Here is a 72,089-nt window from a genome sequence, read left to right on the forward strand (position 1 = left end):
GGTTGGTACATTGAATACCTGTTCAGTACATGGTTGGTACATTGAATACCTGTTCAGTACATGGTTTGTACATTGAATACCTGTTCAGTACACGTTTGGTACATTGAATACCTGTTCAGTACATGGTTGGTACATTGAATACCTGTTCAGTACATGGTTTGTACATTGAATACCTGTTCAGTACACGTTTGGTACATTGAATACCTGTTCAGTACATGGTTGGTACATTGAATACCTGTTCAGTACATGGTCGGTACATTGAATACCTGTTCAGTACATGGTCGGTACATTGAATACCTGTTCAGTACATGGTCGGTACATTGAATACCTGTTCAGTACATGGTTGGTACATTGAATACCTGGTCAGTACATGAGTCGGTACATTGAATACCTGTTCAGTACATGGTCGGTACATGTACATTGAATACCTGGTCAGTACATGAGTCGGTACATTGAATACCTGTTCAGTACATGGTTGGTACATTGAATACCTGGTCAGTACATGAGTCGGTACATTGAATATCTGTTCAGTACATGGTCGGTACATGTACATTGAATACCTGTTCAGTACATGGTCGGTACATTGAATACCTGTTCAGTACATGGTCGGTACATTGAATACCTGTTCAGTACATGGTCGGTGCATGTACATTGAATACCTGTTCAGTACATGGTTGGTACATTGAATACCTGTTCAGTACATGGTCGGTACATTGAATACATGTTCAGTACATGGTCGGTACATTGAATACCTGTTCAGTACATGGTCGGTACATTGAATACCTGTTGAGTACATGGTCGGTACATTTAATGCCTGTTCAGTACATGGTCGGTACATGTTCATTGAATACCTGTTCAGTACATGGTCGGTACATTGAATACCTGTTCAGTACACGTTTACAGTTGATCCATTCCTTAGTAATATGTTATGTTTCGCATGGGTTGAGGAACCCTCGTGTTGGTCACGCGAAGCTCATCATTCTATTATACGGTCAGTATTGGCGTAATTGATAGTGTTATTATGAACAAAACGTCTTAGTTTTATTTTATAAATGATTTTCGAGTGGTTCAAAACATGGAATTGATAAAAATTCGTCGAAACTATTTTCTTATTATTCTGAAATGCATCTGAATTCGAAAGTAGAATTTTTACAGAAGTCATTCATTCTCATATCTGCAAATCATGAAGAAAGCTGTCAAAAAGTTTGACGTATTCAGGATTCGATTATTCTGGCATCTTTCCCTATTTGGGAGATGTCTTCATTTTTAGTTTGACAATAATTTTTTTTTTACATAGGATTAATTGTTGCCAAATTAGCAGATATATCTGGACATGTGCCTTTCGATGACGTTGTCTTTTGGTATTTTGCTATAGCGAGGATACCAGATATCAAGATTTTGATATTTTCAAAAATTTAATGTGTAAAATCTGCCAATGGAATTTTGAATACCGAAAAAAAAAAATCAATGAAAAAAAAAAGAAAATTTGCACCAAATGATCTCCGAACGCCAACATGGCCGCCATTTGTCATTTGTACTGCCTTGCTGACAAGTTGGCATGTACAGTAAGTGTTTGACCTTGTCGATTCAATAACTCAAACAATATGAAACGTTTTCAGTTTGTCACAAAATTTCTACACGATCTGTAATGCAGTTTTGTACCGAGTGATCCCAAATATTAAAGATGGCGGCGGTTGTCATTTGTCTTCTTCTGTGTCAGCCCGGCATGTTGAGAGATGTCTTCTTCACCCCAAAACCTCGGTGCCTTTGCCAGTTGTGTCCCTCAGTGGGACAACTTTTTGGTACTCTCCACCCTCTGGACCCGTCAGCGTTGGCTGCTGTCAGAGGCAGGCAAACAAATTTAACCAATTATATTAGACACAGCGAACGGAGATGTTGTAAATAACATTTTTAGAGGAACCCTCCTCGTAGATCTCTTCCCTGAGGTTTCTGACCTGTCCGGGAATCAATTATCTCTTTATTTTATTTGATGGATGTCCAGGGTCATACAACAAATAACACCAAGGTCAAATCATCTTAATTCCTGGCAAGTTCCTCCCAGTTTGGATGGTCGGATTAATCTAGCAAAGATAATTATTCATTTATTTATAGCTTCTGAAATTTCGGTATCCTAAATGAAGTCGTTAGCACGCCAAAAAAAATGGTTTCTTTAAGATTTCAGTCAGTGGTATAATAAGGAACATTTTCTTCCTTTTCTTTTTTCAATGTACGCGACTTTTTGTTTGTTTGTTTGTTTGTTTTGGATTTTGTGTCTTTCGTCATAATAACTTGATAATTTCGTGCGTTGTAACAAGCATGATAAAATCATAAATAGTTGAATGCTATCAACCTTTCTGACGCTTTACAACACACTGCCAACTGGAAAAGTCTTTACAATGTTGTTTTACAATTTTTTTTATATACCCTCCCCCCATTTTTTTTAACATGACTGTTTAATGCACATTCACTAATCGAAAATTTGATTACGGAATGCGATGTTTTTACTATTGTTTCATAAAATCACCTGCGTCATGGTACATTAATATAGGTGTATTGGTAGATTAATCCTTAATTGAAATAATACTTTTAGAAAATAGTTGCTTATTTCATCCTTCTTTGAAAGGACATTGATTTAATTTCTTGTTGACAACTTCTTTTGTTTGGTGACACGATCTCAAAGGATATTGGCATACCCATGGGGACAAACTATGACCCTTTCTTAACCAAACTGTTTTCGCTTTTCCTACGAAGCTGATTATAAAAAGGAGCTTATCAGAAAGGGAAACAATGACGTTGTGAAGTCTTTCAATTTCATCTTTTAACATATTGAAATCTTTAAAGATTACCGACATAATAACGAAACCATAATTCAAACTCAAAATCTATTTAAGAAGTGCAAAATATAATCAAAAATATATATTTGCATGGAGATTTCTGAAAAAGTTCTAGGATAGGAGGCCCAGATGCTCCAACAGAGTAAGCGTCTTCTCTTTCATCGATGGCACCCGTCGTACAAATCTAGGTCACGGCGACACCCGTCGTACAAATCTAGGTCAAGTCTGGGTTACGTCACAATCGCAAATGAGAGCTGGAGGTTAGCAAATAAACTAATAGGCATTTCAAGAAACATCGAACACGCTTTATCATCGCATGAGGAAATAGAACATTTCTAAATGTGATCTGATGTCGGCCGTAAATCTTTCCATTGTTCTACGTCAATCTGCATCTTTCGAAAACATTGCGTTGTTAATTTCTCAGTCTGTAATCGACATCTGTCGCAGAAATCGTGATAATTGGAACAGACCCATGAATATCGAATCAGTTGGTTTGGTTTGATTTATTTTGTTTAACGTCCTATCAACAGCCATGGCCATTTAAGGACGTGCCAGGTTTTGGAGGTGGAGGAAAGCTGGAGTACCCGGAGAAAAACCACCGGCCTACGGTCAGTACCAGGCAACTGGCCCACGTGGACTTCGAATCAACTGGAACATGTTGACACCGTAGGTATATGATACAGGGATGTTGGTATTTCTAAAAATGGAAATTTAACAATTTGGGAAAATTGAAAAAAATGATTTTGATAATACGGCTTAGTTGTAAGCTGTCCCTGCTTGTCACGTTGTAAGTAAAGATCAAGGTAACCGGCTGAAGTTGAAGAGACTGTAGTAGTCCTTGATATCAAGCTCTACATGGTGTATCCGACGACAACGTCAATGAATTTAAAGATAACACATTGTCGATATACCTATATGTTGAATGGAAGGTCTCTACAAGGTCTCTGCTACCAATTTCTGGTAAGCTCTTCAATATATTCAGTTTTATATGAAAACGAGGCTGACCCCGATCTCTACTTGCAACGTAACCAGCAGTGACAGCTTACAACTAAGCTCTATGACGAGAGTGATTACGTCACATCTCTCCCTGTGTTCGGGGGTTACATATCAGGGGCCGCGCTGGCCGAGTGGTTAAGGTGTCCCGCCACTTTATCACTAGCCCTCCATCTCTGGGTTGCGAGTTCGAAACCTACGTGGGGCAGTTGCCAGGCACTGACCGTAGGTTGGTGGGTTTTCTTCCCCTGCCAATTAATTCATGGAGGACTTGATCTCATTTGGAAACTTAATATTTCGTTTTGCAATATAAAATAAGATGCATTGGATGTTTGGATTTGCCATGTGGCTGCTTCGTCAATACCTTGGTCCTCAGTTTGAGGACATGACATAGCTTGGTTTTGATCTGGACGTGCCTGGGAAATGTCGTCGATAAAGCAGAAGAGTCTTGACCTTCCGGAACACATGGTCCAAATATCCTAGTACTTTTCGGGAGTATCCATGTAAATATAATCTTGTTCATATATCGCGCTTGGTTTAATAAATTTTGAGTCAGAATTACAACTTGTGTGTCAGTATTTGATGGATCGTGTCTCGCAATCTTCGTGAAATCTTGACAGAATTTTTGTAATACAGTTGACATGAAATTCTTTAATTTAATAATTAATCTAATTAATTAAAACATATCTTTAAAAATTCTAGTAAAATCCTTTTGATTTGTTAGATATATATTGTAAGCGGTTTATTACAGTTCCATGTTAAATGTCCGTATGCATTTAAAAAAAGTTTTTTTCCTCTCTGGCCAAAGCAATCACGAGATGCTAATGCTATTTTCGGAAATGACGAGAAAAAATGAGTATCGTCCATTTTTTCTAATTGTATGACCGAACATGTGGGGAGGAGAATTACACTATGGAAACCTTGTATGCGTGCTTCATATTGATTTCTATAAAGGTTTGGATCTCGTTGACCACAAAAGTTTTGTAGAAAAGATACAGAGATGAATAGCACAATTAAATAAAACATTGAAATGAACACTTTCAGTTTTCCCTTCCGACTTGTAAGCGATGCCAGCGGACCGGAGCACATCCATGCGAGTCCAGCACGAACTTTTATCAATCCAAATCACAAAACGGAATGTTTCATAATCATCTCTCAACATCAAAAAAGTCTGATTCGTTTTGACGCTTTATTGTGTTTGCTGATATGTGTTCCGTTATCACTAACGCGGTTAATATTTTGAGAACGTGTCATTACCCATGACGTGTTTGATTCCGGAACACTTGGTCCTATTTCCCTTGGCCTTTTCAGTGATTCCTGTGTAAGTATATCTTGTTACCTTTTACTCTGGTTTGGTTGTGATGAAGTCTGGATTTCGTGTTAATGTTTTGTTGCATAAGAGACAGTTATTCTAAAGTAATCTATTACTCGTAGCCAGATTTAGGAATTTTTGTTTCTCTTCGCCGAATGATAATTATCATTAATAAGTTTAAAAACGATGCTTCGACATTTCAGAAACTAATTTTTTGTCTATTTCACATCAATTGCGAGAACAATGAATATCTTCCATCAACCACTTGTCTTATGGACACTTGGAAGGTCGGACAGGTGATCCCCAATACCTGTTCACACCCGACCGGGGTATCGAACCCGAGTGACCTAGATACACGACCGGCTCGCTATCCACTACGCCCATTCACCCTGAGTATCCGAGACTCTGAAACAGATGTCAATATTTGCTACACATAGAAAAGAATCAAAATTCATCAGTTGTACTTTAAGTTTAAAATTAGAATGATCACCTGGGATATATTACTCGGAATTACACTACATGTATTAATTACACAGGTACGTGTTTCGTGTGAAGATGACCTTTCCACATCTTGAAATATTTTTTTTGTCTGACCTATGCATTCAAAACTTTAATCCGATCGTTTGATTTCCTTTGATATATTAGCATATATATGAGACATAATATGTTTTATAGATCCAAAAATACAATATGATTTTATTTTTACAACGCAATTAATTCATCTTTACCTGTCCGACACATCTTACTTAAGCTTTGATGACTGTATCAGAATATGATGTCATTTCTTATATGTAAATACATATACAAGTTTTAAAATTTTATTTACTTGTAAAGTAAATACTATATTTAAATCTAGCATAATGCCAGATCTTAGATAAAGGTTATAGGTTCCAAGGGAATGTCTAATCGCTTCGGATTTTAATTGTTAATTTGTTTTTTCAAAGATTTCTGGAGGTCAGTGATTAATTACCAGAATAACTAGGTTTATACATGGAGTAATTTTAATTATGTGTTCCGTTTTAGATATATCGATCATGTTTCGGAGTGCAATCAGTCTCCAAGCGAGAGCGGAGACCGGTATTTTCTCAACTAACACGTACGCGTATTATTTAAAACAATTCCACACTAGAGAAGGAAAAAAATCGTTAAATAAAACTAATGTTCTAATTAGCTTTCGGAACATTTAGATGACTCACTTTAAATGCTTTAAATGATTCCCTTGATGTAACATCGGTCAAACATACAGTTTTTTTTTATTTTGTCGATTTGGACGTTGTAAGAGTCGTTTCCCTTTTGTAGGTTTTGTCTTGCAAGTGTATAATGATTTATAATGTGTAATTTCCAGAACACATTTTTTTTATTATGAAAAGTAGTATAATTTCTCCAACATCTTAGTCCAAAAGCTTCTTCTCGTTTTAATAAGAGTTGGTTTTAGTGTTACTAGGTATATAGATTTTGCTTTTAATTTTAGACATGAAAGATTATTAATCTACACCAAGATGGTCACGTGCGATGTTATACGAGACAATATTATGAAAAAGTACACATGCACTTTATTTTTCTCTGGCTATTATCACACGAAATTTATTTATGATTCTATTAATATTTGATGTACTAAATGAACTCTTAGCAAGTAGATTCAATGTAGGTAATATCAACATACAAGACACACGGATAAGTCGTTTATAAATAAATAGAGAGTGATATTTGTACAGCGGCGACGCTAAAGATATCATGCATCGTCCAAATGTACTCTCCAATACAACCAGCACATAAACTTCATGTACTCTCCAACCAGAAACACTACATACTCTCTAAACAGTTTCTACCATACATACCCATCTTAGACCATGTATAGTATTGCTGTGTTGATTAAAAAAATATATATGATAAAAATATATGTTAACCACTTTTGCTGGCACGGATGAAGGAAACCGGAGGACACGGAAAATCCCACGTGGTCGGGTATGTGACCCTGTACCTTCTCACGCCCGGTGGGGGAAATCGAACCCCGGTCGCCTTGGTGAAAAGCGGTGCGTTACCTCTGCGTCACTAAATATCAGTAGTAATATATTCCCCTGAAATAAGTCTCACTCTAACTTTAATCGCGCTGTAACTTATTGAAGGCGTGTACTCTCTAACCGGTATAACTAATTGTATAACAATTGTACAACACAGTTTAGTAACACGACTGTGTAACACTGCTGAGTAAGACCGTACAATATTGTGGAGTATAGTAATTGTACAACATTGTTTAGTAAAACAATCGTACAACATTGTCGAGAAAAACAATCGTACAACATTATTGAGTAAAACCATTTTACAACATTTTGAGTAAAACAGTTGTAAAGCATTGTTGAGTAAATTAATCGTACAATTTTGTTGAGTAAAACAATCGTACAACATTGTTGTGTAAAACAATAGTACAACATTGTTGAGTAAAACAATCGTACAACATTGTTGAGTAAAACAATCGTACAACATTGTTGAGTAAACAGTCGTAAAATATTGTTGAGTAAAACAATAGTACAACATTGTTGAGTAAAACAGTCGTAAAATATTTTCGAGTAAAACAATAGTACAACATTGTTGAGTAAAACAATAGTACAACATTGTTGAGTAAAACAATAGTACAACATTGTTGAAAAAAACAATCGTACAACATTATTGAGTAAAACAATCGTATAATATTGTTGAGTAAAACAATAGTACAATATTGTTGAGTAAATTAATCGTACAATATTGTTCAGTAAAACAATTTTACAACATTTTGAGTGAAACAATCGTATAATATTGTTGAGTAACACAATTGTACAATATTGTTAAGTACTGCTAATGTCTATTTATATACATTTGTACGTAAGTGAAAACGTTCATGCATGACGCATGGTGTACTCTGCTTTATCATCCTGCCCATTCACTCCAACTACAAAAGTAATTAAATCAGAAAGTGTTTCAAAAATAATGAAAGCAAAATATAATTATCTAACAAAAAGTCAGCATACCTGCATGCAATTACCGAGTTTTGGAAGGAAATTGTCGCCAGTCGATCTTCCATTTTGAGAGAAATCTCCGAAACTTTTGTAACACGTAGCCCTAGCTAATTTCCATTTAATTTAATTTTTCTTGGAGAATAAGTGGTTTTCTCTAAAACGCGGCCTAGATTAAACAAAATCAGCCGAAACTGATATATTTTTTCATCCAAATTTTGATTTACGAAACTAAACGTACATAATTATTTCTACTTTTATTTAGAAACTGCGTTTTGTTTTTTAACCCTCGGAGACTAGATAACTAAAGCTCATTAATTTCAGTAGACACACGCCTAATGATTGCAACCTGTTTGTGAACAAGAGGTGTATTTGTCTAGCATACAGAAAATCGCAACCAACTTTCTCAGAACTCCAATACTTACATCGTCTTACGAGACAGTTCAGAAGGATCTGGCCAGAAGCCATGGTTTTAAAACATCCACTGAAATGTTATTGTATATTAATTTTAATTTACTGAACAAAAACTGAAGTTATTCCGGGGAAAGTTAAAAAAAAAGAATCAGAGGAACTGACGTGATATTTATTTAAAGATGTTGCATCGCTGTCAAAAGATTGATTATTATCGACTGAAAACAAGGATATGCTATTGTATATTTTCATTTATTGCCAAAACTATCACCACCCTCCAAAAGTTTGAGCTTATAATCTAAACTTTTGAATTCAAAGCGAATATTCAATCGCAAAATGCTTCTATGTTTGATGTGGAATTTTCAGTCTTTTAACCGATAAATTTTAGGATGTTGTTATAAACTTTTTTCGTTGGTTGGTATTGATTAGATATATATATATATATATATATATATATATATGGAAAAATTAAAAAAATGACTCAGACAACATCTAACGTTTTCGTCCCGTCTAGGGGACTCTTCAGACTGTTTACTTATGCCACTCTAGTCCTTGGTTACCTAGAAGAACAATTGTACGCTATATCTGAACATAAATACGGTAGGGAATATCGTGATTTCCTTGAAAATAACTTTTTCCGTTTTTTAGACGATTGTTTTGTTATATGTCCACCTAATATTTCTATAGAAGAACTAAACAAAGACCTCAATAGTTTACACCCGTCGATTAATTATACAACGGAGGCGAGTGATTCTTCACTTCCTTTTCTAGATGTGTTGGTTGCAATAAAAGGTGATACTATTTCAACAGATCTATATAGAAAGCCTACAGATTCGCATAATTACTTAAATTTTTATTCTAATCATCCTAAACATATCAAAAATAATATTCCTTTCAATTTAGCGTCACGCATAGTATCTATCGTTAGTGAAAAAGAAACAGTAAATACAAGACTAAATGAACTTACAGTATTCTTAAAATCACAAGGCTATCCTAAAGAAATGATAGAAAAAGGTAAACAATTAGCAATCGATAAGGGACCTTTTACATCCCGTCATTCTGTTGACGACAATAAATCAGTATTGCCTTTTGTATCTACTTTCAATCCTCGTAATTTTGATATATTTCCTATTATTCGCAATAAATGTGAAGAACTTAAGCAAAGTAATGATAGAATGGGTAAGGTTTTAAACAAGTATACTTTAATAAATAGTAAAAGACAACCTAAAAACCTACGTCATATTTTGACAAGTTCTAAGTTCAATGATAATTTAAAATGCACAAAGGTTTCTAAATGTAATACACCGCGTTGCGGTACATGTAAACTTATTGTGGAAGGTAGCACTTTCAATTTCAAAAATGGCTTCACTTTTAATGTTAAAAGAAATATAGATTGTAAAAGCCGTAATGTTATTTATGCTATGATTTGTTCTCAATGTAGTGATTTTTATATTGGACAAACTGGTAATGAATTGAGAACCAGAATGACAGTCCATCGTCAACAAATACGTTCGGATAATCTCAGATTTTTAAATGTTAGTAAGCATATTCATAATTGTAGTAATGGTGATTTTAAAATTTTCCCTTTATATAAGATGGATACTTCTGATACAATAAAACGAGAATCAAAGGAGTCAGAGTTTATCAAGCTATTAAAACCAAGTCTGAATAGTGCGTAAACAGTTTTCATTTGTATGTACATGTAAGTTGTTATTGTTGTAAGTTGTTGGTATTGTATGACGTAACTGTTATTATGACGTCATGATCATTATGACGTCATGGTGCAATTGAAAATAAACAGTCTGAAGAGTCCCCTAGACGGGACGAAAACGTTAGATGTTGTCTGAGTCATTTTTTTAATTTTTCCATATATTTTCTTCCACAAGGACTACTATTATTTTTTCTCTATATATTTTACTTGTGGATGTGACACAGACAAGCTGTTTATTCAAGTGCGAAGACCAAAATGGATGAAAAGAGTTACTTAAAAGAAATCTCCGGTAAGTTGACCGAGATGAACAAAAACATTAAGCAACTACTGGAAATCTTTGCTATTCCTGTCATCGAAAAATCAACAACATGTTTGCAACAACTTACTACCGATACACCGGATTACCATTTTACGCCAGACAACAATTCAAACAAGAAAGAAGCTGCGAAGTTACGGAAATCCATTTTGCATAATTGGAAACGTATCCTTAATGAACGGAAGCAGGCTTATTGGAACACTTTGAAATTAACAAAGACCGGGGAAGTATACCAAGATTGGATGGAACGGGACGTTGTCATCATACCGCGAAAATTTAGACCAAAATTGATTCCGGGGGAGAATGAAGATGACAAAGAAATCCGGGCTGAAACAGCTATATATAATTTCCAATCTGAAATGAAGATAATGTTGAACAAAATGAATCGCGCACAAGAAAAATGTCTATCTCTTGACGAAGATCTATACAAAATGATCCAGAACCGAACCCAAAATACGGACATCATACGAATTTTGATGAATCAATGGGAACAAGAATGTCGGAATGAAGAAACAAGATCCGAAGAAATATGGGAGAAAAAAAGAAAGTGGTTGAACGAATATGCCGTGAATTATGGTACGGATGTATTTATCAATGACCAAACCCCTCCAAAGAAAGACCAAGAAAAACATAGATTTTCGTCGACAAAGAAGATACCAAACACGCCTTCTACACCAAAAACTAAAAAAACCTACGCAGAAGCGATGGCGACGCCATCTCCGAACAAGTCCAGAACTACACCTAAGTTACCAAGCATGACGGCACGGAAAACTTCACGGGCTACTTCGCCTACATACAGGAAACATCAGATGAACACACGTTCCCAACGGAGTAATCATAGTGCTGCAAATGACACTCAGGAGTCTCCTGTGAGATTAAATGGAATTACCTACATTGGGAAATCAGCATTTAATCATTTTTTAGGACATTGCCAAAAAATAAACAAAGGAGGAGGATACAAACAAAATACAAAAAACAGTGTTTAACGGATAAAGAGAAAGATAAGAGTTCTACAGGTAAATATGATATTAAACAACCTAAAATTGTAAATCTATCCAATAGAATTTTAAGTATTGATGAAATGAAGGTTTTGTCCAAGGGAATGAAATTTTGTCCTACTCCTTCCGAACAAGATAATACACAATTAAAAACAGATTTGTTAGAATTCTGTAGAAGGCTCCGATTAAATGAAAAATTCTTTAAGGAAGGCACAAGTGATGATTCTTCAAAAGAAGAACCCATTGTCAAAAACAAATCTAATTATAATCCCCCTAAAAGTAGTAACTGTCAATTGGAGGATGTTATAGACAGTCTTAAAAAACTTCCTTTAGACAATAAGGGTAATTCTTCTTCTAATAAAAGAATAAAAAGTAATTTGTCGTTTAATCAACAAAGAGCTATAGATGATCTCCGGAAAGATGATTCTATCATAATTAAAGAGGCTGATAAAGGCGGCGCTGTAGTCATTATGAATAAAACATACTATTGTGAAAAGATCATAGAAATGTTGACTGATGGTGATTTTTACGAGGTTGTAGATTGTAATGCCGATGCGACTACCCGTAACCTAATCGATAAATTAATTGATAAGTTCAAAAATAATTTTATGGAAAAAGAAATTGACTATCTTACTGATTTTGTACATAGTACTAGTTATTTTTACGGCTTGCCTAAAATACACAAAAGTAAATTAATAAATGAAGCTATCAAAAGTCAAAATTCAGAGTGTATTACGATACTAGATCCTGATGACTTAAAATTCAGACCTATTGTCGGTGGTCCAAACAGTAGTACGCAACGTCTCAGTCATTTTGTAGATATACTTTTGAAACCTCTTTGTAATACTGTCAAAAGTTTTATAAGAGACGACTTTGATTTTTTGGACCATTTGCCTAAACATGTCAAACCTCATTCTAAATTAGTTACTTTTGACGTTGTTAGTTTGTATACCAGGATTCCTCATGAACTAGGATTGAAAGCTGTAAAATATTGGTTGAAAAAACACCCTGAAATTATCGTTCAACGTTTTGATCATGAATTCATTCTTAATGCTTTGGAAATTATTCTAGACAGAAATGTGTTCTTTTTTAATGATATATATTACCATCAAAAGATGGGTACGGCTATGGGTACCAAAGTGGCACCTACTTATGCCACTCTAGTCCTTGGTTACCTAGAAGAACAATTGTACGCTATATCTGAACATAAATACGGTAGGGAATATCGTGATTTCCTTGAAAATAACTTTTTCCGTTTTTTAGACGATTGTTTTGTTATATGTCCACCTAATATTTCTATAGAAGAACTAAACAAAGACCTCAATAGTTTACACCCGTCGATTAATTATACAACGGAGGCGAGTGATTCTTCACTTCCTTTTCTAGATGTGTTGGTTGCAATAAAAGGTGATACTATTTCAACAGATCTATATAGAAAGCCTACAGATTCGCATAATTACTTAAATTTTTATTCTAATCATCCTAAACATATCAAAAATAATATTCCTTTCAATTTAGCGTCACGCATAGTATCTATCGTTAGTGAAAAAGAAACAGTAAATACAAGACTAAATGAACTTACAGTATTCTTAAAATCACAAGGCTATCCTAAAGAAATGATAGAAAAAGGTAAACAATTAGCAATCGATAAGGGACCTTTTACATCCCGTCATTCTGTTGACGACAATAAATCAGTATTGCCTTTTGTATCTACTTTCAATCCTCGTAATTTTGATATATTTCCTATTATTCGCAATAAATGTGAAGAACTTAAGCAAAGTAATGATAGAATGGGTAAGGTTTTAAACAAGTATACTTTAATAAATAGTAAAAGACAACCTAAAAACCTACGTCATATTTTGACAAGTTCTAAGTTCAATGATAATTTAAAATGCACAAAGGTTTCTAAATGTAATACACCGCGTTGCGGTACATGTAAACTTATTGTGGAAGGTAGCACTTTCAATTTCAAAAATGGCTTCACTTTTAATGTTAAAAGAAATATAGATTGTAAAAGCCGTAATGTTATTTATGCTATGATTTGTTCTCAATGTAGTGATTTTTATATTGGACAAACTGGTAATGAATTGAGAACCAGAATGACAGTCCATCGTCAACAAATACGTTCGGATAATCTCAGATTTTTAAATGTTAGTAAGCATATTCATAATTGTAGTAATGGTGATTTTAAAATTTTCCCTTTATATAAGATGGATACTTCTGATACAATAAAACGAGAATCAAAGGAGTCAGAGTTTATCAAGCTATTAAAACCAAGTCTGAATAGTGCGTAAACAGTTTTCATTTGTATGTACATGTAAGTTGTTATTGTTGTAAGTTGTTGGTATTGTATGACGTAACTGTTATTATGACGTCATGATCATTATGACGTCATGGTGCAATTGAAAATAAACAGTCTGAAGAGTCCCCTAGACGGGACGAAAACGTTAGATGTTGTCTGAGTCATTTTTTTAATTTTTCCATATATTTTCTTCCACAAGGACTACTATTATTTTTTCTCTATATATTTTACTTGTGGATGTGACACAGACAAGCTGTTTATTCAAGTGCGAAGACCAAAATGGATGAAAAGAGTTACTTAAAAGAAATCTCCGGTAAGTTGACCGAGATGAACAAAAACATTAAGCAACTACTGGAAATCTTTGCTATTCCTGTCATCGAAAAATCAACAACATGTTTGCAACAACTTACTACCGATACACCGGATTACCATTTTACGCCAGACAACAATTCAAACAAGAAAGAAGCTGCGAAGTTACGGAAATCCATTTTGCATAATTGGAAACGTATCCTTAATGAACGGAAGCAGGCTTATTGGAACACTTTGAAATTAACAAAGACCGGGGAAGTATACCAAGATTGGATGGAACGGGACGTTGTCATCATACCGCGAAAATTTAGACCAAAATTGATTCCGGGGGAGAATGAAGATGACAAAGAAATCCGGGCTGAAACAGCTATATATAATTTCCAATCTGAAATGAAGATAATGTTGAACAAAATGAATCGCGCACAAGAAAAATGTCTATCTCTTGACGAAGATCTATACAAAATGATCCAGAACCGAACCCAAAATACGGACATCATACGAATTTTGATGAATCAATGGGAACAAGAATGTCGGAATGAAGAAACAAGATCCGAAGAAATATGGGAGAAAAAAAGAAAGTGGTTGAACGAATATGCCGTGAATTATGGTACGGATGTATTTATCAATGACCAAACCCCTCCAAAGAAAGACCAAGAAAAACATAGATTTTCGTCGACAAAGAAGATACCAAACACGCCTTCTACACCAAAAACTAAAAAAACCTACGCAGAAGCGATGGCGACGCCATCTCCGAACAAGTCCAGAACTACACCTAAGTTACCAAGCATGACGGCACGGAAAACTTCACGGGCTACTTCGCCTACATACAGGAAACATCAGATGAACACACGTTCCCAACGGAGTAATCATAGTGCTGCAAATGACACTCAGGAGTCTCCTGTGAGATTAAATGGAATTACCTACATTGGGAAATCAGCATTTAATCATTTTTTAGGACATTGCCAAAAAATAAACAAAGGAGGAGGATACAAACAAAATACAAAAAACAGTGTTTAACGGATAAAGAGAAAGATAAGAGTTCTACAGGTAAATATGATATTAAACAACCTAAAATTGTAAATCTATCCAATAGAATTTTAAGTATTGATGAAATGAAGGTTTTGTCCAAGGGAATGAAATTTTGTCCTACTCCTTCCGAACAAGATAATACACAATTAAAAACAGATTTGTTAGAATTCTGTAGAAGGCTCCGATTAAATGAAAAATTCTTTAAGGAAGGCACAAGTGATGATTCTTCAAAAGAAGAACCCATTGTCAAAAACAAATCTAATTATAATCCCCCTAAAAGTAGTAACTGTCAATTGGAGGATGTTATAGACAGTCTTAAAAAACTTCCTTTAGACAATAAGGGTAATTCTTCTTCTAATAAAAGAATAAAAAGTAATTTGTCGTTTAATCAACAAAGAGCTATAGATGATCTCCGGAAAGATGATTCTATCATAATTAAAGAGGCTGATAAAGGCGGCGCTGTAGTCATTATGAATAAAACATACTATTGTGAAAAGATCATAGAAATGTTGACTGATGGTGATTTTTACGAGGTTGTAGATTGTAATGCCGATGCGACTACCCGTAACCTAATCGATAAATTAATTGATAAGTTCAAAAATAATTTTATGGAAAAAGAAATTGACTATCTTACTGATTTTGTACATAGTACTAGTTATTTTTACGGCTTGCCTAAAATACACAAAAGTAAATTAATAAATGAAGCTATCAAAAGTCAAAATTCAGAGTGTATTACGATACTAGATCCTGATGACTTAAAATTCAGACCTATTGTCGGTGGTCCAAACAGTAGTACGCAACGTCTCAGTCATTTTGTAGATATACTTTTGAAACCTCTTTGTAATACTGTCAAAAGTTTTATAAGAGACGACTTTGATTTTTTGGACCATTTGCCTAAACATGTCAAACCTCATTCTAAATTAGTTACTTTTGACGTTGTTAGTTTGTATACCAGGATTCCTCATGAACTAGGATTGAAAGCTGTAAAATATTGGTTGAAAAAACACCCTGAAATTATCGTTCAACGTTTTGATCATGAATTCATTCTTAATGCTTTGGAAATTATTCTAGACAGAAATGTGTTCTTTTTTAATGATATATATTACCATCAAAAGATGGGTACGGCTATGGGTACCAAAGTGGCACCTACTTATGCCACTCTAGTCCTTGGTTACCTAGAAGAACAATTGTACGCTATATCTGAACATAAATACGGTAGGGAATATCGTGATTTCCTTGAAAATAACTTTTTCCGTTTTTTAGACGATTGTTTTGTTATATGTCCACCTAATATTTCTATAGAAGAACTAAACAAAGACCTCAATAGTTTACACCCGTCGATTAATTATACAACGGAGGCGAGTGATTCTTCACTTCCTTTTCTAGATGTGTTGGTTGCAATAAAAGGTGATACTATTTCAACAGATCTATATAGAAAGCCTACAGATTCGCATAATTACTTAAATTTTTATTCTAATCATCCTAAACATATCAAAAATAATATTCCTTTCAATTTAGCGTCACGCATAGTATCTATCGTTAGTGAAAAAGAAACAGTAAATACAAGACTAAATGAACTTACAGTATTCTTAAAATCACAAGGCTATCCTAAAGAAATGATAGAAAAAGGTAAACAATTAGCAATCGATAAGGGACCTTTTACATCCCGTCATTCTGTTGACGACAATAAATCAGTATTGCCTTTTGTATCTACTTTCAATCCTCGTAATTTTGATATATTTCCTATTATTCGCAATAAATGTGAAGAACTTAAGCAAAGTAATGATAGAATGGGTAAGGTTTTAAACAAGTATACTTTAATAAATAGTAAAAGACAACCTAAAAACCTACGTCATATTTTGACAAGTTCTAAGTTCAATGATAATTTAAAATGCACAAAGGTTTCTAAATGTAATACACCGCGTTGCGGTACATGTAAACTTATTGTGGAAGGTAGCACTTTCAATTTCAAAAATGGCTTCACTTTTAATGTTAAAAGAAATATAGATTGTAAAAGCCGTAATGTTATTTATGCTATGATTTGTTCTCAATGTAGTGATTTTTATATTGGACAAACTGGTAATGAATTGAGAACCAGAATGACAGTCCATCGTCAACAAATACGTTCGGATAATCTCAGATTTTTAAATGTTAGTAAGCATATTCATAATTGTAGTAATGGTGATTTTAAAATTTTCCCTTTATATAAGATGGATACTTCTGATACAATAAAACGAGAATCAAAGGAGTCAGAGTTTATCAAGCTATTAAAACCAAGTCTGAATAGTGCGTAAACAGTTTTCATTTGTATGTACATGTAAGTTGTTATTGTTGTAAGTTGTTGGTATTGTATGACGTAACTGTTATTATGACGTCATGATCATTATGACGTCATGGTGCAATTGAAAATAAACAGTCTGAAGAGTCCCCTAGACGGGACGAAAACGTTAGATGTTGTCTGAGTCATTTTTTTAATTTTTCCATATATTTTCTTCCACAAGGACTACTATTATTTTTTCTCTATATATATATATATATATATGTATTTTGTGACAAGCGCTGTATATGTGTTTTGGGCGCTGTAGCATCTTTAAGACGAAGTTTGTAGAGAAGAATATATACTATCATCCATTATTAAGATGAACGCTAAAATCATTTTTGAATTTGTTTTTAAATTGTGTAATATAATGAAAACAATTGAATTATGTATATATGTATATATCTTAAAAAATAAAATCGTTACGTTAGTTGCGTTAGACGATTACTTTTAGGTGGCGACATAATCTTATTATTAAGGTATGACGTCACTAAATAACATAGTTTATGGACTTAAGTAACGGTTTACATACTTTTACAAAATATCGTCTTTGCAAAATCTTTTTGTGATACCAGTACCCGACTTCCTGTAAATCAGGAATATGTAGAAAATTTCTTTTCCACACGTGTCGGGCTAATCTAGACTCGTGTGGAAAATGTCTGGTGTAGCCTGAGTTTGCTCTGCCCTTAACACCATGTCCGGCGTAGTCCGAGTTTCCTCTGCCCTTAACACCATGTCCGGCGTAGTCCGAGTTTCCTCTGCCCTTAACACCATGTCCGGCGTAGTCCGAGTTTCCTCTGACCCTGACACCATGTCTGGTGTAGTCCGAGTTTCCTCTGGCCCTGACACCATGTCTGGTGTAGCCCGAGTTTCCTCTGGCCCTGACACAATGTCTGGTGTAGTCCGAGTTTCCTCTGGCCCTGACACCATGTCTGGTGTAGCCCGAGTTTTGCTCTGGCCCTGACATCATGTCTGATGTGGCCCGAGTTTCCTCTGGCCTGACACCATGTCTGGTGTAGCCCGAGCCGAGTTTCCTCTGATCCTGACACCATGTCTGATGTAGCCCGAGTTTCCTCTGGCCCTGACACCATGTCTGGTGTAGCTCAGAGCGCACTACTATTCAAAAAGAGGAATTATCCGACACAATTTGGCCTACACCAGACATGATGTCAGGGCCAGGGGAAACTCGGGCTAGTGTCTAGGTTTGGACTGAGTGGAATCCTACGCGTTTCCGGCGGACATATCTGTTATCTATGTATTGGAGCTCTCTCACTTAATGCATTTCCTGTTTGACCAACATAATGCCTTAAAATAATTAACAGTTATATTATAAAGTTGATCAAATGGTTAAGATATCATGCTACACATATTTTATCAGATTAATCAGACGATTTAGCCCTTATGCTAAACTAATCTTATAAACTTTATGCTCCATGTTTGAAAAAAACTAAAATATTTAAAAGATTAACAATGCTTCCTTCAAAATTATCATACAATGTACGCGAGGTACAACCTCTGTATCATGATTATTTACTTCCTACCAACAGATATGAGCAAAGGTGAGGTAAACCAAATAAGGTATTTAGGTGCACAAGAAGCCAATATATATCCCTTATCAATAAATCGCATGAAAAGCTTATAATGAAAAAGGATGCCCAATAGGCCGTAGAAAAACGAAATTAATCAATCTTCCTTTCGCCATCAATAGATCTGTCTCATTATTACAGACTTCATGATCGTATTCTGAAACGAGGCTAAACAATGTCAAGCAATTTCTAAATGGGAAAAATGAAAACTTAAAAAAAAAAAAAAAAAAAAAAATCCACCTACAAAAATTAAGCGTTTGGGTCGGCGACTGAAATCTGACATTTGGAGTGCTCATTTTCATTAACTTTTAAAAGTGCAAAAGCGTAACATAATGAGGACCACTGGAGACCTCGAAGCTTTCGAAATCTCAAGCACTGATTGCGTTGGGTGCATCTTTGACATCTTAAATACGAATTAGAAAGTAAAGAAGAAAAATGAAATCTGTTAAAAGACTTTTCTATCAGCGGAATCCTTGACAAAAGTTTTGGCGCTGAGCTAATAGATCGTAATTTTTGACACCAGCGACTAAGATTTTCCATTACCGTGTTAAAAATCCTAGATTCGATGAAGCATTTTGAATAGTTCTCTTGAAAAGCACATCTATTATTGTGATGGGTATTCTTAAGGTGTAAGACCCGCTCGTTGAATGTTTCCCCACGAGATCACTCCCAACAGCCCTTCTCATTAATCTGAAGCATATATAATTTTCCTCATTTATCGACTTTTTGGTATTTAAGTAATATTTATCATGCTTAAATGCGAGTATTATGACTATATTTCCAAGGATTTAGATATGATTTCCAAAAAATATATATATAGGTTTGGATGTTGATTATACGGACGTGATGAAGAGAGCAATCATTCATGTATATTTAACCTGCTTGTGTGTGGACTAGAAATGATCGCATGTGTCAATCTCGATTTCCTTAAGATCAGGTTTTAGACAAGTTAAAATTTGCAACTGATCAGCGTTCACTGGTGTCTTTATCATATACCTAAGATACAACTGATCGGGGTTTACTGGTGTCTTTATCAGATACCTAAGATACAACTGATCTGGGTTTACTGGTGTCTTTATCAGATACCTAAGATACAACTGATCTGGGTTTACTGGTGTCTTTATGCAGATACCTAAGATACAACTGATCAGGGTTTACTGGTGTCTTTATCAGATACCTAAGATACAACTGATCGGGGTTTACTGGTGTCTTTATCAGATACCTAAGATACAACTGATCAGGGTTTACTGGTGTCTTTATCAGATACCTAAGATACAACTGATCGGGGTTTACTGGTGTCTTTATCAGATACCTAAGATACAACTGATCAGGGTTTACTGGTGTCTTTATCAGATACCTAAGATACAACTGATCGGGATTTACTGGTGTCTTTATCAGATACCTAAGATACAACTGATCAGGGTTTACTGGTGTCTTTATCAGATACCTAAGATACAACTGATCGGGATTTACTGCTGTCTTTATCAGATACCTAAGATACAACTGATCAGGGTTTACTGGTGTCTTTATCAGATACCTAAGATACAACTGATCGGGATTTACTGCTGTCTTTATCAGATACCTAAGATACAACTGATCAGGGTTTACTGGTGTCTTTATCAGATACCTAAGGTACAACTGATCAGGGTTTACTGGTGTCTTTATACAGATACCTAAGATACAACTGATCAGGGTTTACTAGTGTCTTTATCAGATACCAAAGATACAACTGATCAGGGTTTACTGGTGTCTTTATACAGATACCTAAGATACAACTGATCGGGGTTTACTGGTGTCTTTATCAGATACCTAAGATACAACTGATCGGGGTTTATTGGTGTCTTTATCAGATACCTAAGATACAACTGATCAGGGTTTACTGGTGTCTTTATACAGATACCTAAGATACAACTGATCAGGGTTTACTGGTGTCTTTATACAGATACCTCAGATACAACTGATCAGGGTTTACTGGTGTATTTATCAGATACCTAAGATACAACTGATAAGGGTTTACAGGTGTCTTTATACAGATACCTAAGATACAACTGATCGGGGTTTACTGGTGTCTTTATACAGATACCTAAGATACAACTGATCAGGGTTTACTGGTGTCTTTATCAGATACCTAAGATACAACTGATCAGGGTTTACTGGTGTCTTTATCAGATACCTAAGATACAACTGATCAGGGTTTACTGGTGTCTTTATCAGATACCTAAGATACAACTGATCAGGGTTTACTGGTGTCTTTATACAGATACCTAAGATACAACTGATCGGGGTTTTCTGGTGTCTTTATCAGATACCTAAGATACAACTGATCAGGGTTTACTGGTGTCTTTATACAGATACCTAAGATACAACTGACCAGGGTTTACTGGTGTCTTTATCAGATACCCAAGATACAACTGATCAGAGTTTACTGGTGTCTTTATCAGATACCTAAGATACAACTGATCAAGGTTTACTGGTGTCTTTATACAGATACCTAAGATACAACTGATCAGGGTTTACTGGTGTCTTTATACAGATACCTAAGATACAACTGACCAGGGTTTACTGGTGTCTTTATCAGATACCTAAGATACAACTGATCGGGGTTTACTGGTGTCTTTATCAGATACCTAAGATACAACTGATCAGGGTTTACTGGTGTCTTTATCAGATACCTAAGATACAACTGATCGGGGTTTACTGGTGTCTTTATACATATACCCAAGATACAACTGATCAGGGTTTAATGGTGTTTTTATACAGATACCTAAGATACAACTGATCGGGGTTTACTGGTGTCTTTATCAGATACCTAAGATACAACTGATCAGGGTTTACTGGTGTCTTTATCAGATACCTAAGATACAACTGATCGGGGTTTACTGGTGTCTTTATCAGATATCTAAGATACAACTGATCGGGGTTTACTGGTGTCTTTATCAGATACCTAAGATACAACTGATCGGGGTTTACTGGTGTCTTTATCAGATACCTAAGATAGAACTGATCGGGGTTTACTGGTGTCTTTATCAGATATCTAAGATACAACTGATCGGGGTTTACTGGTGTCTTTATCAGATACCTAAGATACAACTGATCGGGGTTTACTGGTGTCTTTATCAGATACCTAAGATACAACTGATAGGGGTTTTCTGGTGTCTTTATACAGATACCTAAGGTAGACCGGAAATTGCAGAAAGTGAGGTGTAGACTACCTACTGTAGAATGTACTAAAGGCCCAATAACTACGGATCATAATTCGTGAAACACTTTGATACAGCTATATTGCTATGACATGCATACAAAAACGTCAAATCATTATAAATATCATTATTAAATCTTGTCTACTACTGTTTCTTCTTACCAAATTATAATTATAATTGGTTGCCTCTGTCAACATGGAGTTGGGCGCTTCAATGTATTCTTACCGAAATGCAATTGGTTGCCTCTGTCAACATGCAGTTGGGCGTTGCAATGCCTTCTTACCGAATTACAATTGGTTGCCTTTGTCAACATGCAGTTGAGTGCTGCAATGTCTTCTTCCTTTCAACAGGCAGTGAGATACAAAATTCACAGTCTTTCCTCGCTACTTCATTGGTACTATGAAAGATGTGATTGGTAAAACAAAAGAAAAAAAAACAAAAAAAAAAAAACAGATCTTACACAATAAAAAAAACCATGTTGGAGTATATTCAAGTACTGACGATTTTCTGAAGGTCAGCGTTAGCAAGTGTATTGGACTGGCCTGAGGTAGTTAAATTGTTATGGTGTCGATGTGACATTCCCTTAATTGTTGGATAACGGTGGCTTTATTATCGGCGAAGGGGAAATAAAATATGCTGTAAAGACTTATGACCAGACTATTGTCCACATAAGACGTTTCTGCTATTTTGGTGTCGCAGATGGTAGATGTCGACAAGGTAGACACAGCAACTTGGATATACCACGGACAACTACATACATGTCCCTATAAGTCCCTATAAATAGAAATCTTGTATTCCTACCACAGTGAACACACCTGAGATATGTTTTTATCTATTCATTTTTATTTGTTTTTTTGTCTTGTTTTGTTTGTTTGTTTGTTGTTGTTTAAAAAAAATTGTCTTGTTTTGTTTTTTCGTTTGATGTCTTTGTTTGTTTATTTGTTTTTATTTTGTTTTTGTCCTTGTTTTTTGCTTTACCAATAAAAAATTCAAGGAAAATTTATTGATGAAAGCTATGCAACAATGTTCAAATCTTAAAATCTATATTCAGTTTCTGAGTTTGTGATTGTTGCGGAATGCACCAAACAATTTTTTTTTAAATAATCGATTAAATCAAAACAATCTTGTTAGCAAGATGTTGTTTATCCTACGGAGTTTGTTTTTGTTTGTTTGTTTGTTTTTATTTGATACTGATTTCATTTTCACTAGACTCTCCCTCACATATAGTTGTGTTTTTGTATTGAGTGGGTAGGACTGTATCATGACGTACTGAAGCACTAGTAAAGGTATGTTGTATCTAGCTCGAGTTTGGATTTCTATTTTCCATGTTTACTATATTTATCACCGCCTAAAGCAACGCATATTTATATGACAAGTAACTCAAACATATTTATTTTTCAGAATTCGATATCGTCCAGACCGTCTGCTACGAACTTAAACTGCCTTGGTGATATTGAAGAAATAGAGAGAAATTCTACAGAGAAATCCTACAGAGAGAAATCCTACAGAGAAATTCTACAGAGAGAAATCTTACAGAGAAATCCTACAAAGAGAAATCCTACAGAGAAAAATCCTACAGAGAGAAATCCTACAGAGAAATCCTACAGAGAAATCCTACAGAGAGAAATCCTACAGAGAAATCCTACAGAGAAATCCTACAGAGAGAAATCCTACAGAGAGAAATCCTACAGAGAAATCCTACAGAGAAATCCTACAGAGAGAAATCCTACAGAGAAATCCTACAGAGAAATCCTACAGAGAGAAATCCTACAGAGAAATCCTACAGAGAAATCCTACAGAGAGAAATCCTACAGAGAAATCCTACAGAGAGAAATCCTACAGAGAAATCCTTCAGAGAGAATCCTACAGAGAAATCCTACAGAGAGAAATCCTACAGAGAAATCCTACAGAGAGAAATCCTACAGAGAGAAATTCTACAGAGAAATCCTACAGAGAGAAATCCTACAGAGAAATCATACAGAGAAATCCTACAAAGAGAAATCCTACCCTACAGAGAAATCCTACAGAGAGATCCTTCAGAGAGAAATCCTACAGAGAAATCCTACAGAGAGATCCTTCAGAGAGAAATCCTACAGAGAGAAATCCTACAGAGAGAAATCCTATAGAGAAATCCTACAGAGAAATCCTACAGAGAGAAATTCTACAGAGAGATCCTTCAGAGAGAAATCCTACAGAGAGAAATCCTACAGAGAAATCCTACAGAGAGAAATCCTATAGAGAAATCCTACAGAGAAATCCTACAGAGAAATCCTACAGAGAGAAATCCTACAGAGAAATCCTACAGAGAGAAATCCTACAGAGAAATCCTACAAAGAGAAATCCTACCCTACAGAGAAATCCTAAAGAGAGAAATCCTACAGAGAGAAATCCTACAGAGAAATCCTACAGAGAGAAATCCTACAGAGAAATCCTACAGAGAGATCCTTCAGAGAGAAATCCTACAGAGAGAACCTTCAGAGAAATCCTACAAATCCTACAGAGAGATCCTTCAGAGAGAAATCCTACAGAGAGAAATCCTACAGAGAAATCCTACAAATCCTACAGAGAGATCCTTCAGAGAGAAATCCTACAAATCCTACAGAGAGATCCTTCAGAGAAATCCTACAAATCCTACAGAGAGATCCTTCAGAGAGAAATCCTACAGAGAGAAATCCTACAGAGAAATTCAAATTTATCCGGATATTTTGATGACATCTGATTGTGGTACATCGATGAAATGAAAGAAAGTACGATTGTGCAACAAAGTACTACAACACAAAAAAATCAAAATAAAGCAAAACAAGTAAACAAAATATACCACAGTGTCAACACACAGGGACAAAATATATCACAACGTCAACACACAGGGACAAAATATACCACAGCGTCAACACACAGGGACAAAATATACCACAGCGTCAACACACAGTGACAAAATATACCACAGCGTCAACACACAGGGACAAAATATACCACAGCGTCAACACACAGGGACAAAATATACCACAGCGCCAACACACAGGGACAAAATATACCACAGCGTCAACACACAGGGACAAAATATACCACAGCGTCAACACACAGGGACAAAATATACCACAGCGCCAACACACAGGGACAAAATATACCACAGCGTCACACATAGGGACAAAATATACCACAGCGTCAACACACAGGGACAAAATATACCACAGCGTCAACACACAGGGACAAAATATACCACAGCGCCAACACACAGGGACAAAATATACCACAGCGCCAACACACAGGGACAAAATATACCACAGCGTCAACACACAGGGACAAAATATACCACAGCGTCAACACATAGGGACAAAATATACCACAGCGTCAACACACAGGGACAAAATATACCACAGTGTCCTCACAGAGAGACAAAATATACCACAGCGTCAACACACAGGGACAAAATATACCACAGCGTCAACACACAGGGACAAAATATACCACAGCGTCAACACACAGTGACAAAATATACCACAGCGTCAACACACAGGGACAAAATATACCACAGCGTCAACACACAGTGACAAAATATACCACAGCGTCAACACACAGGGACAAAATATACCACAGCGTCAACACATAGGGACAAAATATACCACAGCGTCAACACACAGGGACAAAATATACTACAGCGTCAACACACAGTGACAAAATATACCACAGCGTCAACACACAGTGACAAAATATACCTCAGCGTCAACACACAGTGACAAAATATACCACAGCGTCAACACACAGGGACAAAATATACTACTGCGTCAACACATAGGGACAAAATATACCACAGCATTAACACACACGGACAAAATATACCACAGCGCCAACACACACGGACAAAATATACCACCGTGTCCTCACAGAGAGACAAAATATACCACAGAGTCAACACACAGGGACAAAATGTGCCATAGTTTCAACGGACATGGACAAAATATACCACAGCGTCAAGACACTGGGACAAACTATTTGCAGCGTCAACACACAGGGATAAAATATGCCACAACATCAACACAAATGGACAAAATATACCACAGCGTCAACACACAGGGACAAAATATACCACAGCGTCAACACACAGGGACAAAATATACCACAGCGTCAACACACAGGGACAAAAAATATCACAGCGTCAACACACAGTGACAAAATATACCACAGCGTCAACACACAGGGACAAAATATACCACAGTGTCCTCACAGAGAGACAAAATATACCACAGCGTCAACACACAGGGACAAAATATACCACAGCGTCAACACACAGGGACAAAATATACCACAGCGTCACACATAGGGGAAATATACCACAGCGTCAACACACAGGGACAAAATATACCACAGCGTCAACACACAGTGACAAAATATACCACAGCGTCAACGCACAGGGACAAAATATACCACAGCGTCAACACATAGGGACAAAATATACCACAGCGTCAACACACAGGGACAAAATATACTACAGCGTCAACACACAGTGACAAAATATACCACAGCGTCAACACACAGTGACAAAATATACCTCAGCGTCAACACACAGTGACAAAATATACCACAGCGTCAACACACAGGGACAAAATATACTACTGCGTCAACACATAGGGACAAAATATACCACAGCATTAACACACACGGACAAAATATACCACAGCGCCAACACACACGGACAAAATATACCACCGTGTCCTCACAGAGAGACAAAATATACCACAGAGTCAACACACAGGGACAAAATGTGCCATAGTTTCAACGGACATGGACAAAATATACCACAGCGTCAAGACACTGGGACAAACTATTTGCAGCGTCAACACACAGGGATAAAATATGCCACAACATCAACACAAATGGACAAAATATACCACAGCGTCAACACACAGGGACAAAATATACCACAGCGTCAACACACAGGGACAAAATATACCACAGCGTCAACACACAGGGACAAAAAATATCACAGCGTCAACACACAGTGACAAAATATACCACAGCGTCACACATAGGGACAAAATATACCACAGCGTCAACACACAGGGACACAATGTGCCACAGCGTCACACATAGGGACAAAATATACCACAGCGTCACACATAGGGGAAAATATACCACAGCGTCACACATAGGGGAAATATACCACAGCGTCAACACACAGGGACACAATGTGCCACAGCGTCACACATAGGACAAAATATACCACAGCGTCACACATAGGGAAAAATATACCACAGCGTCACACATAGGGGAAATATACCACAGCGTCAACACACAGGGACACAATGTGCCACAGCGTCACACGTAGGGACAAAATATACCACAGCGTCAGCACACAGGGACAAAATATACCACAGCATCAACACACAGGTTTAAAATATACCACAGCATCAACACATAGGGACAAAATATAGAACAGCTTCAATACACAGGGATCAATTAGGACTTTAGTGTAATTAAAAAGTTATCGTAGTAAATGATGACATAAAACAAAGATCTGCTTCCATATTGATTCAGTGACAGTTCATAATGGGAAAGTCTTTTTTCTTTTTCTTTTTTTAAATGTACTTTTAAAATTTTAAATTTTAACGTGATTACTACTGAACAAAGTTGACAGTAATTGCTTTGATGATATTTACAAAATAAGACATCTACACAGCTTAAATTAATTATGACTATCATATTTGCTACTGACATATATTTTTAACAATTTAAAAATTGCTTTTGAACGTAGCACCAAAACGTTACAATGGACAATTTTGCACCCACACGGAAATCGATCAACACCGAAGCAATCTCAGCTATACAAACATCGATTGCACTTTTCTGTATCCCATTTTCTTCCTAAGAAAGATTTTGAGTGATCCAACAAACCGCTGCAAGGTACGGATATAAAAATAGGAATTAAAGTCTTATCGAAAATGGTAAGAAAATCCATGTAATCGAAATCATGTCACGTAATCTGACATTCGGAACACCCCCCCAGAAGACCGTTGTATGGCCTCCTTCACAACCTAAAACAAGATCGCCCATGCGACTTGCCATTCGGAAGGAAGTAAATCAAGGACTTTGTCATTCTGTTGTTGACAGACATTTTTATGTACGGTTCGTTATAACATTATGTTATAAAAGTCTGTAGCTCATTTCTCCCCGGCGATGAGATGACCTTCTGTCCACAATACGTTTATTTAATGTTAGGACACTGTGAGATAAGGAATTGTCCGTTCTGTCTGATTTATGAAGATTTTGCTCATGTTATGCCTTTGTTTATTGTCTGCGCGTGGTTTAAACAAACCAGGTGCCGACTTCCACCACGGTATAACCGTCAATATGCCAGATATTTTGAGAGGGCATTTTTCTTTTTATCAGCCCTCGTAGACGCTATCACCAGTAAGATAAAAGTATTTTACATACATTTCACAAGATTTAAGCGCCCCCTGTGAAATAATGCTTTCTAATCACAATAAAAATTATGTTATTGCATCTTTTAGATAACACGTTTGATATCGAGCATTAATTTATAAATGACAATTTTGTGTTAAATTAAGACAACCTTGTGCAACACAAAACGCATTAAATCAACTTAAACATCGCTGCATCGTGCGCGTTTTATGTAAGAATGTGTTATTGCAGTATCAGCTTCTCGACTGCAATTCAAGGAGTAAAAAGAAAAACATACATTATTCGTAAGAAAATAAACGTTTCAACTACTGTACTAGACTAACGGAAGCACGTTTAAGGTATTACCTTATAGTGAAAACCGTATATACATGTAGATACTGCCAATGTCATCTCTATAATTGCATGGTTAAGCAGTTTATAGATATTTAAATTAACGAAATCCTATTTCATTGATATTTTCCCTAATAGTGTGTTACCCCCCCCCCCCCCCCCCCCCCTTTTTTTTTTACATATCTGCTTACTGATATATGCAATATTTGCATAATTAATAATGCGACCATTAGTATCCATGCCTATACTGTATATCTGTTAATATTGGCGGGGTATTATTTTCGGTACATTCGCCGTCAATAAATATAGCGCGGAAATAAATACTCGGTGAATATTTGTAATGCTTTGAAGGGTACATAATTATGTGTTGATGAAATAATGTTTACAAGACATGCTTGCGCGAGATTTATTACCCACGATCTAGGTCTGACCGAGACACCCGCGAAATATCAGCCCCATGAAATTTAACAGAAATGCAGTATCAGTTGTATTTCAGGTGCTCGTTTCTTTGCAGCAATGATCATTCCGAGGATATCGGAATGTTTATCAAAAGAAACATCTAAAACTTCTTTTTCAGAATGCTGCAGCGATTCAATAAGTTTCCGGTCATAACAAGGCTCGAACAAAAAAAAGTATACAATTATCTATAAAAATCTAAAAAAAAAGTTAACTACAATTGAATTAGCGATTTTACTGTCTAATTTATCTAGGGACCACAAAAAAGTATTATGACTCCAAAGTGACGTCCCTCAATGACGGAGTGAAGGACATCCTCTTTTAATTGTCATGTGGAATATATTTTAACGTCAGCAAAATGGCAATTTAGAATCGTTTACAGATCTACAAAGCGATTAGTAAAAAGAAAAAAAAAGAAAAAACACAATATCAGGCGAATTAGAACAACAGACTGATACAGTTTATGATCAATCCGGAACTCATCGGGTGTTATCACCGAAATACGATTCCCCGAGGAGTTCCGGATGGCTAATGATCAACATGTCTCCGATTTCTAAGGTTATGACAATATGGGAAATCAAAGATTTGAACATTATGACAATATGGAATATCAAAGATTTGAACATTATGACAATATGGGAAATCAGTTATTTGAACATTAAGACAATTTGGGAAATCAATGATTTGAACATTATGATAATTTGGGAAATCAAAGATTTGAACATTATGACAATATGGGAAATCAAAGATTTGAACATTATGACAATATGGGAAATCAAAGATTTGAACATTATGACAATTTGGGAAATCAAAGATTTGAACATTATGACAATATGGGAAATCAAAGATTTGAACATTACGACAATTTGGGAGATAGATCAAAGATTTGAACATTATGACCGTTTGGGCAATCAAAGATTTTAACATTATAACAATATGGGAAATCAAAGATTTGAAAATTATGACAATTTGGGAAATCAAAGATTAAAACATATTCGTAGAGTTCAATGACCGGGAATCATTTCCAAGGCTAAAAGTTATTTCGATAAGCTATATATTGTCTACAGAGATATGTCTATAAGGCCAATCACAAACCAGTTGTCTGTTGTACCTTCCAAACAACACTTCAGTGCTTTCTCAGGAAAGGGCTATAATACATTTATAGAGTTTAAAATCGAATTACACAGATGATATAACACTCCGCAGGTTTCAGATTACGAGGGAGTCTTGTTGTAGCGGTTCGCGGCCAGGTGCTTTGATAGAGTTTATAGTGTTGTAGTATATAACCTCAAGCTCCTGAAATATGGAGTGGCGATCCTTAAAGTGTCTGGTGAATGCACATCAAAATTGTGTGTTCTTACAGGAATGGACGACCAGATATTGATTTAGGATTTTGGATGTCTCTGTTTGGTCATCTAACATGTATATATTATATAACATTATATGAATTATAATGTTTTATGGAACAGTGAATAACAATTGCAACGAACAATTTTTGGAGTCCCTCTGAATAAGAATTTTAAGTATTTATCGAACAATTGAAGCTGCATTTCATCATATAGCTATTTCATCGTGCTTAAGTCTCGTCGGTGATACTAGACACATCTTAAAGCTATTTCGTCCTTCTAGGACTCGTCAGTGATGCTAGGGACATGATGCTAGGGACATCATACAGCTGTTTTGTCCTTCTAAAACTCGTCAGCGATGCTAGGGACAGTATACAGTTAATTGATAGTGCTAAGTCTCGTCAGTGATCCTATGGGTCTTAACGAAATAACCCAGAAGGTTTATCCATTCACGATGAAATAGATATTGGATAACTTAACTAAGTCTCCGAAGTTTGAACACTTTTAACATCACGACTACAGTTGACCGTTCTCGGCACAAAAATATAGTTCGTGAAAATAAACACATAATCATCGATTTCATTTCAACATTTTCACCAAAATATTTTATTCCATAGTAATGTTATTCGTCTTTTATGCAATATAACTACATTAATTGTAGCAGGTTAAATTGACCAATCGTACATTTCAATCCGGTAGCAAGAATATTCGTGACGTCACAATGCACTTGATATAGTGACGTCAGACAAAACGACGCGAGTTAGTTACGACGTCATGGGCATTGTTCTCGATATCATTACACCGATCGTTTATTTGAGAGAGTTATGATCTGATATTTACATTTGGTGTGGCAATGCCCTTATATATTACTAGTAAATCCCTACCAAAAGCAGCTTCATCTATGAGAGTATAACTGAAGTTGCCCTGAGGTAGAAAGCGGGAAATTTGAATTTTGGAAGATTTTTTTCATATTTTTTTATTTTTGCGATTCATTAATAGAACGTAAATATAAGCGATAAACTGCCTAGATGCGGCAGACCTACTGGTATAACTGCCACATGTGTCACAGACAAACAATCATGGTGCGCTAGCGCGCACCATTCAGTTTGTCTGTGACACATGTGGCAGTTATACCAGTAGGTCTGCCGCATCTAGGCAGTTTATTGCTTAAATAGCCTTCTATTTTGTTTGGTAAGATTGTATAGCGACAACGCAAAACAAATGACAATATTGAACTGTTTATTTCAACAGAGACATAACAACATGGTTTTCTAATGAAATATACTCAAGATTTGATTTTGTTTAATATCTTAATCGGCAAAGATGATATATTCTACGTTTTATCACTTTTATGTGTTAGACCAATTCTCTAATATCTATACTTACGTTGAATTGATACTAGATGAAGCTTATCAAGCCCAAAGTCAGTAATTTTCGATAATTACCCCGGTGATAAGGCTTGCGCATCGATATCAAGCGGCCTTTTTACGCACGTGTGGAAGTATAACTGCGCGGTGATAAATTATGATTTTATGCAATACGACGAAAGAAATATATATAAATGATGAATTGTCAATTTATAAAAATAAAAAGCAATGTCTAAATATTATATAGATATTGTTAAACATGTTGATTGCATTGTTTTCTTTCCGAACTATTTTGTTTACTGTCTGTCGTCAATGTCACCATGACAGCGTCATCTAGTGTTTTCCGATTAATTTGGCTGTCTATTAACTTTGGGGTAAGTACATAATTGCTTGTTGCGCGAAAGCAGTCCTTAAATAATCATACTTCATGACGTCATCATAAAATTTTGTTACGTCATTGATGTAGACTTACGGTGCATTCTTCCTTAAATAATCATACTCAATGACGTCATCATAAAATTTTGTTACGTCATTGATGTAGACTTGCGGTGCAATCTTCCTTAAAGGAACGTGCCACATTTTAGTTGAATAAATGTATTTGGTCGAGAACCTGGGCTAGAAGGCGTTTGTCGCCAGTCTGTCTTGACGTTTCTTCTGGCGTTCTAAGAAAAATTTTTCTCTTCAAGTGACAGTTCACCGGGCATGTGTAATCCGCAGTGTCGCCTACATTTATTTCAATTATGCTAATTCCTGTTTTTTTCATTTATCAAACTTTACTGTGACCTGTGGTTTCCTGTGTTGAATTTGACCGTACTGGCATTTTCGCCTGTGATGGACATGCATTTCCAACAATGGTATTACCATAATATGTAGTCTCCGTCTGTCTATGTGTGAAATAAAAAGTTAAGATTCTTTGAAGACCATTAGCGTTGCCTTTTATGTCCTATTGGCAGTGAAGTTTCAATGCAAACTAAACTGCTTATTCATATACCAGTCGACTGTCAATAGACTCTGTCACGTATGCCAAAACAATATGCAATATTTGTAATTTGGTTTTTAAAATTCCTACTTGTATGTATATTCATAGTTAGTGAATTTTTATGCCATGTTTGCAAGAATAAAGGTAATTTCGATGTAATTTACTATGACGTCATTATCTTTTGTCACTTATGCTTGTATTTTTTAATTGCAGGCGGAAAATCGTATTCCGAGATGATTTTTTCAAAAAAGTTGAATATTTGCATGACACTACACTTCCACTTTTGCTTAGATGGCCACAGTTATATTGACAAAGGAATCCATCCCATTGTCCTTTGTATAAGGAACACATTCATGGCTGGGTGATAAAACTGTACTTGACAACTTAAACAATTTGAATAATCAGATTTATTCGTCGCCGTGATGACCTCGGCTAGCCACATTTTGAATTTGAATCGTGATGTGGGTTTCGATTTTTAAGTCCACGTTTGATCTTGTATAAATCACTAAAACATCCTGGGAAATATTGAGCAGACATGAAAATGGGCATCAGTTAAAAAAAAAAAAAAAAACAAACAAAAAGAAACATAAAAGTAACAAAAAAAAACAAAAACAAAAACAAAAAAAAAACAAACAAAAAAAAAAAAAGAAAAAAAAGAAAAATAAATAAAAAAGGAAATAAACAACATTTATTTATTGCCATATATATTCTTACAGCACTTCCATTTCACAAAATCAAGTTTTTTAACCACCTATCATGGTGTTTTGAACGTTCATGATTTCACTAACTTGGAAAAGTAAGGAACATTCTTTAACTAAGATATTTTCCTTCAGTTCAATACTGCTTCTGTATGGAATATTTAAACGTTAGCCAATAAAACCAGATTCAATACCATTAACGCCAGCGGCCACCAATGTTACATTGTATTCTTAAGACCTTTTACAATTTGAGTCCAGTGTCGATGTATAAATGTAACATAGGTAACTGATTATCCAACGACGTCACCAGGTGAACGTAGTAAACTTATATGTGTTACGTCATTTTGAACGTTTTTATTGTTTAAGCACAATAGGATTGGGCACAAGTTTTTAACAATTAATAATCAATTGTCCAGTGTTTGTACGCAGAATACGGCTTTCTGATTGGTTGGGATGTTTTTTCATACCTCTATGAAAAAAATCCGAAAATGGCGCGAAATATGTGACGTCACAATACGGCCATTGACATTGCGTATTGATTTGTGAAAAAGACTCCCTTACAAGATCAGTTAAACTGTACATAAAACATGTTTTGATTTTAAAAATCAAAAAAATCAATTTCAAAAATTGATTTTAAGCGTTGATGTCAATTATGTTAAGTTTCATAGAGGTATTAAACAAAATTGATAATATTCTGAAGAATTACCAAGATGCGACTAAAATACTAAAGATGTGTTGTCGAGTTTTTCTTTTCCTTTATGTATTACTTCGTCCATAGGGATCTTATTCAACACTTTATGATATACAATGTATGTATATAATGACATATATTTCTGCCATTTGCCATATTAATAAACTTGTAGCGCCAATCTTGTTTTCTTAAGCAGCGCTTTGAGATCTTGTCAATGGAACATAGATGATCTGAGCATTCTGTTCAATCTGTTTTGTTTTTTAACAAATTAACATTCTCTTCATAGAAATAGATCAGTTCCAACTATTTCTATTTGTAATTCCCTCAAAACCCCATAAGGTTAGATAGTCGGTGTGTCCCGTATGACCCGAGCCGTGTCTCTTTGATCACGTACGGAAGTAACCTCCGCCATGTTTAGATAGCTATATGCGAACGTTTCGGAAGCATGCAGTAAAATTACGGAAAATGTGTAGAAAAAAACTTGATCTTTTTTTAACGCGTTATTTCTTCTCGGCATTTTTTTTCTGTAGATGTTAAGTCGTCGTTGACCTTTTAACTCTAACAGTCATTTAATTCTAAGCTGCAAGTCTGAGGAGAATTTATGCTAGGCCGTTAATCTACTGTTAGTAGGAAATAAATGAGGATTGGATTGGTGTTCCTTCTACGGCGGAGTGGGTGCCGCTGTTACGCGCGTCTTCTGAATGGGAACAATACAAACTAAAATGTATTGTGTAATCTCTTATGCACCTCCTTATCTTATCCAGTGTCGTCGTAAAAATGTCGGTGCATTTCAATACAACTTCGACATGTGTATTTTTCCTGTTGTATCAAATCATCAAATGAAGTAAATTTTTATATTGGTGACCCTGCATTTGAACTTTTGATATAATCGGTGCCGGGATTAAAAAAAATGTTTTGTTTTGTTTGTGTAAAATATGTTTTGTCAGCGTTTTAAAAATATAGTACACTTTATTTTTCTACTTAAGAACATCCAACAACAAAGGACTCTTCTATTGCAGTTGCTACTCCTGCTTATCGCTCAGCATATGACTGGTTCGCCCGTTGTCGGTATAATGTGACCGGGTGGGGTGTCCTGTTGGGTGTCTTCGGCAGTATGCTTCATTTAGATAGCACTATAAATCGGTAAAAGTTCCGGACTATCACAAGGAGACTTAACACACATACCACAGCCTCCCAAAACACACATACGCAATCACCACACACATGCAACCACGCAACCAAACCAAGCCATAGTATGACAATTATATTTGAGGGGATAAAAAATGGAGCATCCCGGAAGCTCTCACGTAGTCGTTCAGATGATCTCAAACCGATCCTACGGGAATCGGTCTCAAATCGTATTGTTGAACGAATTTCACACTGCGCCATTGATCACTGGTACCCGAATACGCTTTTACAAACAACAAATTGTCTACCATACCTTGATGAAAATACAAGTTACATACTGTTGTTAGTCAAATCAGGGTAAAATACAAGTTACATACAGTTGTAAGTCAAGTCATGGTAAATTACAAGTTGCATACGGTTGTAAGTCAAGTCAGGGTAAATTAGAAGTTACATACACTTGTTTGTCAAACTGAATCACGTACCCGTATATATACTCTCCTCCATAGGACTTAACTGTCCACATATGCTAATATATATGCCAAGTGTAATAGATTAAAAATAAAATGCTGGCTTATTTTTTCAAGCTACACTAAAATAGAACAACAGTGCAACTTCCGAAAACCGAACCTTCTAAAAACCGAACACCTCTGAATACCGAACGAATTGTCATTGTACGGAATGTCCTTCTTTATTATAGTAATAAGAAACTTCCAAATATCGACCCCTCTGCATTCCGTATTTGCCATGTTCAAGCATACAATTTGGTAGCCTTGATTCCCTTTTCTCCAAATACGTCCATCATTAACTAATAAAGCTCTAAAATATTGAAATTTCAAAAATTCATATTTTAAAATTGTATATCAGTATCATTTACGTAGAAACAATTCATACATGTGTCTTCGTTTCAACTTCTGTACAGTGACATCTTAGGTGATTGCACTTGACAAAGCTGCTGTCTTGTCGATCTCTCAACCTCTCCTAAGCATTGTTTCCTGTCAGTCTATAGCGCGATATCGGTCCCCTGCTTCCAATAGGTATTTCCACATCTGTCTTGTTCTGTTGATTAAACTCCATTTGAGGCGCTTAGGTGCACTGCAGAATCCTTCAATCTGCATGCTATGTCGGAAGGACCTGAACACAACCTTACACATGGTGTGCACCAAAATGCTTCAATCGTCGACAATTTAGCGATGGTCGCAAATCTGATAAAGACGTCACACAGCTGTTGTGACAGGCAATGAGGTGTAATTTGTAACACCAAGAAGCTAAAATCACTCCGTCATCCTATTCAAGATATAATATTTGGCACTATTTACCAAACTTTATGAATCGTTTTGATTCTTTTTTTTTTAATACTGTCAATGAGTTCAATGAAAGATTGTTTCAGAAAGCGCCCTTGGCATATTTGTTATAACTACATTATTTATTTGTGCGTTTTTAAATTTATATGTATATCGTATTAAGTTTGTTTAGGGGAAATGGAACATGTATTTTGTAAATGTATGATCTCTAAAGACACACCGGTTAATCAGTTGCACTGTATGATCTTGACGTCTCAATGTTGAAAATTACTCGCTGGCATATATTCCTAGGAAACGGTTTAAAACAAAACTAACTGATTCATTTCCTACGCTTTTTATTTCTTTGAAAGTATTGATGATACGGTACTTTGAAGAGAAATTTAGGGGACTTACCAAATATGAAGTCAAACCATTTGAGGCCTCATAGATAGGTGTCCTACTGTTCAACAATACTTTCTCTCACAAATCGTTCACAATGCCTTCAAAATGTCAATGCCTTATTTGACAGTTAATTCATGGTGGCCGAGTGGTTAAGGTGTCCCGACACTTTAACACTAGCCCTCCACCTCTGGGTTGCGAGTTCGAAACCTACGTGGGGTAGTTGCCAGGTACTGACCGTAGGTCAGTGGTTTTTTCTCCGGGTACTCCGTCTTTCCTCCACCTCCAAAACCTGGCACGTCCTTAAATAACCCTAGCTGTAAATAGGACGTTAAACAAAATAAAACCAAAAGTTAATTCACCAAAAATCTGCTTTTTTTTAATGATTCACTAATAGGGAGTCGTTTTTGAGTATTCGGAATTTTCCCGTCACAGTTCACTGGGCCAGAGTCTGTTTGAGTATCCGGATTTTTCCTGACACACTTCCCTACTAAGGAGTCTTTTTGAGAATCCGAACTCCAAACTGTGGGTATCAGAAATCGCCATGTCACAGTTGATTCATTACTCCAGAGTCTAATTTAAGTATCAAGATTGTCCATATTTTCATGTCTAAGACTTAGCAATCAGCTAGCCATGAACCCTGCAATTGTCATTACTTATTCTAAACATACAGAAAAGATATCTTTCATCGGTACAATTCTATGAAATCAAACTAAAACATTTATTTATATATAATATTTATCTTTATTTTTTTGTCACAAATGCCCTTGTTACACATCTTCATGTGTCTGAGTGTATCAATAAAATAAAAATCTTGTAATCTTTATTTACAGGTGTATTAAAAGGCTAATGTATCTTTACTTCAGAACTTCTCATACAATAGTAGGTATACGGTATACTTACTATAGTATATATAGAGTTATATATCACAGATTTATCTCCCTTGAACCTCATTTGAGATGTACATTATGTGCCCGCACCCACCCGTTACAGAAAGCAAATGTGATCTCGATTTTGACATCTTACTGTCCTTTTTTTTATATAACCTCTTATACGATTTGAAACATAAATAAAGCCTGTTGATGTTCATATCGAATCAAGAATGCTAAAAAAGGGGGGGAATTTTTTCATAATGTAACTCATTTCGTAATGATATTTAATTCTGAATGGCCTGAATTAAAAAAAAAATTGTTCAGCTTCACACTTTGTTTCTACGGACGTGTCACTTGCTTATTTTTTGAAAATCATATTAACATATTCAGTTTATTTATTATCTTTTACAGTTTAAATTGGAGAGCTGCCTTCCAGAACTTCAATTATTTTATCTTCTTTTTAAAGTAATATTTACAAATTTCTTTTAATTATTTTCGTTTATAATTTAAATAGAAGAGCTGCTTCTCAAAATTTTGACTTTTTCATCCTATTTTTTAAAGAAATATTTTGTTTATTTATAATCGTGAACAATTTAAATGGGAGAGTTGCTTCTCGAAATTCCTTATTTTTATCAGGGACTGACAACGACACCATGGTATTAATTATATCCTCACTTCAACTTTGCATTTGGTACATCATCTGATTAATATTGGTTCAAACTACTTATATTCGGAAAAAAATAAGTCAAGATCACAAATACCCACGTATATAACAAAAGGAAATGTTAAGTATAATTTTACCTTCTTCATACGAAACGGGAAGTTTGATACTGAAGTGGATTATTTGTATCTTAAAGGACAGGATGCATGTTAAGATATCATCAGTTTGCAGATTCGCTGAAAATTCAATCATTTTCGTGCATTAAACCGCTTGTTCTCTATCAAGGACGACGCCTTGTCCTTCCGGAAATCCGTGTACGATTTATAAAGATCCTTTGCGTCTTGGTCATAGCAATGTTTTGATCAACGACAGTATATCTACGTGACTACAAAATCTTAATGTCTTGGTCACAAAAATGTTTGTATCAGCGACAGCATATAAGCGTGTGTCGAGGATGAACATGAAAAAGATTTTTTTTACAAATAAACATCTTAATTTCCCCAGGAGACATCAAGAGATTTATTACAGTAAATAATTTAAACATCTTTTAATGAATGTTAGTTTATATTATACTTTAGTTTAACATTGATCTACTTTCCTGGTGTGCCTGTTGTCTATTTAACCAGTAAATTATGTCTGTTTTTGTTTGAAGTAAAAGAGAACTTGGTGTTTTGACACTTTGAGGTGATGAATGAACTCTGTATAGGTGAAAACAAACAGTAAAGAGGAGGATCCGGAAATCGTGAAGGCCGTTTTAAAAATAATCTCTTGTGTAGAAACTAATTATTTTCAAGTTTAACACCCTCTGTCATCTTTTAATATCTTTTATATAATAGTTCCAGATTTGACCGGAAACTTTAAAGACACTTTCAGTATAAAGAAAATTTATTACAAACGCGCGTGCTTACAAATTTGTGATGTAATTTCAGATGAAAAAGGTAAATTCAACTTTCCTTTTTGATTATAATCTGAGATAATTAACGCTCAAAGTTTTCAAACGTTTTACAAAATCCTCATTTTGTGATGACGGAATTTTCTAATGGTGTGTATTGTGTAGGACGCAACATATGTAATAAAACTATCTTGGTGTACGGAGAAATAGTTGGCTGTTACAGAAATTAGTGAAATACGAAATAATGGCGGACATGTGGCGTTCATTTGTGTGAACTAATTGTTGCATGTTTGCTCCTGGATGTATCACGCCCAGCACGACTATCTAACGTTCATAGGTGAATCTAGAAGTCCCTTACTCCTTTCATGAGAACATTTGTTGAAGATTAGGCAAGGGGAATCTGTGTTAGTTTACATAGATTAATGTCTATATTTAATATATCTTCTTCAAAGCTACCATGTCGGATCTACATTTCATTAAGACCGACCCAACTCCGACGTAGATCCTGTGATTACAGAAGTTATGAAATAATGTGGGGATGTATATTTCATTGGTAGACAACGAAAGATGTGTGACCCCGGACTGACCTCTACAAGTCCCCTACCAGATGGAATCAATGCCAACCTTGAGTATCAAAGGGTTTTATATATATATATTAATATATTTCATCGAGATTCGTTAGCTGTTTGCAAATATAATGATAGGTGATTTGATGAAAACAATACCTAACAGCAGAGATACTTAATGTAGCTAATTATTATCGTCTTGGTCCAGTTTCGAATGCGGAAATAAGGAATAGTTTTAATAAATAAATGAAATTAGGTCACCATATTCCAAGCTTTATCTTTAAAAGAAAATAATACATCTGCTAAATGAGTTTTGCTATCAAATTATGGAAACAAGAATTATGAATTATACACATTATAGTTATGTACCGCAGATATTTCATATTTTGTAAATTCTAATTTTGATATATACATCGTGTATGTACAACTTGTATGTTGAATGTCAACCCATATTCTTTTTTAAAAAGAGTGAACTCTATTATTCAATATATGAGATTTTGTCATTTATCATAAATCTCTATGACAGTGACATATTGGCAACTGTGTGATGCCGTTTTCAAATTGAAACGTTTTATTAAAAACGAACATTAACAGTACCATCATATCAATATGGTTGGTATTCTATCATTTTTTTTTGTTTTTTTTTTTTTGTTAAATTCATAAAACGTAGATGTTATTGGGAGAATGAGGTATTGGATTAGGAAATGAGTTAAGAACATCTGAATAATTATAAAAAGCTCATCAGTATTGGTACGTTTTCGATAAACATTTCCAAGGTCACGGAAAATATATGTCGTACACACATTGAGATGATAATCTTATACGTCAATAATTAATCTGTCAGCTTTAGCTTCAATTCGGAAATATTTTCCAGATTATGTCATTTGACAGATTGATCAAAAAATTTATTGTTCACATGGACCTTGGAAAAAAAGGGATTCGCCGAAATTTGTACGTTGACGGTGTGGCAGCGATATATAAAGATATTTGATGATTTTATGACATCGTTGGGAAAACTATTTATTTTTATTACAAAAAGACAAACGATAGGATTTGAGAGACATATCTACAGGAATAACCTTTTATGAGTTATACATCAATTTCACAGGCAGAAAATCGACTTAGAGACACTGTAAGATCGTCAGAAAGTTGACGACCTACAGAGATCGTCAGATCTTCAGAAAGTTGACGACCTACAGAGATCGCCAGATCATCAGAAAGTTGACGACGTACAGAGATCGTTAGATGGTCAGAAAGTTGACGACGTACAGAGATGGTCAGATCGTCAGAAAGTTGACGACATACAGAGATGGTCAGATCGTCAGAAATCGACGACGTACAGAGATGGTCAGATCGTCAGAAAGTTGACGACCTTGTCTACAGAGGTCGTCAGATCGTCAGAAAGTTGACGACCTACAGAGATCGTTAGAAACTGACCTTTAGAGATCATCAGATCTTCAGAAAATTGACGACGTACAGAGATCGTCAGATCGTCAGAAAGTTGACGACGTACAGAGATCGTTAGATGGTCAGAAAGTTGACGACGTACAGAGATCGTTAGATGGTCAGAAAGTTGACGACCTACAGAGATCGTTAGATCGTCAGAAAGTTGACGACCTACAGAGATCGTTAGATGGTCAGAAAGTTGACGACGTACAGAGATGGTCAGATCGTCAGAAAGAGTTGACGACATATAGAGATGGTCAGATCGTCAGAAATCGACGACGTAGAGAGATGGTCAGATCGTCAGAAAGTTGACGACGTAGAGATGGTCAGATCGTCAGAAAGTTGACGACCTACAGAGATCGTCAGATAGTCAGAAAGTTGACGACGTACAGAGATCGTCAGATCGTCAGAAAGTTGACGATCTACAGAAATCGTCAGATCGTCAGAAAGTTGACGACATACAGAGATCGTTAGATAGTCAGAAAGTTGACGACATACAGAGTATCGTAAGATGGTCTGAAACGATCTACAGAGATGGTCAGATCGTCAGAAAGTAGACGACGTACAGAGATCGTTAGATGGTCAGAAAGTTGACGACGTACAGAGATCGTCAGATGGTCTGAAACGATCTACAGAGATGGTCAGATCGTCAGAAAGTTGACGACGTACAGAGATCGTTAGATCGTCAGAAAGTTGACGACGTACAGAGATCGTCAGATGGTCTGAAACGATCTACAGAGATGGTCAGATCGTCAGAAAGTTGACGATCTACAGAGATCGTTAGATCGTCAGAAAGTTGACGACATACAGAGATCGTTAGATGGTCAGAAAGTTGACGACGTACAGAGATGGTCAGATCGTCAGAAAGTTGACGACCTACAGAGGTCGTCAGATCGTCAGAAAGTTGACGACCTACAGAGATCGTTAGAAACTGACTTTTAGAGATCATCAGATCTTCAGAAAATTGACGACGTACAGAGATCGTCAGATCGTCAGAAAGTTGACGACGTACAGAGATCGTTAGATGGTCAGAAAGTTGACGACCTACAGAGATCGTTAGATGGTCTGAAAGTTGACGACCTACAGAGATCGTTAGATGGTCAGAAAGTTGACGACGTACAGAGATGGTCAGATCGTCAGAAAGAGTTGACGACATATAGAGATGGTCAGATCGTCAGAAATCGACGACGTACAGAGATGGTCAGATCGTCAGAAAGTTGACGACGTAGAGAGATGGTCAGATCGTCAGAAAGTTGACGACCTACAGAGATCGTCAGATAGTCAGAAAGTTGACGACGTACAGAGATCGTCAGATCGTCAGAAAGTTGACGATCTACAGAAATCGTCAGATCGTCAGAAAGTTGACGACATACAGAGATCGTTAGATAGTCAGAAAGTTGACGACATACAGAGTATCGTAAGATGGTCTGAAACGATCTACAGAGATGGTCAGATCGTCAGAAAGTAGACGACGTACAGAGATCGTTAGATGGTCAGAAAGTTGACGACGTACAGAGATCGTCAGATGGTCTGAAACGATCTACAGAGATGGTCAGATCGTCGGAAAGTTGACGACGTACAGAGATCGTCAGATGGTCTGAAACGATCTACAGAGATGGTCAGATCGTCAGAAAGTTGACGATCTACAGAGATCGTTAGATCGTCAGAAAGTTGACGACATACAGAGATCGTTAGATGGTCAGAAAGTTGACGACGTACAGAGATGGTCAGATCGTCAGAAAGTTGACGACGTACAGAGATCGTTAGATGGTCAGAAAGTTGACGACCTACAGAGATCGTTAGATGGTCTGAAAGTTGACGACATACAGAGATCGTCAGAAAGATGACGATCTACAGAGATTGTAAGATCGCCAGAAAGTTGACGATCTACAGAGATCGTTAGATTCTCATAAAGTTGACGACCTACAGAGATCGTCAGAAAGTTGACGATCTACAGAGATCGTTAGATCCTCAGAAAGTTGACGACATACAGAGATGGTCAGAAAGTTGACGATCTACAGAGATCGTCAGATCGTCACGAAGATTAATTTTGTAATGGTATACAATACTGCTTGTTAAAATTATCAATTCGATATAATGAAACTAACCAAACTTAATTTTCATCATTTTTTTTTCAGTTTTTTAAAGAATATTTTACACCAGTCTGCGAATTACTTCTCTCGCTGGGCATTAACAGCTAAGTGACGTGTGCAATAGTAGGGCACATAGGAATATATTGATAGGATAAAAATAATATGAATATTGAAACGGAGAGTTAGATAATTAAAACAAAGGCAGCCTTTAACGTCCCTGTGGGATAATATCTCACGAAATTCCTATTAAACTCCCGTTTATCACATCTGTCATTTAGAGGCTTACACGATGATAACATTGATAAGATACATAGCTGTCAATCATGTCAGTATCCCCGATAAGAAATGATCCGGATTTCTAGGTTATCGGTTACTTATATTGGTCCTGTAGTGATATGACGGATTCACAATGTCCAGCCTCAAAAAGATCTACTTCAGATAATTCATGTATTTATGCATTTAAAATGTCTTAAAAATTAAAAATTAAAAATTAAAAAAAAAAAAAAAAAAAAAAAAAATTCTATGTTTCAGTATACATTATCAAATAAAATCTAAGTACATATTTAGAAGAAAAGTGGGCTGAAGTTCCTTCCGTAAGTCAATGTAAGAACAGATATACTCTATATTTACATGCGCTTCAAACTCATCGTAACCCAAATATAAATAATGCCAGAAATAAAGGTTTACCTAAGGAATAAAATCAATTCATTTTTATGAAGAAACGTACTGTATGAACAAGTTAGAATAGTCATTGACAGTCTTGTCGCGTCGTACGCGAAAATTATTGAGAAAATGTAGGTTCAGTCGACTGATAGTATGTATTTTTATTCATTTTTGAATGCTGGATTAATTCAAATCTGTACAAAGACTCTCATTTTCGCGATACTCTGTATACAAGTTTCAATATCAAGATAATATCCTTTATAATGAAATGATTTACATTGATAAACGTATGCGTTAAATTACGACATAGGGGTAGTTATCAATTACATAATTACGACAGAGGGACGGATATCAATAACGTAATTACGACAGAGGGACGGATACCAATGATATAATTACGACAGAGGGGCAGATATCAATGACATAATTACGACAGAGGGACGGATATCAATGACGTAATTACGACAGAGGGGCGGATATAAATGACATAATTACGACAGAGGGACGGATATAAATGACATAATTACGACAGAGGGACGGATATCAATGACATAATTACGACAGAGGGACGGATATCAATGACGTAATTACGACAGAGGGACGGATATCAATGACATAATTACGACAGAGGGACGGATACCAATGACATAATTACGTCAGAGGCACGTATATCAATGACATAATTACGACAGAGGGACGGATACCAATGACATAATTACGACAGAGGGACGGATATCAATGACATAATTACGACAGAGGGACGGATATCAATGACATAATTACGACAGAGGGACGGATATCAATGACGTAATTACGACAGAGGGACGGATATCAATGACGTAATTACGACAGTGGGACGGATATCAATGACATTATTACGACAGAGGGACGGATATCAATGACATAATTACGACAGAGGGACGGATATCAATGACATAATTACGACAGAGGGACGGATATGACGTAATTACGACAGAGGGACGGATATCAATGACGTAATTACGACAGAGGGACGGATATCAATGACGTAATTACGACAGAGGGACGGATATCAATGACGTAATTACGACAGTGGGACGGATACCAATGACATTATTACGACAGAGGGACGGATATCAATGGCATAATTACAACAGAGGGAAGGATATCAATGACATAATTACGACAGAGGGACGGATATTAATGACATAATTACGACAGAGGGGCGGATATCAATGACAAAATTACGACAGAGGGGCAGATATCAATGACATAATTACGACAGAAAGACGGATATCAATGACATAATTACGACAGAGGGACGGATATCAATGACATAATTACAACAGAGGGACGGATATCAATGATATAATTACGACAGAGGGACGGATATCAATGACGTAATTACGACAGAGGGACGGATATCAAGGAAGTAATTACGACAGAGGGGCGGATATCAATGATATAATTACGTCAGAGGGGTGGGTATCAATGACGTAATTACGACAGAGGGACGGATATCAATGACATAATTACGACAGAGGGGCGGTATCAATAACGTAATTTCGACAGAGGGACGGATATCAATGACATAATTACGACAGAGGGACGGATATCAGTGATATAATTATGACAGAGGGACGGATATCAATGACATAATCACGACAGAGGGGCAGATATCAATGACATAATTACGACAGAGGGGCGGATATCAATGACATAATTACGACAGAGGGGCGGATATCAATGACATAATTACGACAGAGAAACGGATATCAATGACGTAATTACGACAGAGGGGCGGATAACAATGACATAATTACGACAGAGGGGCGGATAACAATGACGTAAGTACGACAGAGGGACGGATATGAATGACGTAATTACGACAGAGGGATTGATATCAATGACATAATTACGACAGAGGGGCGGATATCAATGACGTAATTACGACAGAGGGACGGATATCAGTGATATAATTACGACAGAGGGACGGATATCAATGACATAATTACGACAGAGGGACGGATATCAATGACTTAATTACAACAAAGGGACGGATATCAATGACATAATACGACAGAAAGACGGATATCAGTGATATAATTACGACAGAGGGACGGATATCAATGACGTAATTACGACAGAGGGATGGATATCAGTGATATAATTACGACAGAGGGACGGATATCAATGACATAATTACGACAGAGGGGCGGATATCAATGACATAATTACGACAGAGGGACGGATATCAGTGATATAATTACGACAGAGGGACGGATATCAATGACGTTATTACGACAGAGGGACGGATATCAGTGATATAATTACGACAGAGGGACGGATATCAGTGATATAATTACGACAGAGGGACGGATATCAATGACGTTATTACGACAGAGGGACGGATATCAATGACATAATTTCGACAGAGGGGCGGATATCAATGACGTAATTACGACAGAGGGGCGGATAACAATGACAAAATTACGACAGAGGGGCGGATAACAATGACGTAAGTACGACAGAGGGGCGGATATCAATGACATAATTACGACAGAGGGGCGGATATCAATGATATAATTACGACAGAGGGACGGATATCAATGACATAATTACGACAGAGGGACGGATATCAATGACATAATTACGACAGAGGGACGGATATCAATGACATAATTACGACAGAGGGGCGGATATCAATGACTTAATTACGACAGAGGGACGGATATCAGTGACGTTATTACGACAGAGGGACGGATATCAATGACGTTATTACGACAGAGGGACGGATATCAGTGATATAATTACGACAGAGGGACGGCTATCAATGACATAATTACGACAGAGGGACGGATATCAATGACGTAATTACGACAGAGGGACGGATATCAATGACATAATTACGACAGAGGGGCGGATATCAATGACTTAATTACGACAGAGGGACGGATACCAATGACATTATTACGACAGAGGGGCGGATATCAATGACGTAATTACGACAGAGGGATTGATATCAATGACATAATTACGACAGAGGGACGGATATCAATGGTATAATTACGACAGAGGGACGGATATCAATGACGTAATTACGACAGAGGGGCGGATATCAATGACATAATTACGATAGAGGGACGAATATCAATGATATAATTACGACAGAGGGACGGATATCAATGACATAATTACGACAGAGGGACGGATATCAGTGATATAATTACGACAGAGGGGCGGATATCAATGACATAATTACGACAGAGGGACGTATATCAATGATATAATTACGACAGAGGGGCGGATATCAATGACATAATTACGACAGAGGGACGGATATCAATGACATAATTACGACAGAGGGACGGATATCAATGACGTAATTACGACAGAGGGACGGATATCAGTGACGTTATTACGACAGAGGGACGGATATCAATGACGTTATTACGACAGAGGGACGGATATCAGTGATATAATTACGACAGAGGGACGGCTATCAATGACATAATTACGACAGAGGGACGGATATCAATGACGTAATTACGACAGAGGGACGGATATCAATGACATAATTACGACAGAGGGGCGGATATCAATGACTTAATTACGACAGAGGGACGGATACCAATGACATTATTACGACAGAGGGGCGGATATCAATGACGTAATTACGACAGAGGGATTGATATCAATGACATAATTACGACAGAGGGACGGATATCAATGGTATAATTACGACAGAGGGACGGATATCAATGACGTAATTACGACAGAGGGGCGGATATCAATGACATAATTACGATAGAGGGACGAATATCAATGATATAATTACGACAGAGGGACGGATATCAATGACATAATTACGACAGAGGGACGGATATCAGTGATATAATTACGACAGAGGGGCGGATATCAATGACATAATTACGACAGAGGGACGTATATCAATGATATAATTACGACAGAGGGGCGGATATCAATGACATAATTACGACAGAGGGACGGATATCAATGACATAATTACGACAGAGGGACGGATATCAATGACATAATTACGACAGAGGGACGGGTATCAATGATATAATTACGACAGAGGGACGGTATCAATGACATAATTACGACAGAGGGACGGATATCAATGACATAATTACGACAGAGGGGCGGATATCAATGACATAATTACGACAGAGGGACGGATATCAATGACATAATTACGACAGAGGGACGGGTATCAATGATATAATTACGACAGAGGGACGGATATCAATGACATAATTACGACAGAGGGACGGATATCAATGACGTAATTACGACAGAGGGACGGATATCAATGACATTATTACGACAGAGGGACGGATATCAATGACGTAATTACGACAGAGGGACGGATATCAATGACACAATTACGACAGAGGGACGGATATCAATGATATAATTACGGAAAGGGCGAGGTATACTTGTACTTGTAGATCGAAAGCTAAATAAAACGTCTATATATCCGATATAATTGATAAGACAATGACGTCACTATGTTTTCCGATGATGTCTATTTCACTGAAAAATTCCTTTTTTCTGGTATCACCATTAAATGTTTTACGGCTATGTATCATTACATAATTACGGCATTGTCTTACAATTAATTGAGCGAAATACGTGTTTGCCTTTTCTTATAGTACTCGAGCCCTGTTCAGGGGATGAATGAATCGGTAAAATCATATATTTAAACAATACCAATAATGACACATTTTTTTTTTTAAATCGCGAAATGTTCAGCACGTGAAAATAACTTACATTTTTCTTTATCTTTGTTTTCAAAAGAAAATGATTAAGGAATTTGGTATATGGTATAGAAATCAAAAGATAATTTACATTGCCTTCTAAGTAGGAAGATAAGTTCTGTGAATAATGACATCTATAGTACCAATTTTTTACACAAAATGCTTGGAACACTATCATGAAGTTCATCATGCAGGACTTCGACTCAAAGCTATGCCATAGCACATATATTTCAGGCTCCAGTAAAAAAAATTAACTTAGTGAACTTCCGTATATTTTTGGAAATTCCTTAACTAAGGGATATTTTTTTAACTTAATGGATATTCCTCAATTACATATTTATTGGAATGTTCCTAAGCTTATTTTTTATCCTAATATCCTAAGCTAAATAATATTTTCTATAGAATTCTAAAGATCAAGAATTCCCCTAAGTTTAGGAGCAATGATGTAACTGGGTCATATATCATTTCCATTGTTACTCTTGATTCTAAAAGGCATGGTAGTATGACCAGGGTCATGTTAAAATGTAAAAGACTGAATACAAAGTCTAGGTAGCTTTATTAAAACTAAAAAATGGTATACATAGATTGTAAAAGGCAATATTAGAAAAATATAAGAATATATATATAGATATATAACCAAATGGCTCAGAGAGGCTCCAAAGCCGAACAGAACATCTCGATAACAAGTAATATTATTAAAAATGTTTACAACATTGCGTTCAAAAAAACCCTACGTTGTATATTTAGCATTACATTAACAGATTATTACGTTGTGTGTGTGTTTTTTTAAATTTTTTTTTGTCAAACTTAGTGCGATTGAAGATATCAACACGATTTTTAAGATACTACAAGACTACATTTATCCTACAAATCCAGGTGGTTCATGGACAGGGATCGATAGATACATAAAAATAAATCATATAAGTACATAGGTATATCGTATAGTTAAATAGGTACCAGCAAAAAGGTCGCCTCTACTTATAAATAATAATAAAAACAAAAACAAAATCATATTAAGCGTGTGTGTATACTTTAAGTCGTACTTTATAATTTGATAACGAACTATGATATAAGTAAATTATTACTTTCTATTGTTTTGTACGAAATCTGTGTTGACGAGCAACATAGCCGTATTATACAAATTTATGTAACTTCTGTTGCCATAGAAACATGCGTTCTGACCTGCAAATGTATTTTAATCTATCGCTACGTTGGCACAAGGGATTGTGCAGTGTGATATTCTCACTGTCATAAGCTGCAGGTCATAGGCACTGCCAAAGGAAATGTTGCCCTCTTCTTCAAATTGAATGTGTCACCTACATCATCAACTGACGACACTCAACGTATCCGTGCAGTTGTCGTGTTTGTTTGCCGTTAAAACGATTCCCAAGTCACTTTGAAACAAGAAGTTTCTCTTGCAATTTAAATTAGAAAAAAAAAAAAAAATTCAAACTGAAATCTCAAAGCTGTCATGGTAACCTAACGTTAAGTTTTCCAAGAAATTAGTGTACTATTCAATAGAAAATTTAAAACGTTTTCGTGTACCCAAGAGAATTTTAGGCTTAACACATAAACTTCTAGGAAATTCTTTTTATGGTATCAGCTTATGAAATGTGACGATGGTGATGTTTTCCTAGTTCACATAAACATTGCTATTGTTACCGAAAACATCTTAATAGTTTTTGACATTATTGAATTTCGAGATATCTGTGTCAAGGTGGCAGAATCGATTTTCTACCCATTTGAAAGTTTATTAACGGTTTGAAATATAAAACATATAACCTAACTCTTCTGATAATTTGACTTCTTTTCGGCATGGTGTAACGCTTGTCAGGTGTCATATATCTGTCGGCTAAAAATTGCATTGTCTTTTGGGAGGTTTATAAGACACGATTATGCACGAGACTTCGGGGAATGCGGTATAGAAAATAATACAAAGTAATACACGTGAAAGCTAAGATAATAAAGAATTAAAGATATCAACTAATTAATATTTAACATGTTTCAGTCTTAAATAGAAAAAAACAGAAAGAATTGGTGAACGAAGTCTAAACGAAGTCTAAATAATCAAAACTTAAATCGAATATGCCAAAGTTGAATAAAGATTATTCAATGCTATATATATATATATATGATGCCGTAGCGAAATTTACAAAATTATAATGTTATTTACATAACACTAATTCTCTATTCCATATTTTCTCGAACCTAAGCGGACCTTTTTATTTTGTTTTACTCCCTCTTGTTGTTTGTTTATTGTTTGTAATTACTTCCCTTAGAACACACACATGTACACATATGAATAAGCGCACGCCACTCACTCCAAGCCCCTCCAGGTAGCCAAGTTATAAATATATAACTACCCTTACTTCCGCGGCTACCAGCGGTTTAAGTGTTAACTGTATGTATATTATTTGTTTGCATTTAATACCGTCGCTCGTCATTACCTGCTTCGAGTAATGGAATCGACCGCGGTCTCTGACCCTTGGGGGCATTATTTGCGCAACCCTGTACGCTCAGAGTCAAGTTGACCCCAAAAGGACACACGGTGTTTGGCTTGGCTGGACGAGCTAGACTGCCATTGGTCGGCGATTGGCATCTCCTCTACGAAAGTCGGCCCGGTCCTGCAGTTATATCACTTGTGCGTTTTGTATGTGCAGTCAGGTTTGCAAACCACACATTATTAGCTAAAATCTATCATTTATATGGTGGAGATAGGATCGCCCGTCTGCCCAACCAGACATCGGAGGTAACAGATGTGGCAAAGCGACTCTCCGTCTGTAATTTACACCTTCATACTCCAGCGCCTCACCATGGTCAACAACCTATCTAGTTATTTTAAGTTTTTAAACAAGTTAATTCACGAACCATTGAACAAAGTGAAACAGGTTATCGAAATATTTAATTAAATCTTCCTGTGTGTGAGCGTACTTGAAATAAACATCTTGTATTAACACGGATAATGTCCATGGGCTTGGACACGTCATGTTACCTGTATGACAGGTAAAAACCAAATAAAGTTTCGTAAAAGTCTTTTAAGATTTTCCGATAAACTTGTAAGGAAAAGTAATTATTTTTCTTTGCTTTTCTATCTATTATGATGTCATAAGTCTAGCCCGGTTCGTCTTGAAGGCAAGTCACGTTGTTTGGGGCCAATAGAAATTCCGCGAAATTCACACGCTAAGATTTCGGCCCCAGAGCAAACTCCCTGACTTCGCTCGGTCAATCAGTTTATCTATAGATGTATGTGTATAAAATCCCAGTGGCTTGCCCCAAGGGCGCAGCTGTTGGGATCCGTCTTAGTGGTACATGAGTAAATTATATATACACATATACAAACATATATTAGCAGAAATATATATGCATACAGACCACAAGTCCGTTTTATACATACTAGGTCAGGTCAGGTCACGCTGGGCCGCTTTGGGTCACGTGAGGTCAGGTCGGCCAGACAGTCAAAAATGCCAAGTCTGTGTGAATAGAGAAAAAACCAGTGTCCCGTAGCCGAAAACAACATGGCTGGTGACATTTTGTACTTGTAACAAAATCGCTACTCATCGTGTCCAATATACGTTATTAAGTGACATTAACTGCACCATTTCCCTCACTTTAACTATGGTGTCACTGTCCACCACTACAATCAGTAAATGTTTAAGTGCAGTTTCTAAACTAAACTCGCTAATGGCGGTTTGAAAGTACGGCCACCGTGGCCTGTATAGGCCCGCTATAACCAGACAGGATATGCAACAGTCGTAGACGAGGAAGTTTGATATATAGATATATAATATATATATACACATCTCCTCACTGATGGTATTTATTAACACTTGTACTGATGTTCGACTTATATTTATTGTTTTTTAATTCTCACTATCAACGCAAATAGAAATTTGTTGAAAATTAGGCGTTGTATTTTACATGAAAACTTTTAATGTGAAATTATACATTTACATAACTAATACGTACTGTACAAAGAATAATCAATATATATTACATATTTAAATTACTTACAATAATATACATGCCGAATGTATTGTGTAGTCTTACACACTATCGGGCTGGTAAAGGCAGGGTGAATCAGCCAAAATATTTCAAGGTATATCGTAACGTTAAAAAATAAGCTTATTACTTATTTTAATTCTTAACAAGTAAACACGCATTATAATAATAAATAGTAAATCGTAACAAATTTTTATTTCCTTTTTAAATCATATCGATAGAATTTTGTTCCAGTGCCAATAAGCTTGTTACTCTCAATTATGTGTTTTATGTATAAATGACTAATTTAGCAATAAAGAACTCCACTAAAATAAAGTACCTTCCAATGTCATAGCAGAGGCGGGTACCTGCTTGTGTGTTGGATGGACTCGTCGCAGTGTGGAAATGGTATAATGTTAAATTATTCTTATGACGAACTGACCAGTGGTCAATTTATATCTATTTTTATAAATATATATATATTTTTCAGGACAATTAGGAGTATTACTTCGTTAATACACAAACTGAAGTCAAAAACGGCCTGTTAAGACAATGGTGTGTATTCAAAGAAACAAAACAAAAGCGAAGACAATATAAATTAAACAAAGGAGACACAATCAAAATGACAAGAAGAAAACAACAATGGGAATCACGGAGACGCCCAAACAATAGAGAAGATATCAATGACTGCCAAATACATCAACGTATACATTATTTGAGGATAATTTCTAGAAGATCTTGTGGTGTGTTCGTAAGGTACTACTACGGCTCATCATAAAAGGGTAGTTGGTAAGATATTGCAAAATATTATTAATTTGTATCATTGATCGCCATAGGGTGGTATCGAAGATTTATAAGATATCTTGAAATCTTTGATGGATAGGATCATAAATTACAAATAAGGGCGAACAAACAAAGTAATTATTTACTAATATTTTATCTTCTCGACTCATCAGTAAGAAATAAAAGGTCAAAGGTCAAATTAAGCAAACGAAAAAGGGCATTCGCAAAATTAACGTGTAAACTTAGACTGATTATCCAACATTGGATCTAATCTCGGGTGTTAGCATAGTCCACCATTAGAGCTAACCTCGGGGGTTAGCGTAGTCCACTATCAGAGCTAATCTCGGGATTAAGCGTAGTCCACTATTAGAGCTAACCTCGGGGGTTAGCGTAGTCCACCATTGATCTAATCTCGGGGTTAGCATAGTCCACCATTAGAGCTAACCTCGGGGGTTAGCGTAGTCCACCATTAGAGCTAACCTCGGGGGTTAGCGTAGTCCACCATTAGAGCTAACCTCGGGGGTTAGCGTAGTCCACCATTAGAGCTAACCTCGGGGGTTAGCATAGTCCACCATTAGAGCTAACCTCGGGGGTTAGCGTAGTCCACCATTAGAGCTAACCTCGGGGGTTAGCGTAGTCCACCATTGGAGCTATTCTCGGGGGTTATCATAGTCCACCATTGGAGTTATTCTCGGGGGTTATCATAGTCCACCATTGGAGCTATTCTCGGGGGTTATCATAGTCCACCATTGGAGCTATTCTCGGGGGTTATCATAGTCCACCATTGGAGTTATTCTCGGGGGTTATCATAGTCCACCATTGGAGCTATTCTCGGGGGTTATCATAGTCCACCATTGGAGCTATTCTCGGGGGTTATCATAGTCCACCATTGGAGCTATTCTCGGGGGTTATCATAGTCTACCATTAGACCTAATCTCGGGGGTTATCATAGTCCACCATTGGATCTTATATCGGGGGTTATCATAGTCCACCATTGGATCTTTACCAGTATAACTTACTATGGAGACTGATAATTTACCAGTATAACTTACTATGGGGAATGATAATTTACCAGTAGAACATACTATGGGGACTGATGATTCACCAGTAGAACTTACTATGGGACTGATAATTTACCAGTAGAGCTTACTATGGAGACTGATAGTTTACCAGTAGAACTTACTATGGAGACTGATAATTCACCAGTAGAACATACTATGGGGACTGATAATTTACCAGTAGAACTTACTATGGGGACTGATAATTCACCAGTAGAACTTACTATGGGGACTGATAATTCACCAGTAGAACTTACTATGGGGACTGATAATTTACCTGTAGAACTTACTATGGGGACTGATAATTTACCAGTAGAACTTACTATGGGGACTGATAATTTACCAGTAGAACTTACTATGGGGACTGATAATTCACCAGTAGAACTTACTATGGAGACTGATAGTCCACAAATAGCAATAACTAGAAACAATGAAGAAAGCTGACATCTGTGACGTAGATATTAAGTTGTAATTGGACAGTAATCTGCATCATAAACCTTAAAAACGCTAATTCAAATAAAAAGACCAAATTTGAATACGCACTCAGTGCATCGGAGATTTCTCACGATCTCTGTTAAACATTAAACCACCGGCAGGCATGACATAAACCTGGTATTGAACTGCCAACTCAGAATGACCTTTGGAGAAAAAACATAAAGTAGAATAGAATTGATCTTTGTCAATACCATTAGAACAAGGGGATCACAGACCGATACTTTCACGATCCGAGAGAAAAAATAGTCCGAGGAGGCGTAGAGTAAGTGCTACACACGATCAAATCTGTTAAAAAAAAAAGCGAAAAGAAAATTACAACATCACGTAACAAACGTAGACAATTCATTTCACAAATCACAAAGGAAAAAATGAAATACGCGAAGCTTTCCAGCAAATAAAATACGGAGATAAAAGTTTAAGTCTTTAAAAATTATACCTTTGGGTGTATCTGCTAACAATGTATCGATCTGGTGTTAGTGGACATGTTTAATTGCAGGAGTTATGCCTGTAGAAATAGCTCACATTAATACGACTTAAGAACATGCAATTGATAAAAAAAAACTACATTTATCTTCTATTGTAACGTTCCTCCTTGATACATGCTTAGAGTTGGCGTAATATCGGCTGGATACAAAGCAGGATAACGATGACGGATTAAGTGTATGCATGCTTCTGCATTTTCTGAATAAATATTAGTTTTTTGTCGCGTACATCTCTATTAAATGTTAATATATTATATTTTGTTTGTCTATTAATCTTTGTAACATATGATGCTATGTTGTACGATTTATAAATTCTCATGATATTTACATCACATGTGCATTCAGTATTTAAAAAAATTTAAATTTAAAAAAAAAAAAAAAAAAAAAAAAAATTGCTTCTGTGACGTCATGCACGAGTTTATGACGTCACTGTCAAGAAACCGTATAATAAATGAAACAAGGATTTATGTATGATAAATAAATGATTAATGGTCAAATTCATTGGTCCATATCATAAAACAAGCACCAACTTGTGATTCCGAAATCAGAGTTCTTATAACAAATCATACGGACCTCGCCTGCTTGTCGAAGAATATCGTGATCTTAGGGTTAATAAATATCTACAATCACCTTAGCGAAAGATGATATTTAATATAAACTACTTAGATGACGCCTTTGAACAGTTGGAAAATATAAAATTGCTTTATGAAAAATATAGTACATGCACAAACAAGAATTTCTCATTTATATATTTATTATTTTACGAGAAGTTTTAATAGTGCGTGTGTCATGGTCAAATTTTACGTATCAACTTCTTGATTATCAGCTCTAGGTGATTTCTAGATATAACTTTTGTTTAATGTCCTAGATATGACTTAACCTGTTTGAGCTTTTACAGTTTATTCGACCAGATATTACAATGAAAAATTAAGTTGATTTCATTCAAATGTGCCATTCATTGATATAACCTGAAATCTATCATTCGTTAAAAATGTTTCACATTCAGAAAGGAATAACAAAATAATTTAAGAGTGTACAACATGGAAGAAAAGAAAAACACAGGAATAATTAGTGTGAGTTATTTAAATTGATACAAATCATCTTGGAAATAGAAGCACGCTGTATCGACGAGATGAAAAGAATATATACATAAAAAAAAACCGAAACTAAAATCACAATTTACGGCCTGACATGAATCATTTAGAAATCATTGGACATTTTTACATGTGGCATTCCATGTATTCCTTTAATATTTAATACCCGATATGCAGGCCCGATGTTAATATATAATGGAAGGTTTACTGCCGCTAAGTTGTTTATATCAATACTATGACACAAGGAACCAGAGCCCCTATTGTCAAACAGAGAACGGATTGATTCCAGGATTAAACGATACCAACACTATATTTATTTTATTTATGTGATGTCATGTTGTCACGTGACCTATTAAAACAAGTCGTAGCTTAATAGGAAAAGATTAAACATTTTTGTTTTATTTTCATTGCTCTATTCTGATGATTTTAAAGCCGAAGAAGAGACATTTTTTTGGATCTCAATTTAATTTATGTAATTCTGAATGTATCAATTATTTACTATGTAATCAAGGTGACGAGGTCAAGGTCAAAGCTCCTGTCAACACGGCAATCGAGTAGGGCCATTTGTTTTTTCAAGGTTCAAGGCGAAAAATCTGTCATAGAAATTTAATTGAGCTATTGTTCCAAAATTGACAGTTTTATGTCAATGTTAAAGTAGCATATTTGGTAAATTGAACGATTTAAGAGGATTGCGTGTAGATGTGGACTATATAATTTGACAGAAATCGTACTTTTGTTATTTCAGGTTACAGATTGTCAAGCTGACAAATCTTATAAAGCATGCAGATATGGAGTAGTTTTCTCAGGGTACAGTTTAGCATAGCCTCATGATAGCTTAATATCCACTTAAGTTGTCTTAACAAAGCATGCGTAGATAAAGAAATCAAGCAAACCTGATCAAAGCAAAGGAGGTCATACATTTATTTATAGATTTGATAAAATTAAGATCCTAAATCATTTTAATCAGGCTAACAGAGGTAGCCGGATTGCTTTATACTTCCTTGTTTTTTTCTTTGAGGCATATCAATTTTTGTTCATGTGTGTGCGGGTGTTCCATGTGTTTACACATGCACAAGGTATCCGTCCCTCTGTGCAAATGCTATTGTATTTTCCAAAGGCCAGTTTTTCATCACTTTAATCTATGACTCTATTGTCATTATGATACGATGTTGTGTTTTATCATGTCTATACTGTTATGTAACGTCAACCTGTATATATATAGGTGTCAGATTTATATAAGTGTCTTGACACTTGTTTCTGATTCCTTTTGTATCATCTATATGTTGTTAAATATAAATTGACAAATAAAACACAGTTTAAACTAACTATGAAAATGTAATTCAGATGGTGGTATGAAAACTCTACCAAATCTTGAAGATTTTTCTCTCAGAACTATACCGCCTTTTCCTTGAATGTATTTAATTTCCCCATCTCGGTATGAAGAGATTTTGATGTAAACAATGAGACAAATGCAACGTGAACTGGACGCAACGATACATATTCATCTTTTTTTTTCTTCTAGAAAAATACACATTAATGAATGGTTGGGTTTTTCTATTTTATGAAGGATTTGTTTTATAAATTTTATAATCTATATACTTAGATAGCATTTAAAAACGCGTGTTTTTGATATATTGGCCAAGAATCTTGATTGAGAAGAATCAGTATCATTATAACTATAAGCCTACCAACGATCGTTGAAAAACTATATATATATAAATAATTAACTGATCCTAGGATTATTAATAGAACAAAAAACAAAAAAAAAACAATAAAAAAAAAACAAAAACAAAGAAAAAAACAAAACAACAACAACATAAACACAAAAAATAAAACTTCATAACGAAAACCCAATCCTTATAAGAAATAAAATTGATTTAATACAAATTTCAAGTGTATTTAATTAAACCCTTCATCAAGACCTGAATTACATGTATCCATATTGTGGTTATTTTGGCCTAGTTTTATATACAGCAAACCTCCCCCCCCCCCCCCCCCCCCCCCCCGGATTTCCACACCTCTGGCCCCCACCAACACTGTCGAACCCTAGAGGGATACTCAGCTGCATGACTCGGCTGTATATCTATACTAAATTCATATAAATGTTGTTCTTCACTTTCCCCAGCTTGGACACGCGAGTCTTGTTTTCGTAAAAATGAGGAAATTTTCATGTTGATATGATAACTAACCCCACGTGTAGGGCGTACGATGTCAACAACAGTAGATTGCCTTAGAGTGTCAACATAAAAAAAAATCCATCAAAAACTGAAGATTTATTTCAAATTGAAAATGTTTACAGCACTTTAGACAGGTTTCTGCAGATTATTTTTTGAATGAGGCATATAAATATGTAAGAAAAAAATGGAACAGGTGGCCTTGGGTTTTGTTAACGACAAACAATATACTATAACAAGGTTGTTGTTATTGATGATTTTTAATGAAGTTGTTGTTGTTGTTGTTGTTGTTGTTTGTTGACATCCGCCATTTTGTTTCTTGTGTCACTGTTATAAAATCATAAATGTTCATTGTTTAATGGCCAAACATCACACAATGGATCAACTATTGTCAAAATTACAGTTGAATGTTTCATTGTTTTCTTGTCACCTACATCTGTTTGTATATAATACTGTAAAACAATATATAAGACAAGTAAATCTATTTCATCAAAGCATTCACTTTAAATTGTGATTCTTTTAAAGGACATAGTTATATTTACATGCAGACAAAACATTTTTGACCGAATTCTGTCAGGACAGATACGCTTAATATCATCCATTTCACTTCAGTCTTTTCACGACACATTCAGTAAATTACTTTCTAATTTGCATAATTATGAAAATGAATATTTACATTTTTCGACAGTGACCAACATCGATATTTTCAATTTGATTCATATGATTCTGCGGCAGGTGGCGCCACATGTGTCTTTAAATTTAATCCCATTTGTCTGTGTATGACCAAACGTATGCCCCGACCTTTACTGCTTGTGTTTAACATGTAAATTGATATGATGTACGAGCGTGTTCGGTGTCCGATATGTATGTACGTAAGCATCAATAAAAAGTTACGTAATTATTCCCAAGACTTTCGTTTATCCCCTCTCTATTCATCTGAGACCTTACAAAATTATTATTCTGGGGAATATATTTTCATTTAAAACGCAAATTTGTACATTCAGAATATGAACGTTCCTTGACGAAATATGCTATTGATATTTATGTCATTTGTAAAATATAAGCCTGGTGTATTACGATCGAATATATACCGTCCATGACGGAGGTTTTGATCTAGATTTAAAATGATTATACATATATATATATTCAAAGACTTGGACAAGGGAATGAAATGAAATAAAAGGAAACATTTAATGGTAAGTAAAATATAATTATACTTATCTGGCCACAAATTCGTGTACGTTGTTCAAAGAACCACGTGGATTGTGGCAGTGTCATCCATGGTCATAATTTGTGTTTCTTCCCGTTTGTGTGATTTCAGCTTCCTCCGCCTTAAATGAACTTATGCCCAGAAGTTAAGTGTAATACAGGGTAGCATTAATTAGTAAATTATATATGAAATAAATAAATGAATGGATAAATAAACAGATAATGAATAAATAATGAATAAATAAACTTTCACTTTCAACGGAAAACAATAACATTCTGACTTAATCAACAACTGGCTTTGTAAACGCCTTACTAGAATATATTCTGATATAAAATGAAATGTTCGTTTTGTAAATCATTTTTTGATTTCTTGGGAGACAATGAACCGCGTAAATAAATATTTGATACCAATGAAAGGTTATGACGATAAAATATCTATATGTACCATGGATATTCGATATTATACAGTATATAACCTGTTCAGAATTAGTGTCCCCATTGGACCGTAACATCGCTAGATGTCCATGTTGTTGTTTGTGATGAGGATGCGTTTATCATAGAACAAGCTGTTTCCAAATGTATTCAATTGAGTTTTAGGTTCATCAAACAGCTACCAGCATCCACCTGTCATGTTATCGATGTAGGCGTATTTTAATCATATGATTACTAAATTCGGTACAGGATGTGAATACGATAAGCCGCGTCAAACTGTGAACTATCGCATGGCATTAAAACTAACATATTGATTACTATTATATACAATAACACAATTTATTTTTATGTGAGGCCGATGTTTTAGCATAATATTAACTTTGTTGTGTGTATTTGTGTTACACACAGGGAATTATACTAATTTGTAAAAATAAAATAAAATGTTTTCTATATTTATTTCCCTTCTCTTGCAATTGGTGACATCGAGAATGATTTTGTAACGCACTTACTTATACCTTACAAGGAGAATGGTCAAATTGGCATCAAAACCATTCATATCAAACATCTTCCTCCAGTCGACAAGGCAAATGGTACCATGCTTTATCATATAAAGTGGAATGGGATAATTCCTCAAAAAATTAACAAAACTGTACATATTTTCTTTATTTTTTCGTATAAGTAATCCAGTGTTTATCAGAGGATTAACGCTCTAAATTGTATTAACGGGAGAAACATATTATATATATTTTTAGCATTTTACAATTCAGTAGTATGATATGATACTTTTGGAGCACGCACTCCTCGTGGTAAATGCCTTGTACGTCTTCTTTGACAAGACTTGAGAGATAACGTGAATCAAATGACGTTATCACATTCCACGTGGGCGATTTCCCTATATCTTGTTACTCCTACTCTAACAGAATGGCTGGCTCCACATGTGGAGAAGGAAGTGTGTAGATATTTTACACATTCCTCGTTAATTGAACCTCCTCCTTTAATTTTTTTTTCATATCATCCTCAAAATGTCTATATTATTTCCTTTTACAGATTGTAAATATACTGCGCATAATTTAATTTTTACAGATTAGCGCTACGATAAACTTTATTTATTTTACAACAATTGCGAAACAAGTTAAACCAACTTATATCAATCACTGGTGTTGGCCCGAATGGAAGCGCGCAAGGGGTCTTTCTGTGGGAGGAAGCCAAAGTACCCGGGGAAAACCCACGTGGTCAGGCAGGTGATCCCATATCATTTAATGTCCGGTCGGGGGATCGAACCCGGGCCGCCTAGGTGAATAGTAAGTGTGCTACCACTATGCCACATGCGACAACCAATTTTTGTGTTGAATATTTTGATAATTGTTTGTACTCGCGGTTACTTAGTGATATGGGTGTCATGTACATGTTTCGAAATTCTGATTTTTTGTACCTGTTGTTTTGCGATTTTCCTTTCGTTTTGAATTTCACCTTTTGTTTTGAGTTTCACATATTTTTCTTTTACATATTCACATTTTGTGTTTTTAAGCTTCACATATTGTCAAACTCGAACATGCCGTTTTTTCCCCACATATTTGTTTTTTATGTTAATCAGCATGGCCATGTCCATATGTAAATCTATATTTATGTTATGCAACCACGTGTACCAGGTTCCCTCGTGGCACGCGACCGCGCTGATTTACTAGCAAAGCGGCATGTCGACTCCGACGTACAACGCCATAATACACAATAAAACTACATGTACGTGTAACTTTCCTACAAAGGAATCGGAGAGGTTACAAACCTAACGAGGCTCTACATTTCTACAACCATTTGGCACAGTAGAGTATTATAATAGCACCGTATTATTATTTATATAACATTTTATTTGCAGATCAATTGAGAATTTGCCCGCTGTCAAATATAAGTATTAGGTGCTATCGAACACCATGGAGATTACTCAGTTTGAACCATCGAAGGGTTGGATATCGTCTGGCAAAGCGAGGACCTAGTTCACAGTTTGTAAATATTTACTGAAAAATTGTTATAGATACCTTACTGTACAATTGTAGAGGATACCACTGGTATACCAACTGTACAATTGTAGTGGATACCACTGGTATACCAACTGTTCAATTGTAGTGGATACCACTGGTATACCAACTGTACAATTGTAGTGGATACCACTGGTATACCAACTGTACAATTGTAGAGGATACCACTGGTATACCAACTGTACAATTGTAGTGGATACCACTGGTATACCAACTGTACAATTGTAGTGGATACCACTGGTATACCAACTGTACAATTGTAGAGGATACCACTGGTATACCAACTGTACAGTTGTAGAGGATACCACTGGTATACCAGCTGTTTACTGTACAATTGTAGTGGATACCATTGGTATACCAGCTGTTTACTGTACAATTGTAGAAGATACCATTGGTATACCAGCTGTTTACTGTACAATTGTAGTGGATACCATTGGTATACCAGCTGTTTACTGTACAATTGTAGAAGATACCACTGATATACCAGCTGTTAACTATACAATTGTAGTGGATACCACTGGTATACCAGCTATTTACTGTACAATTGTAGTGGATACCACTGGTATACAAGCTGTTAACTGTACAATTGTAGTGGATACCACTGGTATACAAGCTGTTTACTGTACAATTGTAGTGGATACCACTGGTATACCAGCTGTTTTAACTGTACAATTGTAGAGGATATCACAGGTATACCAGCTGTTTACTGTACAATTGTAGTGGATACCACTGATATACCAGCTGTTTACTGTACAATTGTAGAGGATACCACTGGTATACCAGCTGTTTACTGTACAATTGTAGTGGATACCACTGGTATACCAGCTGTTTTAACTGTACAATTGTAGTGGATACCATTGGTATACCAGCTGTTAACTATACAATTGTAGTGGATACCACTGGTATACCAGCTGTTTTAACTGTACAATTGTAGTGGATACCATTGGTATACCAGCTGTTAACTATACAATTGTAGTGGATACCACTGGTATACCAGCTGTTTACTGTACAATTGTAGTGGATACCACTGGTATACCAGCTGTTTACTGTACAATTGTAGAGGATAGCACTGGTATACCAGCTGTTAAATGTACAATTGTAGTGGATACCACTGGTATACCAGCTGTTTACTGTACAATTGTAGAGGATAGCACTGGTATACCAGCTGTTAAATGTACAATTGTAGTGGATACCACTGGTATACCGGCTGTTTACTGTACAATTGTAGAGGATAGCACTGGTATACCAGTTGTTAACTGTACAATTGTAGTGGATACCACTGGTATACCAACTGTACAATTGTAGTGGATACCACTGGTATACCAGCTGTTAACTGTACAATTGTAGTGGATACCACTGGTATACCAGCTGTTTACTGTACAATTGTAGAAGATACCATTGGTATACCAGCTGTTTACTGTACAATTGTAGTGGATACCATTGGCATACCAGCTGTTTACTGTACAATTGTAGAAGATACCACTGGTATACCAGCTGTTTACTGTACAATTGTAGTGGATACCACTGGTATACCAGTTGTTAACTGTACAATTGTAGTGGATACCACTGGTATACCAACTGTACAATTGTAGTGAATACCACTGGTATACCAGCTGTTAACTGTACAATTGTAGTGGATACCACTGGTATACCAGCTGTTTACTGTACAATTGTAGTGGATACCATTTGTATACCAGCTGTTAAATGTACAATTGTAGTGGATACCACTGGTATACCAGCTGTTTACTGTACAATTGTAGTGGATACCATTTGTATACCAGCTGTTAAATGTACAATTGTAGTGGATACCACTGGTATACCAGCTGTTTACTGTACAATTGTAGAAGATACCATTGGTATACCAGCTGTTTACTGTACAATTGTAGTGGATACCATTGGCATACCAGCTGTTTACTGTACAATTGTAGAAGATACCACTGGTATACCAGCTGTTTACTGTACAATTGTAGTGGATACCACTGGTATACCAGCTGTTAAATGTACAATTGTAGTGGATACCACTGGTAAACCAGCTGTTTACTGTACAATTGTAGAAGATACCATTGGTATACCAGCTGTTTACTGTACAATTGTAGTGGATACCACTGGTATACCAGTTGTTAACTGTACAATTGTAGTGGATACAACTGGTATACCAGCTGTTTACTGTACAATTATAGTGGATACCACTGGTATACCAGTTGTTAACTGTACAATTGTAGTGGATACCACTGGTATACAAGCTGTTTACTGTACAATTGTAGTGGATACCACTGGTATACCAGCTGTTAACTGTAAAATTGTAGTGGATACCACTGGTATACCAGCTGTTAACTGTAAAATTGTAGTGGATACCACTGGTATACCAGCTGTTAACTGTACAATTGTAGTGGATACCACTGGTATACAAGCTGTTTACTGTACAATTGTAGTGGATACCACTGGTATACCAGCTGTTAACTGTACAATTGTAGTGGATACCACTGGTATACAAGCTGTTTACTGTACAATTGTAGTGGATACCACTGGTATACCAGCTGTTAACTGTACAATTGTAGTGGATACCACTGGTATACCAGCTGTTAACTGTACAATTGTAGTGGATACCACTGGTATACCAGCTGTTAACTGTACAATTGTAGTGGATACCACTGGTATACAAGCTGTTTACTGTACAATTGTAGTGGATACCACTGGTATACCAGCTGTTAAATGTACAATTGTAGTAGATACCACTGGTATACCAGCTGTTAAATGTACAATTGTAGTAGATACATTACTGTACAATTGTAGTGAATATCACTGGTATTCCAGCTATGTATTTGTTTACAACCTCTCAAACGTAATTAAGGGTGTATGCTAGGTTTCTGTGATATATTTTAAACATCTCTGACTTGTAATTTCAAGATATTGAAGTATTTAATGAAATTAACATGGACATTTATCAGCGTTTAAGTTCCAAGTTTATAGTTAACTACAATTAATATTTAAGAAGGAGAGGAAATGATGACAAATAAAAAAACATAAAATATATATAATAGAATTTAAGCTTGGATTGCTGGTGCTTTTCATCAAGCCATTTGATCCAATTTGACCCAAACTGTTACTTAGGTATTGTGAATTCAAAACTCTTGAGTCCCGGTATAAAACCATGAATACAATATCTAAATTTGCGCCTTAGAACTTAGTCAGGAGTTGTATACAATACAATACAATACAATACAATACAATACAATATCTAAATTTGCGCCTTAGAACTTAGTCAGGAGTTGTATACAATACAATACAATACAATACAATACCATATCTAAATTTGCGCCTTAGAACTTAGTCAGGAGTTGTATACAATACAATACAATACAATACAATTTTTTATTAACGAATATATTTACAAGTCTGCGCCCTAGAACTTAGGCAGTAGCTGTATATTTACAAGAACAATATTTAATTCTGCGCCCTAGAACAAAGCCAGGAGTTATATATCTACAAGTCTGCGCCCTAGAACTAATTCCGGAGTTGTATATTTACAAGAACAATATTTAATTCTGCGCCCTAGAACAAAGCCATGAGTTATGTAACAAAAATGTATATTTACGAGTCTAGTATTATATATTCGCTTTGTTCAAATGACAGCATTAGTTTTTTTATGTATATTAGAGTACTTATCTACCATGTTGGCATATAACACACATAAATACACGCAATCATAAACACTTGGACATCTTGTTTGCGTTAAGGTGGAAGTACTTTGTAAGAAGTCATTCTTGGTATGATCCCCGTTGGCTAGACACCGGGGTGAAGGGCACAGAATCAGACCACGGTGAAATATTGCAACGCAACATCTCTGTTAGATAACCCCCCTCGTAACAGAATGTGGGCCGGCATATTTTGGTAAAACAGCGACCTATGCAGACCTTCAGTTAAACACATTGATATGTCTGCACTAATACCCCGACGCAATGGTGTAATAGGCGGTATGAGGTGGCCCTGACACTTTGCCAGGCCGGAGAGGTACTTTCGGCTGATCCCCCCTCCCGATGTCTGCCTGTCTGGGGAGGAATGGTGGGAGGGGAGGCGAGGGAGGGATACCAAGACCGGCAGTCTTGAGAACATTGAAGGGCCAAACACTCGGAAGTTCCGGAAGCGAAGACCAAACAGCCCAAATATTCCATTCATCTTAAGTTTCGTCGAGTCGTAACTCCCGCTGGTTTCTGTTAATGACGCTTGCTGAAGTTTTCAAGGAGATTAGTTGTCAAGTATAAGACTCACATAGCATATCCCGCAGAGAGTGTTTCAGACAGAGAGTGCTGGGTTTTTTGCTCAATATTGTCGATTTATAAATAAACACAAGTTACGTACAACTATTACGTAAGGTAAAAGGTGAAAAATATAACCATAGACACTTTTTTGAAAGGTCAAAGGTGAAAGTGGCATGGGTCCTCCCATCACAAGTTTGTAGAGGGGATTATTACTGGGAATTGAGATAAGTTCGGAAGCACCCTGGGTTTAGAGACATGTTCAAATTAAAATCATGTCTGGTTAGATGTTACTCTCGACTAAAAAAATATGCACATCTATATGCGCGTGTGTCAAAAATGTGGATATATCTCGAAAATTTATGTGCTGCTCCTTACAATCTAAAACTGCAAAATGGCCAAGAACACTCGGAGATAACAAAAATTTCAATTAATGTTTGATCCTAGGCACTTACAAAAGAGCCAGAATTGGATGATGGTAGAGATATCGCAAGGAGCTAGTAACGAATTTTCAGACTTTTCTAGACAAATCTTTCTTCAATTTCCCTCACTAAAATTAACCAATTTCAGAAACAAAAGTAGTTTTTATGTAATTTCCATGTAAATTAAATATTTCTTGTCTATTCACTCACTGTGTAAGTATGTCTGTAATAAAAACAGAGTACATGAACACATCAATCATTTTCCTTGATACTGGAAACTTTATATATATATATAAAGCGGGGGGCTATATATTACATATAATGTTTAACAAAGAAAACGACGTAATCAAACCAATGCATTGCCCCGTACCGACAAGGGACTTTTGACGACAGCATTACCACTGATTAAAATAGCGACTATGTACTGTAATATATATAGCATCTAAATATACAGATATGTAAGAAAACAAAATAGCATCAAAGATGTACGTAAACAACCGCTGGGAATACTGACTCAAACTCGATAAAACAAATGAAAAAAAACCTACGCTTATATTTGAGAATTGTAGAATGGCAAGTAATAAATATATATGTGATGGGAATTTATTTTTAAGTTTGCACGTCAATCGTGTAAGAAGAATCTTGTGAATCGACTCTTATTTTACAAAAAAAGTCCATCTATTACAATTCAACTATTTTCCTCAGTTTAGAAAGATAGTCGACATTGCAGTTACATTATATTCTTGGTTTGTAAACTAACAGGTTTTAAAACTCTCACTTCCTACGTTGCTTGTTTGAATTTATTAAAAAAAAGAGGCCACGTGACATTTTTTTGAAAAAGTACGTGATTCAGGTCGATCAGAATCGATATCATGTAACATTAAATTCACTAAGTTGATATGAATATTTTTGAAATTTTGTAATGCTGAAATAAACTCTGTCGATATATTATATAAGTAATGTTATATTTCACTATACACATATTCTAAATACATATATTGTTGTAATTACTGGATAGAAATAGCCTTGTAATTGCAACACAACACAACATCTGATATATCTACTTAGTAATTACAACACATCTCTGATATATCTACTTAGTAATTACAACACATCTCTGATATATCTACTTAGTAATTACAACACAACATCTCTGATATATCTACCTAGTAATTACAACACATCTCTGATATATCTACTTAGTAATTACAACACAACATCTCTGATATATCTACTTAGTAATTACAACACAACATCTCTGATATATCTACCCAGTAATTACAACACAACATCTCTGATATATCTACTTAGTAATTACAACACATCTCTGATATATCTACCCAGTAATTACAACACAACATCTCTGATATATCTACCTAGTAATTACAACACAACATCTCTGATATATCTACTTAGTAATTACAACACAACATCTCTGATATATCTACCCAGTAATTACAACAAAACATCTCTGATATAACTACTTAGTAATTACAACACAACATCTCTGATATATCTACTTAGTAATTACTACACAACATCTCTGATATATCTACTTAGTAATTACTACACAACATCTCTGATATATCTACCTAGTAATTACAACACTACATCTCTGATATATCTACTTAGTAATTACAACACAACATCTCTGACAATCTACCCAGTAATTACAACACAACATATCTGATATATCTACCCAGTAATTACAACACATCTCTGATATATCTACTTAGTAATTACAACACAACATCTCTGATATATCTACCCAGTAATTACAACACATCTCTGATATATCTACCCAGTAATTACAACACATCTCTGATATATCTACCCAGTAATTACAACACAACATCTCTGATATATCTACCCAGTAATTACAACACATCTCTGATATATCTACTTAGTAATTACAACACAACATATCTGATATATCTACCCAGTAATTACAACACATCTCTGATATATCTACCTAGTAATTACAACACAACATATCTCTGATATATCTACCTAGTAATTACAACACAACATCTCTGATATATCTACCCAGTAATTACAACACAACATCTCTGATATATCTACCCAGTAATTACAACACATCTCTGATATATCTACCCAGTAATTACAACACATCTCTGATATATCTACCCAGTAATTACAACACAACTTCTCTGATATATCTACTTAGTAATTACAACACAACATCTCTGATATATCTACTAAGTAATTACAACACAACATATCTGATATATCTACTTAGTAATTACAACACATCTCTGATATATCTACTTAGTAATTATAACACAACATCTCTGATATATCTACCTAGTAATTACAACACAACATCTCTGATATATCTACTTAGTAATTACAACACAACATCTCTCATATATCTACCTAGTAATTACAACACAACATCTCTGATATATCTACTTAGTAATTACAACACAACATCTCTGATATATCTACTTAGTAATTACAACACAACATCTCTGATATATCTACTTAGTAATTACTACACAACGTCTCTGATATATCTACTTAGTAATTACTACACAACATCTCTGATATATCTACTTAGTAATTACAACACAACATCTCTGATATAACTACTTAGTAATTACAACACAACATCTCTGATATATCTACCCAGTAATTACAACACAACATATCTGATATATCTACTTAGTAATTACAACACAACGTCTCTGATATATCTACCTAGTAATTACAACAAAACATATCTGATATATCTACTTAGTAATTACTACACAATATGTTGTTATTGGAGGCATGATTCGAAAGCCCAGCGGGTGGAATAGTAACAATAATATTCCTTTACTAGAAATGCTATTTAAACAGCCTCGAAACGGAAAGTTTTCCTCCCATTTGCACTGAGAAATGTTCTAAGAATCAACCCCTATCAATTAGCCTGTATGTAACGGTTGCTCATCTCCACAAAGAATACTGATTAAAAACACGACCATTTATGTTGTTTAGAAACCACGTGTGAGGCGTTCGCTTAATACGGGTGTCGGTAGCTGTAAATGTCATCGATTTGACACAAATGCAGAGACAATAAATATGTATTTTTTGCCAGATTTACGGCACACATTCGCTTACGTGTTTATCAGTACATTAAAGGTAGAGACTGTGAGGTTGTAATAGCAATAAGTTTACTGAATAAAATCGGGGCAAATGTACAAATAGATTGACAAAGGAGTGTACAACGGTGTACACCAGGGCCCAGTTGTTCAAAGGGTGATTAGGCTAATCACATTTTAACAACATTTTTCAAATCCTGATATAATAATTTCTGGTAGAGCTAACTTGACAAAACTTAATGAAATTCTGTAATTCTTAATTCTCTTTCAACTGGCTTAATTTAAAGATGATATACTCACAGGTTTTGCAACAAATGAGAAATCAAATTTTCACCAATCAAGTGATTAAGCTAATCACCTTTTGAACAACTGGGCCCAGATCACAAAACAAGTGTTCAACAGATCACAAAACAAGTGATGCTAGGGACATCATAAGCTGTTTCGTCCTTCTAGGATTTGTTAGTGCTGTCAGGGACATCATACAGCTGTTTCGTCCTTCTAGGACTCGTCAGTGATGTTAGGGACGTCATACAGCTGTTTCGTCCTTCTACGACTCGTCAGTGATGTTAGGGACGTCATACAGCTGTTTCGTCCTTCTACGACTCGTCAGTGATGTTAGGGACGTCATACAGCTGTTTCGTCCTTCTACGACTCGTCAGTGATGTTAGGGACGTCATACAGCTGTTTCGTCCTTCTACGACTCGTCAGTGATGTTAGGGACATCATACAGCTGTTTCGTCCTTCTACGACTCGTCAGTGATGTTAGGGACATCATACAGCTGTTTCGTCCTTCTACGACTCGTCAGTGATGTTAGGGACATCATACAGCTGTTTCGTCCTTCTACGACTCGTCAGTGATGTTAGGGACATCATACAGCTGTTTCGTCCTTCTACGACTCGTCAGTGATGCTGGGGACCAAAAGTGAGGAAATCAAAAGGACGTCAGGGAAATCAAATATTATTTTAATATTCGGAACGTTTCATGTTGAAAATTACCCTAAATCAATTTCGTAATGATTATGTTTTGATAGATAACCGCCTCTGTATCAATCTGTATGTACTGTATATGTATTGATGTTCTGGTGACGGAATGAGCCCAACTGTATCTGTACTATTTATTTGAAGCATTCTTGTTATAATACGTCACTAAATAACTACCATATCGAACATTAAAGTATACAGCATACATATATGTATTTCAGTAAAAAAAA

The 72,089-nt window shown here is 35.7% G+C and overlaps 2 protein-coding genes across 2 annotated transcripts; both read left to right on the forward strand.

Moving 5' to 3' along the window:
• Nucleotides 1–14,146: 14,146 nt before the first annotated feature.
• Nucleotides 14,147–25,027, forward strand: LOC117324566 (uncharacterized protein C2orf16-like). The gene is made up of 2 exons (XM_033880485.1): nt 14,147–15,076; nt 23,774–25,027. Exons 1-2 carry the CDS (start codon nt 14,147–14,149, stop codon nt 25,025–25,027), a joined length of 2,184 nt encoding a protein of 727 aa, XP_033736376.1.
• Nucleotides 25,028–43,001: 17,974 nt separating this feature from the next.
• Nucleotides 43,002–43,686, forward strand: LOC117324567 (protein PIF-like). Its single transcript, XM_033880486.1, has 2 exons — nt 43,002–43,256; nt 43,453–43,686. The coding sequence occupies exons 1-2, from the start codon at nt 43,002–43,004 to the stop codon at nt 43,684–43,686; spliced, it is 489 nt and encodes a 162-aa protein (XP_033736377.1).
• Nucleotides 43,687–72,089: the final 28,403 nt, after the last annotated feature.

This window comes from Pecten maximus, chromosome 3 (genome assembly GCF_902652985.1).
Source record: "Pecten maximus chromosome 3, xPecMax1.1, whole genome shotgun sequence".
Lineage (NCBI taxonomy): Eukaryota > Metazoa > Mollusca > Bivalvia > Pectinida > Pectinidae > Pecten > Pecten maximus.

Coding starts and splice junctions, on each gene's coding strand:
- LOC117324566 (XM_033880485.1), top strand. CDS start 14,147: ATGGATGAAAAGAGTTACTTAAAAGAAATCTCCGGTAAGTTGACCGAG. Junction 15,077..23,773: donor ATGACACTCAGGAGTCTCCT/GTGAGATTAAAT, acceptor TTGAAGAAATAG/AGAGAAATTCTACAGAGAAA.
- LOC117324567 (XM_033880486.1), top strand. CDS start 43,002: ATGGTCAGATCGTCAGAAATCGACGACGTACAGAGATGGTCAGATCGT. Junction 43,257..43,452: donor TTGACGACATACAGAGTATC/GTAAGATGGTCT, acceptor AACGATCTACAG/AGATGGTCAGATCGTCAGAA.